The following is a 62,114-nucleotide window of genomic DNA, read 5'->3' on the forward strand; positions in this document are numbered from 1 at the left end:
GCTGGGCAACAGCGCTCCTGCCCAGGTAGCCTCTCGTCTGGGTGATAGCGAGGCGCACACGGCGGGCCGGGATGCGGGGGGGATGGGTGCAAACAGCTGAGGCAGCGGACTCGGGTTGCGGGGGCGCTTTGGCTACTTTCTTGCGCTCTTGCGAGGAAGCCTGGCCACGCCCGGGCGGGGTCCTAAGGACGGACCCTGCCTCCCACAGCGCTTCCTTCCAACAGCCCCCCTACGTCGAAGCCCCGGGTGGGAGAGGGTGGACCCCGCGCCTCTTTTCGCTAGGAGCCCTCTTGGCGTCCCTCCTGGGGCCCCGCTGTGGATGGCTCCCGCGGGTGACCAGGCGCGGCATCCCGGCGTAGAGCCGGGTCCAGCCAGCGCCCCAGCTCCATGGTGTCTCCCGAGCGAGGACACTGAAGGCGCCAGCTCTGTTGCCCCAGAGCAAGAGCAGGGTCCTCTCTTCCCCGACTTCTAAGACCAGCTCCCTGCCCCAGATAGGCGGGGAGAGGATTGGGCCGGGAGTAGGGAGAAAGAACCACCCGGAGCCGCTTCTGCACGGTGCTCAGGCCTTGGTGCCCTTGGGCTGCCCGGGCTGCGGGCCGGAGCGCCGTTTCTATTTGCAGCTGGGCTGGTGCTCCCTCCCTGGCCCACGGCGGCTTTCCCATCTCCCCGGGCTCCCTGGGAGATTTTTCCGATGGAAGCTTGCCCTTCCCCTCCCTACTTTAATAAAAGCATAGAGGAAGGGCAGGGAATTCCTCCTGGGCTCGAGTTACACGTCCCAGCCAGTTCCCCACCTGCTCTGTCCTCCCTCCCTGGCCAGGCCAGGGAGAGCTGCAAGGAGCCAGGCCCTGGCAGGAGGCAGGATAGGAGCCCCGCCCCAACCCAGTCTGGCCACCCTCCCCCACCCCATTCACACAGGCAGGCAGGAGTTTTAGGGGGTTCCTGTTGGTGAGGATTACCCCTCAGCCAGTGACCCAAGTACTGGGCGGAGAGTGCCGTTTGGGCCCACCTGCCACTCTGGGCTGGAGTGCCAAAGAATTTCAAGTCATAATCCCACCCTTGAGTTTCTAATTTACTTAGGGATGGTGTCTGTACATAGGAAGCAGTGATGGAATTTGATGGCTGTGCATTGCTAATGGCACCCTAGCTGGCCAGGAGCTGCTCTGGGGTGCAGGGACCTGTAGTCGGAGGGGGCTTCACTCTCTCTCTCTTCTGCTTTTCCGGTTCCATCTCACCCCTACCCCAGCCCCCCAGTTCAGGGAGTGCCCACAGCTCAGTGCTGCCAGGGAAGAAGCTGTGGTTGCATTATCACAGACCGTGCTCCTGATCTGGAGATTGTGACTGTCCTGGAGCCCTACTCCTGGGGAGACACTTTGGTTGGACCTGGGCAGTGGCTGGAAGAGACCCTGGAAGGTTTAGGAAGCCCTGAATGTTGGCAGCCATGCAGATAGAGGGCTAGAGACAGGTGGAGTATCCCAGCTCCTACAGTTGGCTTTGGGTACAGGCTGCTTCTGGAGTCCCATCAGGTCTGGCCACATGTGGGCCCAAAGAGTCAAATGGCCTCAGCAGCCAGCCCATCTGCCAGGAGGCTGTGGCCTCAGACTCCTGGGCCTGGCCTACACCCTGTGTCGAGCCTCCCTTCCTCAGAGAAGGCCTGGCTCTCTCATTCTCACCCCAGCATCCGCACAGCTTCAGGCCTCCAGCTGGGTCACGGCTGGGACCTTCTCGGAGCAGCTTGGCAATTGAGCCAAGGCCAGCCCCTCTCCACTTCCTTTCTCCCCTCCCAGGGTGGAAGCCACGGGAGTTTCGCAAGGCTGAGACATCAAGGAACCTGGCATGTGCTAGGAACTGAGAAACACCTGCAACCTGCCAGGCCCTAGCCCACCGCTGAGCTGCCCTGCCCTATCCCACATTCTCCCTTAGATGTCCGGTCCCAGTCTGTAGTCATTCCGGGCCAGATCCCTACCTGGCTGAGGTGCCCACTGTTGTTCCTGCCCTGCAGGGCTGAGAGTCTCCAGGTTCACCAGGGGAGCTCTTATCTCACCCGTCTCCCCCTACCCCCTCCTCCCAGGCACAATTCAGGCCCTCAGCCTGCTCTGTGGAGGTGACTCAGGCTGCCAGAGTTCACAGGTGTGGTGCCACCACCACCAAAACAGATCCACCCACGCTTCCTGAACAGGCCCACGAGTATCTTCCTAGCCCCTACCCAGCCACAGAGCAGATGAGGCGGCGGGGAGTTGGGGGATTGGGGGGGTCGGCGTGAATTCTCATTTCGACCTTCAGGTGAGCCACAGTCTCGGGCTTCCTGCGTTTCAGTCTCTACTAGTACTTCCATGCTGGCTCCGGCGGGCCCCACTGGTCTCCTCTTTCTTTTAACAGAGCAAAACTACAGATGCTGTCTTTGTCCACCAGCTAAGAAAAGGGGGTTAATAGCGGGGCCTTGTCATTGGGAATCTACAGAAGCTGAATCTTCTCCCCCTCCCCTCTTGTCTCTGCTTTTTACTCTGTTTTCTTGTTAGTAGCAAATCACTCCTCTCCATGCTCTGTGTCAAGACCCAGCGAGAACTGGTCTGATTGGCACAGCCAAGGACCTAGATCTCATTGGGCCATGCCCTTCACACCCAGCCCTTGCCATGTTTCCGAGTTGGGATTGCCCTTAGGTCCAGCCAGTCATCTGTCTCCTTGCAGAGAACAGCCCAGTGTAAGCTCCTTGTCTGAGCAGTGTATTGGCCTGACCTTCCCATCGTAACCTCTGAACACAAATAACCTCCTTTGCCCAACCCCACGGGATATCGATACTTAAAAGATATCCATGAATGTGGAGAGGAGTAACATGGAAATAACACGCTATCCCCACCCCCAAAAGAAGACTTTCCCCAAAAGCCCAGTGCCCACTGCTGTCTCTTATGCCCACTCAGGATGGCCATACTGCAGGCATGGAAAAGCCCCTCCCTGCCAAGCGGTTTGTTCTGGCTGTCCCTCTGTGGCCCTTTTGTTGTTTGGTCCAGATGTTCCCTGCCATCATCACCTCTGCCCGCTGGGAGTTTGACCTCTGCCTCAGGCTAGCTGTGGGGGTCGCTGTGAGCACCACTACTTTCCAGATCAGATCAGAATGGATATCCTCCATATCATCCCAAGGCTTAGGTGATTCCCTCGCTTGGACACTCCAGCAGGAGCAGTGCTTTGGTCCTGGAGATGTGTTTTCTGAGTCAGTAAAGACACGGAGGGGTTGCGGACCCTGCTCGTATCTTTCTCCTTTACAAAGAGGGTCCTGGGAGAAGCCCACCATTGAGTGTGAGGACTGGGACCCTGAAGGCGGCTGAACACTCCAGACCTGAGACACAGTAGGCACCATCTGGCTGGACAGCCCTGAGTGACGGCTCAGATAGGGCTGCTTCACAGTGGGACACAGGTTCCAGGGATTCCTGAGACCAGAGGCCATGGAGCTGGACCTGGATCCCAGAGGCAAAGAGGGATGCCTCTTCCCTAATCCCATGGCCCTCATGGCAATAGAAGAAAAAGTGTAAGAGACCCAACTCAGCCTCCAGTGACAGGACAGGTGGATGAGCCCCTGGTTCCAGCCATTAGCCAGCCCTTGGAGATGCCCCCCATCCTGCTGCCATTGGCTGGTGGTGATGCAGGCCGAGGTCTAGATCGCCTCTCCAGGGCACTGGCACTGGCACTGCCTTGTCCTTCCCCTAGGAGTGACTGTCACCCTGTAGGGGTGAGAGTCTTAACTCCACGTTCAGCATTTATGAGCATGGCACCTGATACATAGTGCAAAACAGTGCACAACACGGTGGCCTACACCCTGTGTCCAGAGCCTCCCTGGCAAAATAGTGCAAAACACAGTGACAGAAGTGAATGGCATTTACTGTTGGGCAAGTCACTGAACCTGTATGAACTTTAGGATTCCTATAAAAAGGGAATAGCAATAGTATATCTGTTTGATGGAGTTACTGGGGAGATTCATTGCATTTATGTGCAAAACACTAAATGCTATGCACAGCGCCCGGCACAGCAGGTGTTATTTTTGAGCACGTTCAACATATTTGTGTCTGTCCTGGACACAAACTGGGGATGTTTTGTAAGCATTTTCACGTTTAATCCTTGTATTAACTCTTCAAGTGTATATGCTGTCATTACTCTATTGTACAAAAGAGAAAACTAATACTGTGAGTCGAGAAAAATGACCCCCACATTCCATAGCCAGGGAGTGGCAGAACTTGGATTTGAACCCAGCTCAGTCTGGCCTGGAACCCAAGCTCCGAACCCCCATGCAGGGTTAAAGGCTACAGGTCAGAGCCTAGGGTGCCATCCTGTGGAAGTTCCACCATGCAGAATTCTGCTGGGCCCGATCCAGGTGGGAAGGAGGTGTCTGAGGTAGAGCCAGAGCTGCCTGAGCTGTTTGAGCCAAACACAGCATTGCCCCCAGGCCCACCCAGCCTTGCCCCCATCTGTCCAGCCAACCAAGCTCTACCCTGTGGACAGCCCCATCTAGGAGTCAGCACCTGCAGGGAGGTTTCCAGGTGAGGACCCAAGGCCGGGCCCCCAGCCAGGCCTGAAACTCCTGGCTAACAGAGGCCTGTTCACCCCGCCCACTGGCCAGGGAACCCGGTTGTTTTTTCCTCCAAGTTAAGGAGTGTGGGGCAGGCTGGAAGGCTGCTGGGTAAAGAAGTGGTCAGACCTCAAGACGTCTTCCTCCTTCCTGCTTCTCCTGCTGGACTTCCCCACCATCCAGAGTCCCAGCCCCCACCTGCAACTCGCTTTAAGACCCATGGGAGGGAGAAGATTTAAGCTCAAACTAAGCATGTGTGTCCTAGAAGCGCTGAAATGTGGACCATACTGCCTCTAAAGGTAGTGGGCAATCCACCAAGGAGGACCTGGCTCAACGCCGCCTTTTTTTTTTTTTTTTTTTTGAGACAGAGTCTTGCTCTTGTGGCCCAAGCTGGAGTGCAATGGAGCAATCTCGGCTCACTGCAGCCTCCACCTCCCGGGTTCAGGCGATTCTCCTGCCTCAGCCACCTGAGTAGCTGGGATTACAGGCGCGTGCTACTACGCCTGGCTAATTTTTTGTATTTTTAGTAGAGACGGGTTTCACTGTGTTAACCAGGATTGTCTCAATCTCCTGACCTCGTTATCTGCCCGCCTCAGCCTCCCGAAGTGCTGTGATTACAGGCGTGAGCTACCACGCCCTGCCCATGCCACCTTCCTTTACTGGCCTTGGGGGTGCTCTCAACCCTGCTTGGTGGATCGGAGTGATGATCTTGGCCCTATTTTGCAGAGGACGGAACTAAGGCTCAGAAAAGTTATCCTAGCCATCTTCCGTTGCCCGGGGGCCTGTTACGTGGACTAGCAGTCGGGACCAAGGGGCGGCCCTCAGGGGCTGACTTCCGCTCAGCCTGAGGAAGGGCTAACAGTTGTTGCTGTCTGGAAAGAGAATGGGCTGCCTTGGGTGGCAGTGAGCGCCCCCTGTCTGCAGGATGCAGGCTGGATGAGTTTTTGGCCAGCTGTAGTCCGTGGAGGCCTTGGGGGTGGCTGGGCTTTATGGTACTGGGGCCACCCAGCTGGTGAGTGGACTCTTGGCTCAGGTCTGCTGATCTAGGTGGACCTTGTGGGCCTGGAGTGTGCACCCCGCCTTCTGCAAGCTCCCTGGCTGTCTTAGGACTTGTCCCATTCAGCACAGGCTCTGTGCCTAGAGGCTGGGAGTACAGAGCTGGGCACAGCCTTGGCCTGCTCCCTAGAGCCCGCAATACCAAGACTGCAGGGTAGGGGAGATGGGCATGGTGAGGACCTCACAAGGCAACAAAAGGTCTGGGGGCCGGATCCATCGCTGGCAGCCTTGACAAGGCTTCTTTTGTGCCTGGCTGGGCAACTCTGCCTGGGTCTGCTCAGATTGCAGACAGAACCTGGGTGACAGAGGCAAAGCAGAGCCCAGTAGAAAGTGTCCTTATCTCCTGGGGTCTGATAAGGGCCCTGGGGGAGGGTCTGCCGGCCAGCTCTACAGATCTGAGTGCTGGAGGAGCTGGAAGGGCCGGCTGGGGCAGCGGCAGCAGACGCTCACCCCCTCCCCCACCCCACCCCCACTCCCCCACCGTGGCGGCTGCTCACTGCACAGTATTGATCTAGCGGCTTCTTACACCAACCCTCTCGGCAGCCTGTGGGGGAGGGTGGACTGAGATGGCCCAGCGCCCAGACCCGGCCAGAGATGTTGGGTGTGGGGAGGATTAGGCACCCTTCCCCGTACTGTGCTGGGCACTGCTCCTGAGAAAGGCCCAGTGTCCCCAGCCTGAGGCCAAGAGGAGCTGGTGATACCTCAGAAGCAGCCTGGTCCAATAGCCCCAGTTCCAGCCCAGGTCAGCTCTGTGACCCTGGGTGAGGCACTCACTATCTCTGAACCTTGCTGTCTGTATCATGGGAATGGTCATAAATCTACCTTTCAGGAGTGACAGTGAGCATTCACTGGACGCTGGAATGGGTGGCTGGCCCATGCCAGACTCAGGTGCTGCGGTTATGGCCTCTCCTGTGTGCCGGGGTCCAGGAACCACCCTTCTGACTCCTGGTGACCCCATATCTCCTTGCCACTCACCTGAAGTGTCAATAAATACTAATGGGATGGGGTCTGGAAGTCAAGAAAGAAATTGGCTAGGTGTGGTGGCTCAGCCTGTAATCCCAGCAATTTGGGAGGCCAAGGTGGGCGGATCACCTGAGGTCAGGTACTCGAGACCAGCCTGGCCACATAGTGAAACCCTGTCTCTACCAAAAATAGAAAAATTAGCTGGGTGTGGTGACGCACACCTGCAGTCCCGGCTACTCAGGAGGCTGAGGCAGAAGAATCGCTTGAACTCAGGAGACAGAAGTTGCAATAAACTGAAATCACGCCATCCTGGGTGACAGAGCGAGACTCCGTCTCAAAAAAAGAAATGGCTGAGAGGACCACAGTGGCCGGTGGCCCCCCATAGCAGCCCACACCCCAAGCTGCAGAGGGGAGGGGCCCTCATGGCCCCAGAGCCCTCCTTCCCTCCCATTGGACAGTGGGCTTGGTGGCAGAAGAAACAAGTCCTGCTTCATATCCCACCCTACTCTGCCACTTACAGACTTTCTGAGCCTCAGTTTCCTCACCTGAGAAGCAAAGCTTCACCCACATGGCTCACCCCACCTGTGAGTCTAGGTGGCAGGAAGAGGTTCCTTGTTATTAGGGACAGTTTTTACAGTTACCAGGAGAGCAGCAAGGGCTTGAACACTGGGACTGGGAGTCGTGACCTGGGGACTCATCTGTGCCTTTTGCCCAGTGGCAGCAAAGCAGTTCAGTAAGCTCCCCACACCGCCTACCTGGAAGCAGCAGCACCTCCGGCCCTGCCCTCAGGTCCCCGCCCCTGCTGTCTCTTCCCTCCTGTGTTCTCCCGAACTTGTCCCACTTAGTGTGGCAGGAAGGTGCCGGGAAACTTCTTCCTGGACCCTGGGGAAAGGAGGAAGCTCCCAGTCCTATGGGTGGTATTGCTGCCACCCGGGCAGATTTATGGACACTTGGCATTCAGCCACCCTGAGCACGCTGTCACTGGTCAGGCGTGCTCTGTCAGCTTCACCTTGTTATCCAGAGGTTTGGCTGGTCTGCACCAAGGCTGTGTTTCTGCCTACCACCCCCCAACTCCCCCAATCACTGCCCAAGGGGTGCCCCCATCCTCAGCCTCTGGCTCTTCACCCCAGGTGACTGAGGGCTGAAGCCTGGCTGATAGTGAGATGGAAGCTCTTCACTTTCCTGGAACTCAATACTGCTTCTCTGTGTGGAAGATCCATAGTGCCCTTGGGACCCTCCTGGCAGCCCCTGAACTGGCCCCGGGGTTGAAGGGGCCCCTCTGCTGGTCTCTGGAGCTCTTCACTGCAGACAGGCCAGCACCCTCGCTTTCCTCCCCGGGGCCCCAGACTGATCGCCCCGCCGCCCTCCCCTCCTATCACTCTGCAGATACCGCTAATCAGCCCCTCAGTGGCCCATGATTGCGCTCCCAGAGATATTTTTACCGTATGCAAATAGGTGATGTAGAGGTGCCCTAATCTGCCGGCAGCCAGCTGCATTCCCTTTGCCGTTAGAGCTGGCTGAGCATCATGGCCTCGCCTTCTGGATCTCCCCAAGCACCTTCAGGGAAACTGTCCTTTAAGGATGGTGGATCTGCCACTCCACACCCCCCAGCACAGGAGCCTTGGGAGAGGTTTCCCATGCTTGGGAACAACAGGGAGGGTACCCACGACATTGCCAGTATCTTACTGAGCTGTGGGAATGCGCCCTGGGGCAGAAGTGAGGAGTGCTGGTGGAGGGGCCCTGGGGGCCTCCTGCCTCCCTCCGCTCTGGGGTTCTGGTGGAGCCTGGCCCATCACCAGTCTTGGAAAGTCCAGACCCATCAGCCCTCTTGGTTGACGATGGGTCAAGGAGGCCGAAGGCTGCCTGCCCCAGGGACAACCACACAGGCCTTGGGTCTCTCATTTGCACGTGTGTCGAGCACCATCTGCTGCCCAGGGTCGTGACAGGCACTAGCGTGCACTGCCCATTTCCTCCTCACAGAAACCCGGGAGATGCGGCAGGTCCTGGTGCAACCCCCCTTTTACCGATGACCGACTGAGAGATAAGGAGGTGAAGTCACCTCGGAAATAACCAAGCCAGGCTCTGCCTAGCTCCACCTGTCCCCAGAGCTGGTGGTGGTTTCTCAGCTCCATGTTTCCACCCCATTGCTCTGGGGCTGTTTCCCGGGTCCTGAGAGGCCTCAAAGCTGTGGCCGCACATCCAGTCTGCAACCCTGGCAGCTTCTCCATGCTGCCTTCCTTGGCTCAGCAGCTGCTCCGTCTATCAGCAGCCTGGGTACCGCTGAGCTGGCCTGCCCTGCCACACCAGGGACCTGGCCGGGTGCCAGGGCTGGGCTGGTGGATGGCACTGAGAGAGCAAGTGCCTGAAGTATTAGATGTGAGGTTGGTGGCAGGCAGATATGTGAGCTGTCAGCCTAAAGCAACCTCTGTGTCCAGCTACTCCCCTGCTCTCTGGGCCCTCAGGGTGTAGCCCTCACCTCCCAGAGCACTCAGAGGGCCGGCCTTAAGGGCTTCTCATTCTGGATACCCCTAGAGACCCAGACAAGTCAGACACAGACACTTGCAGTGGCCAAGGTCCAGGGCAGCCCCTGGTCTCTGCTCACTGCCTCCCATGGCGGTCACCGTGCTTTTGAAAGCTTGAGGACATGAAGCAGACAGGGCAGAACCCCCTCTCTACCACAGCTCGGCCTGGCTCTGCCCTCTGGCTTGGCCATGCGACTCGTGGGGTGTGGGTTCCTTGCTTTTTGGGTGGGCTGGGTCTCCCAGGAAGACTGTAAGTTCCTGAAGGCCGGGATGCCTCAGCCTAGTCCTCCCGTGGTTCCCAGCTGGCACAGAAGGTGTTCAGAAACATCTGGCAGGGTGGGTGGTAGATGGATGAGAAGACTTGCCAAGCAAGCCCTAGAAAGGGAAGGGCACACCTGTTGTGTACCAGCTTTTTCAAAGGCTGCCTTCCTCAAACCTCACCCCTCAACAGCCCATGGTTCCCCATTCTATAGGTGAGGAAGCTAGGGCCCAGGGAGAATGAAGACTGTAGTAGACCAGGGCCTGGGCTTCAGGCTTCTATCCCGCCCTCCATCCTGGGTGGGTACCTGCATCTGTCCACTCTTTCCAGGAGATTTAAGGTCTTTGGGGAGCAGTGCCAAAGGGTGAGGCCTCAAGAGGTCCTCAATCCTTTTGGGTCCCCAGCAGTCTCCTTGGCCTGGTAGGGGCCGACCCTGGAGGGGCCAGTGCAGTTGTCAGCTACTGTGGACACGGCTTCTGTCCTAATGGGGGAAGACAAATAGCAAACACCTAATCGAAATATACAGTACATTAGATGGGTGATAAGCATGGGGGGAAGGAGGGGCTGCAGGGTATAGCTGATGGGGCCTTTTTAACATGTCAGAGAACACCTCTTAGATAAGGTGGTATGGAAACAACAACCTGAAGAAAATGAGGATGAAAGCCACACAGTTGTCTGGCGGGAGAGTGCCTCAAGCAGCAGGGGCAGCAAGTGCAAAGGCCCTGAGGCAGGAGCGTGCCCAGCTGGGTGGATTGTGGTGAGGGCTGGCTAAGGTGGGGTGACAGAGTGAGGACCTTGTGGCTCCTGTACAAATGGCTTTTCCTTTGCAATGGGAAATCTTCAGAGGGTTCTAAGCAGAGGATTGACCAGATCTGACCTGGCCTTTGTTCTGGCTCTTGTGAGGAGAGATGACAGGGAGGAGGGTGCTGAGGCTCACACGGTCACCTGGACAGGAGGTGATGATGGCTCAGATAGGGCAGCGGTGGTGGAGGTGGTGGGAAGCAGTTGGCACAGGCTGTACATGTTTGGAGGTAGCAGTGCCAGGACCTGCTGACGGGGTTGTGGCTTCTTTGCAGAACTGGCTGCGGCTCTATGGCTACCTACCCCAGCCCAGCCGCCATATGTCCACCATGCGTTCCGCCCAGATCTTGGCCTCAGCCCTTGCTGAGATGCAGCGCTTCTACGGGATCCCAGTCACGGGTGTGCTCGACGAAGAGACCAAGGAGTGAGTTCCCCCCTCATCCAGACCCCACAGACACCTGCCCTCCATCTGGCCTGTTCTAGAGGGCTCAGCATGTGGAGTTTCCAGAAAAGAGTGGCCTAGATAAGAGATGCCAAATGGTTTGGTCCTCCATGCCAGTTCTCATTGGTTGGAGTGGCTGCCCAAAGCCTTGTGTTGAGAAAGCTCCAAGGGCAGAATCCAGGCCTTGGCAGTAAGGAGCACAGTGATCGATTAGTGATGTCTGACATGGCCAGGGGAGTGTGGAGGTGCAGTCCAGGAGCTGTGGATGGGAAATCCTAGCTAGGCATGGCTACGAATCTAACAAGTGACATGACCTAAAGCCATGTCCCTGAAAAGAATGCACAGGGCATAACGTATCCAGGACAGAAGGCCTTGAGCGACCCTCCATTACTGGGTGATAAGGAGAGAAGGGCTCACCTTGACTGAGCCACTTCTGGGCACTCAGTCTTCCAATACAGGCATTTTGCCCATTTTACTGGAAGTTGAAGCTGAGAGTCCCCCATCCCCACCATGTCATAGGAGGGGCAGCTGGGAAGCCTGGAAGTGGCAGTACCAGAACAGGCAGGTGTGTGGAGGAGAGGCTCCATGCCCACCCCTCTGTGCCCATGTCACAGGTGGATGAAGCGGCCCCGCTGTGGGGTGCCGGACCAGTTCGGGGTACGAGTGAAAGCCAATCTGCGGCGGCGGCGGAAGCGCTATGCCCTCACCGGGAGGAAGTGGAACAACCACCATCTGACCTTCAGGTAGGGGGCTCAGCTGCCCAGGGAGGCGTCTGCCCCTTGGCAGGCCGAGCCTCAGGCCTCCTTTCCCAGAGCCCACCCCGGGGCACCCAGCCTCAACAGACCAGCCCACTCCCACACTGATGAGACCAGCCACACATGCCAGGCAGTCTCCCTTGAGAGAAGGTCAGGACCCTTCAAGCTACTTCCGCCCTGTCCTTCCCCACCTCCCACTGCCCTGCAGACAGGGGCTGGCCTCACTGGGCACAGCTGGGCTACTGCCCCAGCACAGACTGCGGCGAGGGGTGGAGGATGGCTGGGGTGCAGGAATCCAGGCATCCATCAAGTGAACAGGCAAGTCGCCTGCAGAATCCTTGGATCAGGGACCCTCATCCTTTTTGCTGAGTCCTTGAGCAAGAAAAGCCCCCAGCCAAGTGTGCCTTGAGCCATGTGATTTTGCCCCAAGGGTTCCCCTTTTTGTTCCAGTCTGGCTCTGTTCCCACTCTGAATTCCATCTCCCAAGGAAGAGTGGCTCCTATGGTCACTTAGACCTCAAGCCCCGAGTGAATTCAAGGTACAACCAACTAAAATATTCCCTTCAGGTTTAATGGAAGTCTCTCTAGCACACAGAGCTGAAAGTGATTTATATGTGTAAGAGCAGGCTTCGCCATACTTCATCAAATGCAGGCTCTGGCTACAACTTACTTCCTCTAATCCTCACTGGAACCCAGTGAAGAAAGTAACACACACACACACACACTTTTCTAACTTAACAGATAAAGAAACTGACCAGGCACAGTGGCTCACGCCTGTAATCCCAGCACTTTGGGAGGCTAAGGCTGGTGGATCACCTGAGGTCAGGAGTTCAAGACCAGCCTAACCAACATGGTGAAACCCCATCTCTACTAAAAATACAAAATTAGCCGGGTGTGGTGGCGTGTGCCTGTAGTCCCAGCTACTCAGGAGGCTGAGGCAGGAGAATCCCTTGAACCTGGGAGGCGGAGGTTGCAGTGAGCCAAGATCGTGCCACTGTACTCCAACCTGGGTGACAGAGCAAGACTCTATCTCAAAAAAAAAAAAAAGAAAGAAGTTGGAAATAGAGAGACTAAGTTACTTACCCAAGGTCACACAGATACTGTTAGAGCCAGGCCTTGAACTCAGGTCTGTCTGACCCTGGAGCTCAACATTCAGAACTGCTCAGCCTGTGTTTCCCAAACCTCACCCATTTGCATCCCATTTTCTAGATCTTTCCCCCAGCCACATAGTACCTGTATTTTAGTTTACTTAATGTCTCTCTTACTTAAAATCAGTTTATTTGCCACAGTGCAATCTTAATTTAATGATATCTTCATGATCTCCTGGATTTGACAAATTCAAATTATGATTTACATCAAAGCAAACTGCCAATTGATACTAACGGGCTTGTTGGTGACCTTGCGTGCCCCTCTTGGGAACAGGCCAGCAGAGGACAGTAGGCCCTTGGCCCTGTATCCGCTCACTCATCTCCCACCCACCCCCAGCATCCAGAACTACACGGAGAAGCTGGGCTGGTACCACTCGATGGAGGCGGTGCGCAGGGCCTTCCGCGTGTGGGAGCAGGCCACACCCCTGGTCTTCCAGGAGGTGCCCTATGAGGACATCCGGCTGCGGCGGCAGAAGGAGGCCGACATCATGGTACTCTTTGCCTCTGGCTTCCATGGCGACAGCTCGCCGTTTGACGGCACCGGTGGCTTTCTGGCCCACGCCTATTTCCCTGGCCCCGGCCTGGGCGGGGACACCCATTTTGACGCAGATGAGCCCTGGACCTTCTCCAGCACTGACCTGCATGGTGAGGACAGCTAGCCAGGGTTGGGGGCAGGGCAGGTGGCGCCAGAGCTGGGCAACAGTGCCCTGCTGAGTGGGTTCAGCAGCCGCGGAGCTGGGAGGAGAGAGTTCCCCTGTGTTTGTCTCCGGATCACTACACTCATTTCAGTCTGTTGTCCCACCATCTCCAAGGGGAGGCAAGAAAGGATGATTGTACCCATTTCTCAGAGAGGGTTGTTGTAGACCAAAAGAGCTCAGCCTCTTCCAAGAGGGAAGCAAGGGCAGGCTCTCTGGCAGCCTCAGCCTGGAGGGTCCGGGGTGGTTAGGTCCTGGGACTGGCCAGAGCTGACTGTGCTGCCTCCTCCTGTCCCCGAAAGGAAACAACCTCTTCCTGGTGGCAGTGCATGAGCTGGGCCACGCGCTGGGGCTGGAGCACTCCAGCAACCCCAATGCCATCATGGCGCCGTTCTACCAGTGGAAGGACGTGGACAACTTCAAGCTGCCCGAGGATGATCTCCGTGGCATCCAGCAGCTCTACGGTGCGTGGGCTGTTACCAGCAGGCTCTGCATGCCGCTCTCAAGTCCCTGCCCAATGAGGAGTAGGCATTACTGCCATCCCCATTTTGTAGATGAGAAACCCAAAGCCCAGTGAGGATTCGTGACTTGCCCACATCATTTGGGGAATAAATGGTGGTGCTGGAAGTGAAACCCAGAGCTGACTGCCTCCAGCGCCTGGCCCTCACTCGAGGCTGTGGCTACAGGCTAGAGGCCTTGAAGGGACACAGGTGGCACCATTGTTCCTCATGACCCTCCTCTCCTTACCCTTGGCAGTATTCTTACTAGACCACAAGTGCCTTGGGGATCCCAGGACCCGCCCCCTCCCACCGTCACTTCCAGCCTGAGCCTGTCACAGCTCTGTTCACAGTGTTGCCAGTTTATCACTTCCCAGTGGCTTTGAGGAAGTGCCACCCCCCACCTAGGGCCCACCCGAGAAAGTCTCCAGCAGTGAGGTCCCCTGGGCCAGTTCAGTGGGCCTGCACCCTGTGCTCACACCGAGCCCTGCTCGGGGCCGGCAGCTCCTGCCATGCTGGGCACTTGATGGGCACCCCTTGCTGCATCCCCAGCAACTTGGAAATGCAGAGTCCAAAACGCCTGAAGCCTCTGCTGGAGCAGGCTGGCATCCCAAGGGGAATGTCCCCAAGGGGACATGCAGGCAGACACCCTCAGGAGCACAGTGACGCAAGGTCAGTGTGGGGAGGTCGAGGAGGGGCTAGAAGGAGGAGGACCCAGGTCCCACCAAGGATGGAGGCAGGTGTTGGGGAGGGGTCTGCTGTAGCTGGACAGGATTTTACTTTCCACCTGGGTGGGCCTGTGCAGGGGGCCCGGGGCCCAGGATTCTGAGTAGGAACACAGACCTCACTTCTGAACAGACTGCCTCTCTGCAGGTACCCCAGACGGTCAACCACAGCCCACCCAGCCTCTCCCCACTGTGACGCCACGGCGGCCAGGCCGGCCCGACCACCGGCCGCCCCGGCCTCCCCAGCCACCACCCCCAGGTGGAAAGCCAGAGCGGCCCCCAAAGCCGGGCCCCCCAGCCCAGCCCCGAGCCACAGAGCGGCCCGACCAGTATGGCCCCAACATCTGCGATGGGGACTTTGACACAGTGGCCATGCTTCGCGGGGAGATGTTCGTGTTCAAGGTCTGGCCCTGCCTCCCATGCCTGTCCCTGGGCCTTTTCGCTGGCTGCTCTGGGCCCCCTGTCCCACCCTCACTCAGCAGGACCCGGGGAGCCGTTAAGCCCTCAGCTCTAGATGAGGCGGAATCCAGCCCGAGAGGTTGAGGGACTTGTCCAGGGTCACATAGCAAGCCCTAGTGCCAGCTCCCCAGCTCAGGGCTGTTTCTGTGCAGCCCTGAGTTTCCAAGCCACTGCCTGCCTCAGTATCTCAGTGTCCTCTCCCTGAGCCCACCCTCACCCGGGAAGGGGTGGTTTGAGGATGGCACCTCTTGGCCAAGGCAGCTTGCCTGTGCTGCCTGCTCACACCGCGCCCTCCCCAGGGCCGCTGGTTCTGGCGAGTCCGGCACAACCGCGTCCTGGACAACTATCCCATGCCCATTGGGCACTTCTGGCGTGGTCTGCCTAGTGACATCAGCGCTGCTTACGAGCGCCAAGACGGTCGTTTTGTCTTCTTCAAAGGTGAGCAGGGGTAGGGTTAGGGGGCTGGGCACCCTTCCTGCCATGACCTCTGACCCTGCTGGACCCGAGGGAAGACGGGGTGAAGGGCTGCGTTGCATATCTGGTCCTGTGCCCCAACTGTGGGCTCACTCTGGGAGGATGGGGACACAGCAGCAAGGTGGGGACGGGAGGAAGATAGAGGCCGGGGGCAGAGTTGGACCTGTGACCCGGAAGTACCTGGCCACCTCGTGCAGCACAGGGCTCAGCCCTGCTTCCCTCTGTCCTTGCCTCTTTGCCTCCAGCAGCCCCATCCTCATAAGAACAGGTGCCCCCAGCCCACTCCGGGGCCGGATTTCTGTGGTCTGTCTGCAGAGACAAGGTCTTGCAGGGCAGCGCCCCGTGGTGGGTCCGCCGGGGCTCTAACCCCACTGTCCTGAGCTTCAGCGAGGCATGAGCGAGGCATGAGGACAGGGCTGCCCCACACCAAAAGCAGGGAGCGCTGGGCCACACACTGAGGGCTGCGAGTGTGCTCCAGGGACACAGCCCCCAGACCCAGAGACCAGGCAGCCCCCTCCCCATACAAGAACTATATGTGTGGGGGTGGGTGGCGTGTGGCATGTACGGGTGTGAGCGGGTGACTTGCTCATGGGAACAAGTGTGCCTCAGGTGTCCGTGAGTGCGGCACGTGATGTGCGGGTGACTGCATTGTATGTTGTCATGGATATGTAGAGGGGTGTGAGTGTGATTTTGTGTGCCTTAGGGGGACAGCAGTGGATGTGAATGGATTTGTGGGCCCAGAAGAGCATTCTTTTCCCACACACACCCCTCAGCCCCAGGCCTGTCCTCACTTTGCCTCCCACCTCTCCTGCAGGTGACCGCTACTGGCTCTTTCGAGAAGCCAACCTGGAGCCCGGCTACCCACAGCCGCTGACCAGCTATGGCCTGGGCATCCCCTATGACCGCATCGACACAGCCATCTGGTGGGAGCCCACAGGCCACACTTTCTTCTTCCAAGAGGACAGGTGAGCAGTGCACCCCTCCCCTAAGGGGAGAAGGCCCCGGCTAGGCCCCCCTCAACCTCAGGCCTACCCAAAAAGAATCCACTGCCTGTGGGGAATGGGTCCTGGCCCAAGCAAGGTCTCTAGGTCCACAGCCTGGTGCTTTTGGTCGCAGGTACTGGCGCTTCAACGAGGAGACACAGCGTGGAGACCCTGGCTACCCCAAGTCCATCAGTATCTGGCAGGGGATCCCTGCCTCCCCTAAAGGGGCCTTCCTGAGCAATGATGCAGGTACCTGGCCAGCCCCTCCCAGTTTGCCCAGCACCTAATAACCCCTGCTACACACACCATGGGGCAGGGCTTGCCCACGGTCACCCGGCACTATGATGGTGTGTATAGGGGACACGCTGTGTCACGCTCTGGGCTGGGAGCTTACCTAGCTTGACACCCCGGTCCTTCCCGCGTGGTTAAAATTCCCTTTTTACACACAGGCAAACTAATAAACCAGAGAGCTTGAGCAGAGTGCCCAAATCCCACAGCCAGGACGGTACGGAGTCAGGATTCCAGGCCAGTTCTGCCTGCATCCGGAGCTGCAGCTCGGAACTGCCCTGATGCCCACAGAGTCCAGCTGCCCCCAGGCAATCCCAGGGGAGCCTTGAGCCTGAGTGGGGCAGGCTTGGCTCAGAGTGTTAGGGGTGAAAATCTTCCCAGGGCATCGCTCATCTACCTAGAAGGAAAGCCCTGTCTCTGTCATTATAACCGAGAGACAGAGAGCTGTGCCTCTTCTATTTCTCTAGCAAGGTCTCTAGTGCATTTAAGAAAAACCAGCCAGGTGTAGTGGCTCACACCTGTAATCCCAGCTCTTGGAGAGGCCGATGCGAGAGGATCGCTTGAGTCCAGGAATTCGAGACCAGCCTGGATAACATAGTGAGACTCGATCTCTACAAAAAAAATGTTTTAAATCAGCCAGGTGTGGTGGCTTGCACCTATAGTCTCAGTTATTTAGGAGACTACGGTGGGAGGATCGCTTGAGTCTGGGAGATCAAGGCTGCAGTGGGCCGTGATTGCGCCACTACACTTCAGCTTGGGTGACTCAGAGGGGACCCTGTCTGCTTTGCCAGTGCTCAGGCCCGTTACACAGCTTCTGTATGTGAGCTTGGCACTATGCAGCTGCTCTGATCTCTTCTGCTCACCCCTTGATTGAAACCTGGCCCTGCCTGGTGTTGATGGGATGCTGGCAAGGTGTCCAAGGCCAGAGAGCCAGCCCAAGGCAGCACCAGGTTCCTTCCGCTCTAGAACAACTGTGGGGTGCTGTGTGGCCTTGAGCAAGACCCTGAACCTCTGGTATGAGGTGAAACCAGTTCTGGCAAGGGGCAGCAGGATCCCTTACTGCAGCACCCAACCCAGCAGGCTATAGGACCCTTCCAGGCCCTACCCCAGCTAATGTCAGTCTGGTCAGGAAACCCAGGATTCTAGTCGTGCCCTCAGCCCAAAACCCTCCCTCAGCCCAAAACCCTCTGAGCCTCAGTCTGGCTCCTCCAAGTTGAGAAGGGGAAGATTTGAAAATGCCCAGGGAAGCAAATGACAAGAAGGGCGTTTTGAAGCCCTCGGCATGTCCTGGCCTTTGATGGTCTCACTGGTGGTTGGGCTCGACCTGAAGCCACTCTGGCCTCCTTGCCCCCACAGCCTACACCTACTTCTACAAGGGCACCAAATACTGGAAATTCGACAATGAGCGCCTGCGGATGGAGCCCGGCTACCCCAAGTCCATCCTGCGGGATTTCATGGGCTGCCAGGAGCACGTGGAGCCAGGCCCCCGGTGGCCCGACGTGGCCCGGCCGCCCTTCAACCCCCACGGAGGCACAGAGCCCGGGGTGGACAGCGCAGAGAGCAACATGGAGGATGGGGATGGGGACTCTGGGGCTGGGGCCAACAAGGACGGGGGCAGCCGCGTGGTGGTGCAGATGGAGGAGGTGGCACGGACGGTGAACGTGGTGATGGTGCTGGTGCCACTGCTGCTGCTGCTCTGCGTCCTGGGCCTCACATATGCGCTTGTGCAGATGCAGCGCAAGGGTGCGCCGCGCGTGCTGCTGTACTGCAAGCGCTCGCTGCAGGAGTGGGTCTGACCCCCCGGCACTCCTGCTCACGGTGCTCAGGGGGCACCTGTGGTTTTGAGATGGCTCCCAGGGGCTCCCTCCGCCCCCAGGTAGGGGCCCCTCTCAGCCCTCACACACCCTGTCTGCCCCGCCCTCATTATTTATGCCCAGGTGTTTGTTTTGTTTTGTTTTTGGCACCTTACTTGACCATTTGTTTCTGTTTCCCCGACCGGGGAAGGGTGTTTAGAATTTTCTAACTGTAGTTCTGCTCCAGACAGGGAATTAGGCCCCCATCGTCCTCTGGCTTGGCCACAGCTAGGGGAGCAGAGGGGCAGAGGCCCACGTTGGAAGAGTAGCCCCTCCTCAGCCTGAGCCCCGGGCCGTAACTGCAGACTCTTTACCCAGTTGGAGACTGGCTGGCCCCCCTGGTCCGCTCCCTCCCAAGTGAGTCTCTCTGGGCCTGAGGAAGAGCTTTCCACCCAGGGGCAGCCCCAGGCCGAAGGGGACATGGAAGGGAGGTGGGCCGTGGCCCCTGAGCCTGTGTTGAGGCTTGGTTCCTTCCCAATCCACTTCTGACAGCCTCAGCGACCCTGGCTCCTTGTGCCTGAGAACGCAGCCCACCCCCAGCAGCAACTCCCAGCTCCCACCTCCCCTTGGGCCCACACCTCGTTCCCTCTCTGGAGAAAGGGCCCTGGGCCTGCCTCACCACGGACCAAAGGGAGTATGCCAAGGCCCCTCTCCCCGGGGTAGCAGCAGCCTCGCCCCTAGCAGAGATGCCTCCCTGAGCTAGAACCCTCTGTCCCCCATGCTGCACCTCCTCCCTCCCTCTCCCACTCACACCACCAGCCTCAGGGGCCTAAGCTCCAGCTCCCTCAGGCTTCAGCTGCCAGTGTCCTGAGCCCCAGGGAGAGGGGGCTGACGGGTGCCTAGGCCTGGGCAGTGGATGGCTGTGAATGGGTGCCCACCTTTTGGGTGCCCACAGTGCCAGGCACTGGGCATGCGGAGTTCCTCCCTTCCAGCTCCCTGTGCCCGCAGGGTCCTGGGAGGAGAGACACTGGTGGGGATAGGCCAGCCACGCATCAGACTGTGAACCCCACTAAGGAGCCCATTGTGGCCTGAGGCTGCCCTCCTCCGGGGTTCAGCCCTGAGGACAGAGATGCCTCCTTCCTCTTTTCCTTCCCAAAGCAAGCAGGAGGCTGTGGCTGCTGTGGGAAATGGTACTGTACAGCTGGCTCTGCTTCCCCATGGCCCTGAGCGAGTGGGGTCTGCCACCCAGGATCCCCGAGGCGCTTTGGGGGCGAAGGGTTCTGCTGGCCTCTGCGAGTGGTGTCTCGTGCACTGGCTCCAAGTGCGGGTCCGGCAGCTTCTGCCCCCTGCAGAACCGGAGAGCCAGCCAAGGGGTGGGGCTGCGGGGGTTCCGTGTCCACCCCCATACATTGATTTCTGTAAATAATGTGCACTGAATAAATTGTACAGCTGGCAAGTGTGTTCTTGTTTGTAAGGCCTTGGGCTGGAGCCTCCAGCTGGAAGGGTGTGCAGGTGGTGGGGGTCCAGCCCTTGCTAGGGTTAGGGGGCTTGACCTCAATGCCAAGGAGACCTTGTTCCAATTCCGTGGGGGCTCCTTCCCGATGGCCCTTGGGAGGGGCAGAGCTTAGGGCTGCCCTCAAGAGTCCAGAAAAGGGAGAGGCAGGGCACCTGGGGTCACCCTGCCGGGGTGGGGCAGGAGGGAGCATGGAGTTAGTTTGCTGTTTGTTCGTGCTGAGAAGACAACCCAGTTTGCCACAAGCCCTTCCCATCTAGGAGTGGAGGAAGAGCCAGGCCAGGCCTCCCAGGCTGGGTTCTGAACACTAACGGGAGCCCAGAGCCGGGCACAGAGAGAGATGGGAAATGGTGCCACTTTGATTCCAAAAGTTCCCTTCCCCACACATGCTGCTCAGAGTGGCAGACACCCAAGACCTGCCCTTTCATCTTTGAGAAGCAGAAAATCCCACCCAGGCCTGTGCAGGGTGCAAGTGATACCCCAGGAGGGCAGGAGACTGAGGCGTCACGGTCCCTTGAGTCTGAGCATGGCTGTGGACCCGGGAGGTCTTCCTTAGCCCCCACATCCATGCTCTTGGCCAGGCCTCTTAGGTACTAGCCTGGGCCCCCAGGAATGTGATGATTTGCCGCAGTAGGGGTTGCACCCCCACCATGGAGCAGGCCAGGCCTCTGCAAGTCCTCAGGCAGGGTCCTTCCTCCTGTTCCAGGCCCAGCCCCCACACCCACAACCGGTCCCATCCCATCCCCTTCCTCTCTTTGTGTTGAAACTGGCTGAGGAGAGTAGGAAGTGCTGGCCCTTGGAAACCTCGAAGGCCTCTCTCTCAGGCTCATCTAGGAAACAGCCGGCGAGCTCCCCCACCACAGGGGCCTTGGCAGCAGCAGGGGGGATTCCAAGCAGCTGCCATCTTGTCAGCTTTCCTGTGGCAGAAGCCACGGGGTCCCTCCGGGTCTGCCTCCTACCTGAGTCCCTAGGGTCCCCCAAAAGCCCAGAGGTCACCAGGCAGGTGGAGGGCAGTGTGGGGGCCCAGGGATGAGAGGAGAGTTTGAAAAGCCTTGAGTCAAGCCCTTCCTCACAGCCAAGGACAGTGGAGTGAGTTGGCAGAGGCCTCAGCTCCTCAGGAAACTGCCTAATAAACTGCCTAATGAGCCTTCCTCCCTCAAGCTCGCTGCTAAAATCTCAGAGGCCTCGTGGCTGAAGGCACGGCCCATCCAAGAGCCCTATCTATCCTTATAGGGGGCTTTGCATGAGGAGGGGTGGGCAGGGCAGCTAGGCCCTGTCTCCCCTCCACGTCCAGAGAGCCCGGAGCCCAGGCCTGCCTGAGGCCTAACCCCCGTCCCTTCTCCCCAGGATTAAACAGGAGCCTGCATCTTTAAATAGTTTTTTTGTTTTTTAAGGTGACTGTAACCTAAACTCACCTTGGGCCCCTCGCAGCCCCCATTCCCTCAGCACCCATTTTTCCTTTACATTTTTACTAATTACAGCCGCAAAAACTAAGACATTAATGATAAGCAAAAAGAAGAAAAGCCTCAGTCGCCATAATCTCCCAGCCTGTGTTGACAATTTGACATGATTTGACACATTTCCTTATAACATTTTTTTTCCTGCATTTGCACAGCTTGGAGTTTTAGAGTCTTTTTTTTTTTTTTTTGAGACGGAGTCTCGCTCTGTTGCCCAGGCTGGAGTGCAGTGGCCAGATCTCAGCTCACTGCAAGCTCCGCCTCCCAGGTTTACACCATTCTCCTGCCTCAGCCTCCCAAGTAGCTGGGACTACATTAGCTGGGACTACAGGCGCCCACCACCTCGCCCGGCTAGTTTTTTTTGTATTTTTTAGTAGAGACGGGGTTTCACCGTGTTAGCCAGGATGGTCTTGATCTCCTGACCTCGTGATCCGCCCATCTCGGCCTCCCAAAGTGCTGGGATTACAGGCTTGAGCCACCGCGCCTGGCCGGAGTTTTAGAGTCTTAAACATCCGGTGCCTGAGCCCTGATGCTGCAGCCTGTGGGAGGTGGACAGAGGATGCTGAGTGGCTGCAAGGTGTTGGCAACAGGGGCTGGCACCAGGCACATGCTAAATATGTGATTGTGACCCCAAGGCTCACAAGTTTCCCATCTACATTTTACTCAGGAGAACAGAGGCTCAGAGAGGTGAAGTGACTTGGCCAACGTCACACAGCTAGGAAATGGCCATGCCCTTAGGACCCAGCTGGACTAATGTGCACCGCAGCCCAGCTCTACCCAACCCTGGTGCTGCCGCAGCATCGGGACAGGGGCAAGGTGGCCCCTGCCCATCAGCCTTCCTCCTCACACATTCTATGCATCAAAGACCCCAGGGCCACCAACAGAGCCTTCTTTCAGGCTGGGGCAGGGGCTGAATTGGCTGCTTCCTCCCCCTTCTACTTGGCAGAAAAGCCTTTTTGTTGTGGCCCACACAGAGGCCATTCTCCTCGGGCTAACGGGAAGGAATGCCGGCTTCCTGCGCATCCACAGTGCCCAGGCCACACGGGGTCCTGCGTGTAGGTCCCAGAGGAGCCCCTCCACACCCTCCAGCCCTGCCTCAGGGAACTTCGGCTCCCAGACTTTCCTCCTTACCCTTGACAATTTGAGAAACCACACAGGGAGGTAGGGGACAGCCCCCCTCGGCTACCTTGGTAAATGCTGGGGATTTTCAGCCTCATAGCACTTTCTTTTTTTTTTTTTTTTTTTTTTTTTTTGAGACGGAGTCTCGCTCTGTCACCCAGGCTGGAGTGCAGTGGCCGGATCTCAGCTCACTGCAAGCTCCGCCTCCCGGGTTTACGCCATTCTCCTGCCTCAGCCTCCCGAGTAGCTGGGACTACAGGCGCCCACCACCTCTCCCGGCTATTTTTTTGTATTTTTTAGTAGAGACGGGGTTTCACCGTGTTAGCCGGGATCGTCTCTCGATCTCCTGACCTCGTGATCCGCCCATCTCGGCCTCCCAAAGTGCTGGGATTACAGGCTTGAGCCACCGCGCCCGGCCTATAGCACTTTCAAGACGCAGCAGTTCCACCCTCAGCTGACTTCTCAAGTGGCCTCATGACCCACAAAGTGTTGGCAGAGGCCCCTGCCAGGCTTCTCGCCCTGTCTCAAATGTCCCCTGCACTTGCCTGCCTCTATGCCTTTCCTTACGCTGTTCTCTCCCCTGGAAAACTTTTCCCTGTACATCTCATCCAGTGCAAATGGCATAGACCCTTCAAGGCCCAGGGTGTGGCTTCCCCATCCCAGATTCCGCCTGCTTTCCTCAAGGTGGTTGTTTCCTTCTGCCTCTGGCTCCACAGCACATGGATCTCCTCAGCTCTGAGCCCAGCCTGCCCCTTGTTCCAGGCACCCAGACGCTGACCATGGCTCCATCACTCACAGCGCGGGGGTGCGTCCTTGGGAAAGTACCTCCACCTCTCTGAGCCAATTCCCCACCGGTACAATGGGCACGTGGTCATGCCTCTTCCATCACGCGGCTTGGTGGAGCTGATGCTTAGAAACACGTAGAACAGCTCCTGGCTTGTGAACGGCTCTCGATGGTTTGTTACCAATATCCCTACTCTAAGTGCAGGTACCTGGTGGGCACTGGGGTGGTGTCCGTTTCCTGCCTGTGGGATGGGGTCACAGGTCGGCCAGCCTGAGGACAGGTGCCTGGGAAGAGGGACATTCCTGTCCCACCCGCTTCCCTCCCAGCTGCCGAGGCCTCACCCCACTGGGCCCTGGGGACAGGGCTGCCGTGCCCCAGCTCCTCCCTCACCGAAGCACTTGCCCTTCTTCCCAGACTCTGGGCTCCAAGCCCCAGGCTCAGGTTTCCTCTCCAAGCACCTCTGACACCTCCCACCCCCACATCTTTCACTCACTCCAGGCTTCGCCAGAAATAGCCTTGCAACTCCCCTCCACTAACAGCCAAGCTCAGAGGCCTCTCTTGGACAAATAATATTACTTCTCTCTCAACATGGGTCACAGCATGATTTCTTAATGGGATCAACTGGATTCCATTTAAAACTGTTCAGAAACAGGGCAAGGTGGTGCATGCCTGTAGTCTCAGCTACTTAGGAGACTGAGGCGGGAAATCGAGGCTGCAGTGAGCTAGGACCATGCCATTGCCCTCCAGCTTGAGTGACAGAGCAAGACCTTGACTCTTCAAAAAAAAAAAAAAAAAAAAAAGAGAGAGAGAGAAAGGCTGGGCACAGTGGCTCACTCCTGTAATCCCAGCACTTTGGGAGGCCGAGGCAGGTGGATCACCTGAGGTCAGGAGTTCAAGACCAGCCTGGCTAACATGGTGAAAGCCAATCTCTACTAAAAATACAAAAATTAGCCGGGCATGGTGGTGGGTGCCTGTAATCCCAGCTGCTCCGGAGGCTGAGGCAAAGAGAACTGCTTGAACCCGGGAGGCAGAGATTGCAGTGAGCCCAGATCTCACCACTGCACTCCAGCCTAGGCAACAAAGCAAGACTCTGTCAAAAAAAAAAAAAAAAAAAAGTCAAACTAAAAATATTTGAAGAGATTTATTCTGAGCCAAATATGAGTGACCAACAGCCTGTGACATGGCCCTCAGGAGACCCTGAGAACATGTGCCCAAGGTGGTCAGGGCACAGTTTAGTTGTATGCATTTTGGGGAGAAATGAGACATCAATCAAATACAGTTAAGATAAATGTTAGTTTGGTCCAGAAAGGCAGGACAAAGTGGGGGCTTCCAAGTTATACATAGATTTTAAATTTTACTTTGTTGAAAAGAGTTATTATATAGCCGGGCGCGGTGGCTCACGCCTGTAATCCCAGCACTTTGGGAGGCTGAGGCGGGCGGATCACAAGGTCAGGAGATCGAGACCACGGTGAAACCCCGTCTCTACTAAAAATACAAAAAATTAGACGGGCGCGGTGGCGGGCGCCTGTAGTCCCAGCTACTCGGGAGCCTGAGGCAGGAGAATGGCGTGAACCCGGGAGGCGGAGCTTGCAGTGAGCTGAGATCGCGCCACTGCACTCCAGCCTGGGCGACAGAGCGAGACTCCGTCTCAAAAAAAAAAAAAAAAAAAAAAAAAAAAAAAAAAAAAGAAAAGAGTTATTATCAATAGAAAGGAATGTCTGGGTTGCGATAAAGGATTGTGGAGACCAAGGTTTCATCATGCAGATGAAGCCTCCAGGTAGCAGGCTTTCGAGAGAATGGATTATAAACATTTTTGTTGTTGTTGTTGTTTGTTTGTTTTTTTTATCAGACTTGAGATCTGTGTTGATGCTAAATGCTGGTTGGCTTTTCCTGAATTCCAAAAGGGAAAAGGATACAAGGAGGCATGTCTGACTCCCCACCCTTTCCGTCATGGCCTCTAGCACTTTTTCAGTTTAACTTTGGAGTGCCCTTGGCCAAAAGGAGGGAGTCCATTCAGATGACTGGAGGGAGGGGGCTTAGAATTTTATTTTTGGTGGAAGAAAGGAAGGAAGGAGGAAGAAAGGAAGGGAGGGAGGGAGAGAGAGAGGGAAGGAAAGAAGGACGAAGGGAAGGAGGAAGAAAGAGAGGGAAGAGGGAAAGAAGGAAGGGAGGAAGAGAAGGCGGGAGGGAATAAAGAAGGAAGGAAGGAAGGAAGGAAGTGAGGAAGGAAGGAAGTGAGGAAGGGAGGAAGTGAGGAAGGAAGGAAGTGAGGAAAGAAGGAAGGAATTCCTGTGAGCCAGTGACGCAGCACTATCCTACAACCTGTGGACTCCAGCCCAATCAATCTCTCTTTACAGATGGGGATACTGAAGCCTGGAGAGGGAGTTGATTAGGTCATGGCCACGTACTGTTTGAACTGTGTCTTCTGATCCCCAGGCAGCACTCTTCTGTCACCCTCCCCTATCTTACCCCCCCACCGCCCCACCCCTATGGAGGATCCCCCTCATCTGTTCTTCTGCAGAGGGCAGGGGGTTGTGATTAATTCAGCTTTCCTGATAAAGGGCAGTTCTGTGCTTCCTAGAGCACGAGTTTCCAGTAGCTAATGAGGAGGAGCTCTGCTTGGCCTCCCCTCCCTCTGCCAGTGGCCCCTACATTGTCCTGCAAGAACAACCCCTCCTCCCTCTCAGTGCATGGACTCTGGCAGAGCTGACTGCTCACCCAGTGGTGGCTGGATGGGCTTGTGCCCCAGGACCAGACAGCAGCCCCCGAGTGCGTGGTGCAGCAGGAAACCCAAGCCTAACCCATCAGGGCCTCCCCGGGACTTTTCCTGGAGTCCCTGGGAGGAAGAAACCTGTGTCCACTGGGATTGCTGAGCTCTTGGGATGTGAGCCTGGAGCCCTTGACAGGTCATCTTGCCCCCACAGGGAGAGAGCCTGCCCCGGAGCGAAGCCAGTACAGAGGAAAACAGCCTTGAAGTGGCACATAGCTGAGGAAAGGGATCATCTGAGAACCTGGATCCAGCCATGCCTAAGGGCTCGGGGCCCGACTTTGCAATTTCACATACCGATCAACTCACTTTATTTCTGCAGCCAGTGTGAGCTGTCAGGTTCTGGTTTGGTTTAGTTTTTTTTGTGTGTTTGTTTGAGATGGAGTCTCACTCTATTGCCCAGGCTGGAGTGCAGTAGCACAATCTCGGCTCACTGCAGCCTCCATCTCCCAGGTTCGAGTGAGCATCCTGCCTCAGCCTCTCGCGTAGCTGGGACTACAGGCACATGCCAACACGCCCACCTGCCTAATTTTCTTTTTTCTTTTTCTTTTCTTTTTTTTTTGTATTTTTAGTAGAGACAGGGCTTTACCATGTTGGCCAGGATGGTCTCAAACTCCTGACCTCAAGTGATCTGCCCACCTCAGCCTCCCAAATTGCTGGGATTACAGGTGTAAACCACCATGCCTGGCCCCAGTTTGGTTTGGTTTTTAAATTTTTGCCTTGACAATGTCCTAGGGTAGCTTGAGTTCCAAATTCATGCCTCCCTTCATGCCTTTTTGTTGGCCACCCAGGACTCCTCAGGAGCTTGCCAAACTCCAGGACCACAAGGTGCCCATCTCTTCATCTGTCAAAAGTATACTGAGAACCAGGGCTCCCTCTGGGGTATCTGGCACAGCCCCCCAGTTGCTTATGATAGCAGAGGACACCTGGGTCTTTGCAAGGGCCCCTGGGGATCAAGTAGACAAAGGGTGGAAGGTAGGGGTTGGGGCGAGGCAGGGGACATCAAGGTAACTGTTACCTGGGCTTTTTTTTTTTTTTTTTTTTTTTTTTTTGAGACAGGGTCTCACTCTGTCACCCAGGCTGGAGTGCAGTGGCGCAATCTCTGCTCACTGCAAGCTCCGCCTCCCGGGTTCACGCCATTCTCCTGCCTCAGCCTCCCAAGTAGCTGGGACTACAGGCGCCCGCCACCACGCCTGGCTAATTTTTTTTTGTATTTTCAGTAGAGATGGGGTTTCACCATGTTAGCCAGGACATTTTCGATCTCCTGACCTTGTGATCCACCCACCTTGGCCTCCCAAAGTGCTGGGATTACAGGCATGAGCCACCACGCCTGGCCACATGGGCGTTTTCAGATTACATAAAGTAATACGTGGTCAGCCATCACAGACAGTGAGGAAGCCACGAAAAAGCCAAAAATGGCCAGGCCTGACTCATGCCTGTAATCCCAGCACTATGGGAGGCTGCGGCGGGAGGAATCCTTGAGCCTAGGTGTTCGAGACCAGCCTGAGCAATATAGCGAAACCCCATCTCTACCAAAAAAAAAAAAAATTTTTTTTTTAATTAGCTGGGCATGATGGCATGTGTCTGTAGTCCCAGCTACTCAGGAGGCTAAAGTGGGAGAATCACTTGAGTCCAGGAGTTTGAGTTTGTGGTGAACTGTGATTGTGCCACTGCACTCCAGCCTGGGCAACACAGCAAGACCCCCTGTCTCAAAAAAGAAAAGTCAAAAAAGACCATGAAAAATGCGAACAATCTGGCCAGGCACGGTGGCTCACGCCTGTAATCCCCTCACTTTGGGAGGCCGAGGTGGGTGGATCACGAGGTCAGGAGAGCGAGACCATCCTGGCTAACACGATGAAACCCCGTCTCCACTAAAAATACAAAAAATTAGCCAGGCGTGGTGGCGGGCGCCTGTAGTCCCAGCTACTCAGGAAGCTGAGGCAGGAGAATGGCGTGAACCCAGGAGGTGGAGCTTGCAGTGAGCCGAGACCGCGCCACTGCACTCCAGCCTGGGTGACAGAGCAAGATTCCGTCTCAAAAAAAAAAAAAAGAAAAATGCAAGTAATCTCTGCTCTCCCACCAAACATCCTTGACACTTTAATGTAAATCCTCCAGGCTTTTCCTTATGAGGAGATAGATATATATATATATATATATATCAGAGAGAGAGAGAGAGAGAGAGAGAGAGAGAGAGAGAGAGAGAGAGTCTCGCTCTGTCGCCCAGGCTGGTATGCAGTGGCACGATCTTGGCTCACTGCAACCTCCGCCTCCTAGGTTCAAGGGATTATTCTGCCTCAGCCTTCTGAGTAGCTGGGACTACAGGCGCATGTCACCACACTCAGCTAATTTTTGTATTTTTAGTAGAGACGGTATCACCATATTGGCCAGGCTGGTCTTGAACTCCTGACCTCGGCCTCCCAAAGTGCTGGGATTACAGGCGTGAGCCACTGCACCCAGCCATATTTTAATTTTTATGTGAGTTTATACTGTGCATATTGGGATTTTTTAACCTGCCTTTTTCATTTAATATAGCATGAAATTTGGATGAGAAATTGTGGGATGTAGGAGACTTTCACTTTGTACTTGATTCATTGCTTGAATTTTTATAAGCATGCATCTTATGCCCACGGCGATAAAATACATGAGCAAATGGTGCAGTGAGTCTTCACTTAACGTCATCGGTAGGTTCTTGGAAACTTCAACTGTTAAGCAGAAACAACAGACTGTATAACAAAACCAATTTTACCGTAGGTTAATTGGTATAAACAAGAGTTAAGTTCCTATAGCATGTAGTTCCTCCTTTCACTTAGAGTCTGAGTTTCCAGGAACCTATTGGCAACATTAAGTACTCACTGTATACTTTTTTTTTTTTTTTGAGACAGAGTCTTGCTCTGTCGCCCAGGCTGGGGTACAGTGGCCGGATCTCAGCTCACTGCAAGCTCCGCCTCCTGGGTTTAGACCATTCTCCTGCCTCAGCCTCCCGAGTAGCTGGGACTACAGGCGCCCACCACCTCGCCCGGCTAGTTTTTTGTATTTTTTTAGTAGAGACGGGGTTTCACCATGTTAGCCAGGATGGTCTCGATCTCCTGACCTCGTGATCCGCCCGTCTCGGCCTCCCAAAGTGCTGGGATTACAGGCTTGAGCCACCGCGCCCGGCCAAACTCACTGTATACTTTAACTCTGTCTCCCAGGCTGGAGTGCAGTCGTGCGATCTCGGCTCACTGCAACCTCCACTTCCCAGGCTCAAGCGATCCTCCCCGCTCAGCCTCCTGAATAGCTGGGATTACAGACACACGCCACCATGCCTGGCTAATTTTTGTAAATTTTTTAGAGACAGGGTTTCTTCACGTTGGCCAGGCTGATCTCAAACTCCTAGGCTCAAGGGATCCACCCACCTCGGCCTCCTACAGTGCTGAGCCACCGCACCCGGCCCGTAGATCATTTCCTACTACATCCTTTTGGTGGATGCACTCTATGGATGCCTGGAGTTCCTCAACCCATGGCAGGACAATTACAGATAAAATTCAGAGATGCCTGTAATTATCACAGATGATCCTCCAGGGCTCACACTGCACCAGACTTGATATGCTTCTGCACCCCCGTTGAGGGAGTTCCTCTGCTTGTACTTCACAGCAGAGGAACCCAAAGCTCAGAGAGGTGAAGGAACTTACACAAGGCCACACAGCTAACGAGTGATGGAGCTGGGACTCAAGCCCACACCTGCTTCTGACCCCAAAGCTCATGCTCTTAATCTTTCATGTATTCAGGGAACATCTACTGATGTCGGGGTTCAGGCCAGGGGTCTAGCAGTGAATAATATAGAGACCCTCGGCCAGGAAAGGTGGCTCAGGCCTCTAATCTCAGCACTTTGGGAGGCTGAGGTGGGTGGATAACCTGAGGTGAGGAGCTCGAGACCAGCCTGGTCAACATGGCGAAACCCTGTCTCTACCAAAAATACAAAAATCAGCTAGGCATGATCACACGCGCCTGTCATCCCAGCTACTTAGGAGGCTGAGGCAGGAGAATCACTTGAACCTGGGAGGCGGAGGTTGCAGTGAGCCAAGATCACGTCATTGCACTCCAGCCTGGGCAACAAGAGTGAAACTCCATCTCAGGAAAAAACAAAACAAAAAACATAGAGACCCTCCTACTGAGGTCACATTCTAGGGAGGTGAGCATTCCAGGCAGATGGAGGAGCAAGCACAAAGATCCTGAGACTGGACCAGACCTGGCCTTTCTGGTTTGAGGACCAGAAAGGAGACAGGCAGTGGGTGAAGGGGATGGAGGTGGGAGGAAGAGAGCAGGACCAGGCTACGTGGTAGAGTCGGAGTTGTTCTAAGCCTGATGAAGAGAAACCACGGGAGTATTCTAAGGGGCAGGTGGAAGCTGACATGATCTGATTCATAATTTTTTTTTTTTTTTTTTTTGAGACGGAGTCTTGCTCTGTTGCCCAGGCTGGACTGCAGTGGCCGGATCTCAGCTCACTGCAAGCTCCGCCTCCCGGGTTTACGCCATTCTCCTGCCTCAGCCTCCCAGAGCAGCTGGGACTACAGGCGCCCGCCACCTCGCCCGGCTAGTTTTTTGTATTTTTTAGCAGAGACGGGGTTTCACCGTGTTAGCCAGGATGGTCTCGATCTCCTGACCTCGTGATCCGCCCGTCTCGGCCTCCCAAAGTGCTGGGATTACAGGCTTGAGCCACCGCGCCCGGCCTGATTCGTAATTTTAATAACACATCCTGGCCGGGCATGGTGGCTCACACCTGTAATCCCAACACTTTGGGAGGCCAAGGCGGGCAGATCACCTGAGGTCTGGAGTTCGAGACCATCCTGGCCAACATGGTGAAACCCTGTCTCTACTAGAAATACAAAAATTAGCCGGATGTGGTGGCATACACCTGTAATCCCAGCTACTCGGAAGGCTGAGGCATGAGAATCATTTGAACTCCAGAGGCAGAGGTCGCAGTGAGCAGAGATCACACCACTGCACTCCAGCGTGGGCGACAGAGCAAGAATTGGTCTGAAAAATAAATAAAATAAATAATTAAATAAATAAATGATACATTCTTTTTGTTTTGCTAAATGACTTTTGCAAACATCCACAATCCTTGCCTTCAGAGAGAGTCCAAGAAGCGGAATTGCCAGCCCACAGTGTTCCAAGGTTTAATACTGACAAAGTACTCCCAGAAAGAAAATAACACCTGTTTCTATTCCTCCCTGAAGTGGCTGAGTGCCCATCCTCTCCACTAGGTGTGAGATCACCTTTATCAACATAATTGGTGAGACTGCTAAAAATAATGCTTTGTTGGCATTATTTGCAGTTCTTTGATTACCACTGAATCTGAACATTTTTGCCTATGTTCATTGTTAACCCTTTTGGGTTTGGGAGTTTTGGGGGGTTTTTTGGTAGAGGGAGGGGATAATGGCCTACTCATCACCATTGCCCAATTGCCTTTTGCGATGTTTCTTCTTGTTGATTTGTAAGCACTCTCTCTAGTGTGAGGAAATTGACCCTTTGTTAGTCAACGAATTTTCAGGGCTAGAAAGTTCTTAGCCCAAGCTCCTGGGCTCCTTGTGCAACATGTACAGAGAGGGAAACTGAGGCACAGACAAGAATGGGTATTGGCTCTGGTCAGTTCAGTCAGTTCTCTGGAACCATGCTGGCTCCAGTAAGAACCTTCTGCCAACCTCATTCATTACGTGAGAGAGCCTGTCCCTTCCTCTACACCCTCCTGGTGTCTATAGGGCTCTTTCTCTGCTCCCACCCCCAATTTCCTACCACAGCATCTTATTCAGTTTCTAGTGGAGGGGAAGACATTCTGCAGACAACTGGCTCTGTGTGCAGATGCCTCCCACGGAGGAATGGGCTCCTGAAAGCAGAGCTTTGTTTCCTGGGGTGGGGATGAGCTGTCCTCCCCTTGTCCCCAGATAACAGGAGGGGGACACAGAATGTGATTAGGAGGCTTGCTGAATGCACACATGCTTGTGCCAGCAATCGGTTCAAGGTGGTGCAGCGCTGCAGGAGCAGGCTTTGGACATTAAAGGAGTGTTGGAGAAGAGACAGTGGGTGAATCTGACTAAGTCCTGGATCAGGGCTCAGAAATCCTGGATCAGAGTCCAGCTCTGTTTGTGCAACTTACTTGAGCTTTCAGCCTCTGCTTCCTGTGTTAAGATGAGGATCCCAATGGTGCTAAGAATCAGTGAAAAGATGGGCTTAAGTATGTGCAGACATGAGGTTCCACTGACTTCCCAGCACCCATCTTCCCATCTCTTGGCTACAAACCTTAATTTTCCTCTGGGAGCTGCCCCTCCCTCAACTCTGAGTTCATGAGTTGCAGAAAGGTTGCCTCTCTCCTCAGCTTCAGGGGCAGGTGGGGCCCAGGTGGAGTCAGTTCCCCATCCACAAATCTATTCCTACCAGGGGTGGGCAGTGGTGCAAGTCATGTCTGGCCTTTGTCTATCTTAAAATGAGCACCACACAAAACAACAGAGGCACAAGACAGAAAGATGACATTGTTTCAGCCCCTGGATACAGCCAGACCTGAAGTCAACATCTCTTACATGTTTGCAAGAGCCAATAAATACCATCTCTTTGGTCAATCCAAAGGGTTGAGTTGGAATTTCTGTAATTTGTAACGAAAAAAATACAAAATGCAATTGTCAGATCCTTGCATTTCATCACCCAAGTCTGAGGCTCAAGGAGGGCAACGGACCTGTCCCAGCTCACATAGCAAGTTAGCATCAGAGCTAGGGCTCTGAAAGTGCAGAAACTCCCATCCCAGTCACATTGTCTTGCCCACTGGGGTCTGCTGAGTTACACAACATGCAGCTGCATCCACTCTCCCTAGCACCCATGTGAACTTGCAAGTTAACAGCTTTGCAAACACATGTCTTGTTCAGTTTCATAAACCAATCCTGCAGAGTTTAGAAATCAATATTCAGAAAGCATATTTCCAAAACATGGGGAAACCTTTGTGTACCAAACTGTTCATTCAGCTTTATTTGCAACAGCAGTAACTGGAAGCCACCAGCCCAATAATAGGACACTGGTTAAACAAGTTGCAGCATATTCTTTGATGAAATATACCCCACAGGTCGGGTGCGGTGGCTCACCCCTGTAATCCCAGCACTTTGGGAGGCCGGGGCAGGTGGATCACTTGAGCCCAGGAGTTAGAGACCATCTTCAGCAACATGGTGAAACCCCATCTCTACAAAAATTAGCTGGGCGTGGTGGCTCACGCCTGTAGTGCCAGCTACTCAATAGGCTGAGGTGGGAGGATTACTTGAGCCTGGGAGGTCAAGGCTGTAGTGAGCCGTGACTGTGCCACCTGCACTCCAGCCTGAGCAACAGAGTGAGACCCTGTCTCAAAAAAAAAAAAAAAAAAAAAGGAAAAGAAATACCATACAATATTTATTTATTTATTTATTTACTTTTGAGATGGAGTCTCACTCTGTTACCCAGGCTTGAGTGCAATGGTACGATCTTGGCTTACTGCAACCTCCACCTCTCAGGTTCAAGCAATTCTCCCCGCTCAGCCTCCCAAGTAGCTGGGATTACAGGCACCTGCCATCATGCCCAGCTAATTTTTGTATTTTTGTGGAGACTGGGTTTCACCATATTGGCCAGGTTGGTCTTGAACTCCTGATCTCAGGTGATCCTCCCGCCTCAGCCTCCCAAAGTGCTGGGATTACAGACATGAGCCACCTTGCCCGACCCCATGCAACAAATTTTAGATGATGATCCTGGAATTAGTTCATGCAACAACATGGAAATAGATTTGACACAACTTTAAGTGAAAAAAACAGGCTAGAAATTGAACAATGGTGGTCTTTAAAGTGCAAATGAGCAGGATAAAGATTGGGAAGAAAAATTGCTGGCAGTGTTAGATTTTGTATTAGATGCGCTGGGATAATGGCTGGCTTTTCTTCCCTCTTTGATCTTTTCCAAACTATTAATAATGTGCTTTTGCTGCTTTTACTATGGAAAAAGTCCACTTGTTTCATTTTTTAGTTATAATTAGGCCTTTCATACAGACATATCAGCAAAATGATGCTTCAATTCTTTCATGGAACGAGACAGCATAAATACTTTGATATATAAATCTAAATAAAACAAAACGACCAATAAGTATAGACGTAACTGAAGACCAAAGTTCTCGGGGCGGTCAGTCTGTGCTTCGGGCTGTCAAGTGGGGAGCTTTTTGGTGTGAGAAAGCCCTAGAGAAAGGCTTCATGGCCTGAGTCTTACAGGGTGGAAGGATCTGGAAGGTTAAGGAGAAAGGCAAGACAGGCAGAAGAATGGTGCACATTAGTGCGTGGCAGCAGGAATGAATGGGGGATCTGCAGCCTGGCTGCAAGTGACCCAGTGCTCATGCTGTGGGCGTATCAGAGGCACTTTGGGACATGTAAAGTTAGGCCAAAGTACTCAGGGTCTTCAAGGCTGTGCCAGCCCCTCCCACCTGCATTTTTTTTTTTTTTTTTTTTTTTTTTTAGACGAAGTCTCACTGTCGCCCAGGCTGGAGTGCAGTGGCCCAAACTCGGCTCACTGCAAACTCCGCCTCCCGGTTCACACCATTCTTCTGCCTCAGCCTCTTGACTAGCGGGAACTACAGGTGCCCACCACCACGTCCGGCTCATTTTTTGTATTTTTTTAGTAGAGACGGTGTTTTGCCGTGTTAGCCAGGATGGTCTCGATCTCCTGACCTCGTGATCTGCCTGCCTCAGCCTCCCAAAGTGCTAAGATTACAGGCGTGAGCCACTGAGCCCGGCCCCACCTGCATTTTCAGAAGTGTGCAGCACAGCCCTGATTGGGGTTCACTCCCTAAACATCTTGCCAGAGCAGCCAAGGAGAGAGACTGGGAGGGAGGGAGACCCCAGGGCCCTGCAGGAGTGGGCCAGGTGAAGGCCCATCCCAGACAGTCCTACAGTGGTGCTTGATGCTTGGGCTGTGTGTGATGCCAAGTGGCCACCAGGGCAGGAGGGTTCTGCTGGCGACTAATAGAGGACAGAGGGGAGAGGAGACGGGAAATGAGCACCATGGGGGCTCTAAGTGGAAAGGGGCCTTCGAGAGCACCTGATCCACTTTCCTAATTGGGCTAACTGAGGTCCAAAAGGAGTCCATGACTTTCCCAGGGTCACTCAGAAAGTGAGTGGCAGAGTTAGATTCAGACTTGGTCCCTGGCCCTGAGGAGGGTGCACCTGCTACTCTTCCTTACTCAAGTGCAGTATATGCATACATTCTGTGTGTCTAAAGTGAAGACATTACAGAGGCTGCATGCAGTGGCTCACGCCTGTAATCCCAGCACTGTGGGAGGCTGAGGCGGGCAGATCACTTGAGGTCAGGAGTTCGAGACCAGCCTGGCCAATATGGTGAAACTCTGTCTCTACTGACAAATATTAGGCTGAGCGCCGTGGCTCATGCCTGTAATCCCAGCACTTTGGAAGGCCAAGGTGGGCGGATCATGAGGTCAAGAGATGGAGACCATCCTGGCCAACATGGTGAAACCACTTCTCTACTAAAAATACAAAAATTAGCTAGGCGTGGTGGCATGTGCCTGTAATCCCAGCTACTTGGGAGGCTGAGGCAGGAGAATTGCTTGAACCCGGGAGGTGGACGTTGCAGTGAGCCGAAATCACACCACTGCACTCCAGTCTGAGACTCTGTCTCAAAAAAAAAGAAGAAAGAAAATACAAATATTAGCCAGGCATGGTGGCGGGCGCCTGCAATCCCAGCTGTGCAGGGGGCTGACGCAGAAGAATCACTTGAACCCAGGAGGCAGAGGTTGCAGTGAGCCAAAATTGTGCCACTGCACTCCAGTCTAGGCAACACAGCGAGACTCCATCTCAAAAAAATAAAAGTAAATAAAAATAAATAAAGTTAATACATTACAGAGAAGGCTGAAACCCGGATCCCCTTTCACTCCCCAGAAGTAACCCCTTTTTCAGTTTGCAATATATCATTCCAGACCCTGTTTATTAAATATTATGTATCTATATATTCATAACATACATAGCATTTGTTTTGTGACTGAATTTTTTGTTATCATTGTGTGCAGTGTTCTGCAACTTATCTTTTCACTCAATATTTTACTCTGGATATCTTTCCGTGTCAGCACCTAAAGATCTACCTCATTGTATTTGTTGTTTGTTTATTTTGAGATAGAGCCTCGCTCTCTCACGAAGCTGGAGTGCAGTGGCATGATCTTGGCTTACTGCAACCTCCGCCTCCCGGGTTCAAGCGATTCTCCTGCCTCAGCCTCCTGAGTGGCTGGGATTACAGGTGTGCACCACCACACCCAGCTGGTTTTTATATTTTTAGTAGAGACGGAGTTTCACCATCTTGGCCAGGCTGCTCTTGAACTCCTGATGTCAGGAGATCTACCTGCCTCGGCCTCCCAAAGTGTTGTGATTACAGGCGTGAGCCTCCATGTCCAGCCCCTACCTCATTGTTTTTAGCTGCTCCCTGTTCTGTGCAATAGATTATTAGGGATAAAGGTAGCAAGTTCTCCCTCCCTGAATACGCAGGAAGGCATCCCACCTCCTTTGTAGGGGCCTAAATGACTACATCTGGCCAATGGGCCACCAGCAGAAGTGACAAGGGTCACTTCTAGTGAAAGGCAATTAAAAGAAAGGCGAATTTATGGCCGGACACGGTGGCTCACACCTGTAATCCCAGCAGTTTGGGAGGCCAACGCAGGCGGATCACGAGGTCAGGAGATCGAGACCATCCTGGCTAACATAGTGAAACCTCGTCTCTACTAAAAATACAAAAAAAATTAGCCAGGCGTGGTGGCAGGCACCTGTAGTCCCAGCTACTGGGAGGCTGAGGCAGGAGAATGGCGTGAACCCGGGAGGTGGAGCTTGTAGTGAGCCAAGATCGCCAAGATCGTGCCACTGTACTCCAGCCTGGGTGACAGAGCGAGACTCCGTCACACACACACACACACACACACACACACACACACACACACACACACGAAAGGCAAGTTTCAAGCCCCTCCTCTTCCCCTGAGGCTTTTCCCGTCTCCTGATCTCTGAAGCCTCTTGTTGAGATGGTGGGTCATTATGAGACAGAAGAGACTGCCTCAGCCTGAGCTGGATACATAGCCTGAGCTAAATAAAACTTTGTGTGTTACACTATGGAGATTTCAGAGTTAAGTTGTTTTTGCAGTTTAACCTTGTCTATCCTGACTGACACAGTTTTGGGGGAAATCGTTTTTTCGAACAATTTCCTTCACCGATTGGTTGCTCCTGTTAACATTACAGACAGTGGTACAAGTAATCTTCATGTCTGCACCTCCTCATGCATTCTTGAGCGCCGTTCTCTAGTTTTTTTTCTGTTTACCTACCCGCGTACATCTCCGCTCTGCTCCACCGTCCTGGGAGCCTGGCCCCCATGGGCTGCATTTTCCTGCCAGCTCCCTTGCCCTCTGGCTTCTGGTTGGGTTCTACCAGTGGGAAGTGCAGGCAGGAGACTGGAAGGCTGGAGAGGGAGGTCAGGGTATGTTCCCACTTCGTCACTGCTTCCCTGTGGAGTCTGGCAGTGGCTGTGCCTTTCATGAGTACAGCTCCAAGCAGGCAGATGCTCGCCCACAGCCAGCTGCAGCTCCCACTGGGGTCTCCCCTCCACTTGCCCTCTAAGCCTGGGGTGATAATGGCACCCCGCTGTGCTGGTTCGGGGGGTGAGTGCCTTGACAACCTTTGCAGGGTCTGGTGACCCTGCCTACACCACATGAGTCATGAAAACTCTACTGTTTATTTGGTCCACCTGGAGTGAATTGTGTAACTTGCCAGGAATCTAAGTAACACACCTGACATTGGTGTGTTGTCAGTTTCAATACATGCTTCCAGACTGCCAGTCCATGTCACAATACAGCTTGTCTGACCAGGTCATCGGGTGGCCCTGCGGCGAGATGGGGACATGGGGCTTCCTCCATGGGGCTGGGACTCTGGCCACTAAGAAGCGAACTCCAGCTTTAAGCGGGTGTCCAGGCCAATCAATAGTCCTCACACTGGGACACCGGGCACCTTCCCCCTGTCCTGCTGAGAGGCAGGATAGAAACCTGACAAGGGTGTTTTCACCAACCTGAGAGTTTCGGCCCCTCTCTGGGGACTGTTTGCGTTTCGGGTCACACTGCTGGCTGCCCCCACCCCCTTCTTTCCTCTGCCAAATTGACATTCCCCAGGCTGCCAGGCCTCCAGGAAGTGGGCAGTTCCTGCCCTGTGCTGCCAACAGGGAATCTCCTCTTCCTATTCCAAGCACTTCCACATCCTCCGTGACATTTCATCCCCTTCACACAGTCCGGCAAATGAGAGGTACTGCCCTCATCCCACAGACAGAGGCTGAGGCCCACCAAGGGGCGACAGCTTGCCCGAGGTCACAGAGCAAATTAGGGGCTGAGGAAACACAAAGAAAACTGACCTCCAGCCCAGTAGCCACTCCCTGTTACTCTCCTCCCTCCCCTAACTCAGCCACCGGACAGGGATCAACCTCTCTCTCCAGTTCCTTCATGCATTCGGTAAATACTGTGAGGGCATTTACTGAGCACCAACTGCACAGGCTGCAAACTATGGCCCTCTGATCAAACTGGGCCCACTGTCTGCTTTTATTTTTTAATTTTTATTATTTACTTATTTCATTTTATTAACTTTTTTTTTTTTTTTTTTTTGAGACGGAGTCTTGCTCTGTCACCCATGCTGGAGAGCAGTGGTGCAATCTCGGCTCACTGCAACCTCTGCCTCCCGGGTCAAGCAATTCTCCTGTCTCAGCCTCCTGAGTAGCTGGGACTACAGGCACGCGCCACCATGCCCTGCTAATTTTTGTATTTGTAGTAGAGATGGGGTTTCACTATGTTGGCCAGGAGGGTCTCGATCTCTTGACTTCATGATCCGCCCACCTCGGCCTCCCAAAGTGTTGGGATTACAGGCGTGAGTCACCACACCTGGCCGTCTGATTTTATAAAGTTTTATTGAAGCACAGTCACTCCCACCCATTTGTGTATTGTCTGTAGCAGTTTTCTGCTACAAAGGCAGAGTTGAGTTGCAGCAGAGACCATCTGGCTCCCAAGCCTGAAAAATGTATTATCTGTCTCTTTGCAGAAAAAATTTGCCCATGAACCACATTATGATTTTCAAGGCCATTTTGTCTTCATGAGCCCTTCCTTGTGAAAAAAAATTTACAAATATATGTAATATATGTTATATATATAATTGTACAATTTTTAAATTGTAAATATATACAATTTATATAACTTTTGTATGCATATACAAACAAAACTATATCTTATGACTGTGTTGATATCAAAACAAATACAACCCAGGCTGGGCACGGTGGCTCACATCTGTAATCCCAGCACTTTGGGAGGCCAAGGCAGTTGGATCATCTGAGATCAGGAGTTCGAGACCAGCTTGGCCAACATGGTGACACTTTGTCTCTACTAAAAATACAAAAATTCTCTGGACATGGTGGCGCGTGCCTGTAATCCCAGCTACTCAGGGGGCTGAACAGGATAATTGCTTGAAACTAGAAGGCGAAGGTTGCAGTGAGCCGAGATCGTGCCACTGCACTCCAGCCTGGGTGACAGAATAAGACACTCCCTCTCAAAGGAAAAAAAAAAAAAAATTTACAGGCTGGATTGGATTCTTTCTTGTTTTGTTTTGTTTTGTTTTTTTGAGACAGAATCTCACTGTCACCAAGCTGGAGTGCAGTGGCACCATCTTGGCTTACTGTAACCTCCACCTTCCAGGTTCAAGCAATTATCCTGCCTCAGACTCCTGAGTAGCTGGGACTACAGGCATGCGCCACCATGTCCAGCTAATTTTTGTATTTTTAGTAGAGACAGGGTTTCACCATGTTGGCCAGGATAGTCTTGATTGCTTGACCTCGTGATCTGCCCACCTCGGCCTCCCAAAGTGCTGGGATTACAGGCATGAACCACTGTGCCCAGCCGGAATCTTTTTTTTTTTTTAGCTGATTAAAAATACATTACAGGCTAGGCACGGTGGTGGCTCACATCTACAATCCCAGCACTTTGGGAGGCCGAGGCAGGCAGATCACTTGGGGTCAGGAGTTCGAGACCAGCTTGGCCAACATGGTGAAACCCTGTCTCTACTAAAAATACAAAAATTAGACAGGCATGGTAGTGTGTACCTGTAATCCCAGCTACTTGGGAGGCTAAGGCAGGAGAATCACTTGAACCAGGGAGGCAGAGTTTCCAGTGAACCGAGATCATGCCATTGCACTCCAGCCTGGGCGATAAAGCGAGAATCGGTCTCCAGAAAAAAAAAAAAAAAGTTACAACATGTTTGTGGGTCCTCAGAAGTATTGTAGGCCCTAAGCACTGGGCCTGCTGGGCCTCATGGAGAAGTGAGCCCTGAGTTAGTCACACGGGGGTCCTTCCATTGCTGAGAATAGAGCCCCCAAAGGAGACACCCACTGTGGTTAGCCCCTCTCCTTAGTTCTTATCCCAATCAATAGTAGGGGGCAGGGGAAAATTTTGACAGCTTTGAAGGGAACCATTAAGGGCTTAGATAAAATGATTGCATACAATTCTTGGGATGAAAATTTTAATTCTTTTTCAAACGTCTATATTTCATAATTTTTTAAAAATGTTTTGAGACAGGGTCTCCCCGTGTCACGCAGGCTGGAGTGCAGCAGCAGGATCACAGCTCACTGCAGTCTTGAAGTCCTGGGCTCAATCGATCCTCCCACCCCAGCCTCCCAGGAAGCTGGGACTACAGGCACGTGCCACCATGCCTGGCTAACTTTTTAAAAATGTTTTGTAGAGATGAGGGCTCACTTTGTTGCCCAGGCTGGTCTCAAACTCCTGGGCTCAAGCGATCCTCCTGCCTTGACCTCCCAAAGTGCTGGGATTAAGGCATGAGCCACCATGCCCAGTCTTTTACATTTTAAATTAGTTTTTTTAGAATAAATAATAAATGTATGTGGGTAAAAACATGTTTTGAAAGCTCCAAATTATCTGCAAAGCTACGTAACTCTCCCTCCCACCTCTGCAACCCTTCCCCTTCCCATCACTGACTACAATTCCTTCCAAATAGATTGTGTATATACAAAAAGAGATGCATACTTCTTAAGTCTATAGTCCTATGCAGAAATTCACCTTGATTTTGTTAAATGGTTCTTTAGTATTCCACTGAATCAAATAATTCAATTAGGATATTTGGGCATTCCCAATCGTTTTCTGTTACAACAATGGAACAACAAATACTTCTGTACAGACCAGCTGTTCCTGAATATTCGGCACGCTTTTTTTTCCCCTTCCAAAATAATTACTCAGAAAAGAGAGAGTCCCTGTATGTACAAGTTCTCATAAAAGGTCTTGCATTACCTGATGTTTTCTGATTATTTCAAACAAGGAAGTACTATTTGGGGAAGACACAATAGCCTGAAATGACCTCAGAGAATTCTAATTTGGGATGTTTATGGCAGTCATCCAAAAGAATTCGTTGGGGCAAAAAAGAGGCAAATTTAATGCAGATTTGGTAATTTTTCCTGGGGATATGACTTCACAATTGCAAGTGTTAAATAACACTGTAAACAAGTCCTTTAAAGATTACTTTGAAAGGGGTACTTTAGGCCAGGCATAGTGTCTCACACCTGTCAATCCCAGCACTTTGGGAGGCCAAGCCGGGTGGATCACTTCAGGCCAGGAGTTCGAGACCAGCTTGACCAACATGGTGAAACCCCATCTCTACTAAAAATACAAAAATGAGCCAGGCATGGTGGCAGGTGCCTGTATTCCCAGCTACTCAGGAGGCTGAGGCAGGAGAATCGCTTGAACCTGAGAGGCGGAGGTTGCAGTGAGCCGAGATCATGCAACTGCATTCCAGCCTCGGTGACAGAGCGAGACTCTGACTCAAAACAAACAAACAAACCAAAAACAGACTAAATAAGGTAAAAGGTAAAAACAATCCAAGTGTCCATGAACAGATAAAATGTGATCCAGCTATAGAAAGCAATAAAAGTGATGAAGTTCTGATACATGCTACAACATGGACGAACCTTGAAAACATTATGCTAAGGGAAACACACCAGACACAAAAGAACAAATATTGTGAGAACTACCTAGAATAGGCAAATGCAGCCTGTGGGGTGGCTCATGCCTATAATCTCAGCACTTTGGGAGGCCGAGGCAGGTGGATCAATTGAGTCCAGTAGTTCAAGACCAGCCTGGGCAACATGGTGAAATCATCTCTCTACAAAAAAAAAAAAAAAAAAAAAAAATTAATTAGAATAGGAAAATTCATGGAGATAGAAAGGAGATTGGAAGTTCCCAGGGGTTGGGATTATGGAGAAATAAGGAGTTATTGCTTTATGGTTAAAGAGTCTCTAGGGTGATTTAAAGTTTTGGAAATAGTGGCGATGGTTGTACAACACTATGAATGAAATTAACACCATTAAATTCATTCTAAAAATGGATAAAATTGCAACTTTAAAAATATATAAAAACCACAATGTAAAACATATTTTAAGAGAAACCTATATAAAAACAAAAAATAAAGAAAAACAAGTCCGGGCGCGATGGCTCACGCCTGCAATCCCAGCACTTTGGGATGCTGAGGCGGGCGGATCACGAGGTCAGGAGATCGAGACCATCCTGGCTAACATGGGCAAACCCCGTCTCTACTGAAAATACAAAAAAAATTAGCCGGGCGCGGTGGCAGGCGCCTGTAATCCCAGCTATTTGGGAGGCTGAGGCAGAATTGCTTGAACCCGGGAGGCGGAGCTTGCAGTGAGCTGAGATCGCGCCACTGCACTCCAGCCTGGGCGACAGAGCGAGACTCTGTCTCAAAAAAAAAAAAAAAAAAAAGGAAAGGAAACAAAACAAAACTCTATATCATAAATAAAGAAATGAAGTCAAGGCCTGGCGTGGTGGCTCACGTCTGTAATCCCAGCATTTCGTGGGACCCAGGCGGATGGATCACCTGAGATCACGAGTGGAGACGAGATCACGAGTTGGAGACGAGATCACGAGTTGGAGACGAGATCACGCCGCTGCACTCCAGTCTGGGCGACAGAGTGAGGCCTTGTCTCAAAAAAAAAAAAAAAAAAAAAAAAAAAAGAGAGAGAGAGAAAGAAAAGTAGAAAGAGATAAAGAAGAAAGGAAGGAAGGGAGGGACAGAGGGAAGGAACGAAGGGGGAAGACAGAAAGGAGAATGAAAGAGAAAGAAATGAAGTCAAAAGAGAAAAACAACAACAGGCCAAACCAACCAGTGATGTTACAAGTAAAGACAGTGTTTCCCTTTGTGGTGGGGGATAGTGACCAGGAGGAGCATGAGGGGCATTCTGGCGAACTGGGCATGTTCTGTTTCTTTTATTTATTTATTTTTTTTTTTTTTGAGACGAGTCTGGCTCTGTCTCCCAGGCTGGAGTGCAGTGGCACCATTTCGGCTCACTGCAAGCTCCACCTCCTGGATTCACGCCGTTCTCCTGCCTCAGCCTCCCCAGTAGCTGGGACTACAGGCACCGCCACCACACTAGGCTAATTTTTTTTGTATTTTTAGTAGAGACAGGGTTTCACTGTGTTAGCCAGGATGGTCTCGATCTCCTGACCTCGTGATCTGCCTGCCTCAGCCTCCCAAAGTGCTGGGATTACAGGCGTGAGCCACCTCGCCCAGAGAATGGGTTCTATTTGTGAAAATTCATCAAATGGTTTATGTATATGAAAAAATGAAATATACCTGCAGGACGTAATATTTTGCAAGTAGATAATTGTGACTTGTGTTAAATTTCCAGGGACAGCATCTTAGGTGTTACAAACACTTAGATGGCAGTGACAGTGGAAAGCTGAGAGACACTCAGAGAGTAAGCACAGTGACAATGACGAAGAGAGGGCGGATGCATGTGCAGAGAGTAATGTAAAATATAGACATACTCATTTAATGGAATATGACAGAGGGAACAAAGCTACATTTCTAAAGTTGTACCTAATATGTGATTTTAAAGTATATATGTGGCTGGGCATGGTGACTCATGCCCATAATCCCAGCACTCTGAGGGTGTGAGGCGGGCAGATCACTTGAGGTCAGGAGTTCAAGACCAGCCTGGCCAACACAGCGAAACTCCATCTCTACAAAAAATACAAAAAGTAACTGGCCTTGGAGTCACAGGCCTGTAGTCCCAGCTACCAGGGAGGCTGAGGCAGAAGAATCGCTTGAATCCGGGAGGTGGAGGTTGTAGTGAGCCGAGATCATACCACTGCACTCCAGCCTGGGTGACAGAGTGAAACTCTGTCTCTAAATAAATAATAAATATAAATAAAAACAAATGCAGGAGCTGGCAGTTGGGAGTTGGGCCAGCACACTTGGGCCAGTAAAGGCAGGGGCCTGACTGTATCAGCCACACCCTAAAATCATGTCTCCCCAGTGTGTCTTCTTGAGTGAATGAGAGAGCCAGCTGATGCAGCAAAGTGTGTTCCAGCAGCTCATTTCATATTAGCCACAGGCCCAGTGACAAGAGCTGTTTCTGGCTCATGGCTTTCCAGAACCCATCCTGCCTTCTTCTCATACCAGTACCTGGATTTTCCTTGGAGGAATCAAAGCCATGCTGAGTTTTCAGTCCCCTTGGTTGGGGGAAGGGTTAGCTTGACCTCTCAGATGCAAGGCTGGTCACGTGATCCAGGCCTGGCCAGTCAGCAGATTACACCCTGCTGGCTATAGTGATTGGTTCAAAGATGACCACATGACCCAACGGTGCCGTGCCCCATCAAAGCTAACCTTGCAATGGCACAATCTTGGCTCACTGCAGCCTCCGCTTCCTGGGTTCAAGCGATTCTCCTGCCTCAGCCTCCTGAGTAGCTGGGATTACAGGTGCCCAGCACCACGCCCAACTAATTTTTGTATTTTTAGTAGAGATGGGGTTTCACCATATTGACCAGGCTGGTCTCGAACTCCTGACCTCAGATGATCCACCCGCCTAGTCCTCCCAAAGTGCTGGGATTACAGGAGTGAGTCACCGGGCCCACCAGAAAGGTGGTTTTCTGATGGGCTTGTAGATTCAGAACTACTGCATGCCATCCCGCCTGGCTGAGTGGTGTGCGTGTTGGAGATGTGGCCTGCCTGAGAGTCCCTGCAGGGGAAGTGAGACGGATTACTGGTGACACTGAACCCTGGATGCACTTAGGCCTAAAGTGAGATCTACCTCGCCACTGTTCAGATACCGGGACCAATAAGTGCCCTTTTAAGCTGAAGTCAGTCTGAGTTGGGCTTCAGTTGCTTGCAAACAATAGAGGGCTGACCAGTGTACCAAGGCACCTTGACATATGTGGTCACTGAGAGTAACTGTGGGGCTTCCCTGTTTCAGATATTTTTGGGGAGGAATCACCAAATTGCATCTCCTACCGGGAGGTGCCCAGACATGGATGTTCTCTCCCATCATGGAGGTTCACAGCAGCAAAGCCTGGGGAGACTGGCAGCCCATAGGCCAAAGAGGCCCCTGCCTCACCTGCACCATTCCTTCCCTTTTCTCTCCTTCTTTCTCTACAGGCCATTGACCAGTGGCAGCAGCCTCCTCATCCTCTCCCAGACACACTCTGGATCTTGGTTTCGCTCTTCTTGCCTCTGGAGAGCCCCAACACTCCCCATTCCCACTTGGTTTAGCTCAGGTATGTCCTCTTTGTGATGCTTACAAGACACACAAACAGAACCAGAACCACCGATCCCTCCTTTGTGTTCCTACCGCACTGTTTGTATCCTTCTATTTAATGCAGAACTTGGCACTCACTATGATCAGTCATTTATTTCTTCTTTCCTGTTATTTACTGAATGTCTTCTGTGTTCCCAGGATTGTTTTGTGCATTGGGAATACAGCAAAGAACAACACAGAGACAATCTATTTTCATGGAGTTTATATTCTAGTAGGGAAACAGACATGAAAATCAATACATCAGTGAACTACGCATGGTGTGCCTGAGAGTAAGTGTTACTGAGAAAAATCAAACCAGGAGAGAGGACAGTGATATGGCTTGGCTGCGTCCCCACCCAAATCTCATCTTGAATTGTAGCTCTTATAATTCCCACCTGTTATGGGAAGGATCCAGTGGGAGATAATTGGATCATGGGGGGCAGTTTCCCCCATACTGTTCTCATGGTAGTGAATAAGTCTCACAAGATCTCATGGTTTTATAAGGGAAAACCCCTTTCACTTGATTCTCATTCTTTTTGCCTGTCACCATGTAAGACGTGCCTTTGTTCTTCCTTCACCTTCCACCATGATTGTGAGGCCTCCCCAGCCAGGTGGAACTGTGAGTCTATTAAACCTCTTTCCTTTATAAATTGCCCGGCCTCCGGTGTGTCTTTATTAGCAGCATGATAACAAACTAATATAGACAGGGAGGGCTGGAATGTGGAGGGAGGGTATGCTTTTAAATAATGCAGTTGGCCACACAGATCATGCCTGTGATCCCAGCACTTTGGAAGGCCGAGGTGGGCAGATCACTTGAGCTCAGGAGTTCAAGTAGCCTGGCCAACATGGTGAAACTCAATCTCTACTAAAAATACAAAAATTAGGCTGGGCATGGTGGCTCACACCTATAATCCCAACACTTTGGGAGGCCAAGGCAGGTGGATTGCCTCAGGTCAAGAGTTCGAGACCAGCCTGGCTAACATGGTGAAACCTTGTCTCTACTAAAAATACAAAAATTAGCAGGGCATGGTGGCATACGCCTGTAGTCCCAGCTACTCAGAGGCCCAACACTTTGGGAGGCCAACGTGGGTGGATTGCCTGAGGTCAGGATTTCGAGACCACCCTGGCTAATATTGTGAAACCCCATCTCTACTAAAAATACAAAAATTAGCTGGGCATGGTGGCACATGCCTGTAGTCCCAGCTACTCGAGAGGCTGAGGCAGGAGAATAGCATGAATCCAGGAGGTGGAGATTGCCTCCTGGGTGCAGTGAGCTGAGATCGTGCCACTGCACTCCAGCCTGGGCAACAGAGCAAGACTCCATCTCAAAAAAAAAAAAAAATTAGCCGACCATGGTGGTGGGTGCCTGTAATCCCAGCTACTTGGAAGGCTGAGGCAGAATCATTTGAACCTGGGAGACAGAGGCAGCAGTGAGCCAAGATCATGTCACTGTGCTCCAGCCTGGGCAACAGAGTGAGTGAGACTCCATCTCAAAATAAATAAATAAACAAATAAATAAATAATGTGATCAGGCAAAGTCTTCCTTAGAAGATCATCTTTTAGTAAAGGCCTGCAGGAGATTAGGAAGTGTAGAGGGTTGAATGGTGGCCCTGAAAAGATGCATCCACATCCTATTACCCAAAGCCTATGAATGTAACCTTATTTAATAAAAGGTCTTTGAAGATGCCATTAAGGATCTCAAGATGAGATCATCCAGGATTATTCACGTGGGCCTTAAGTTCAGTGACAAGTATCTCATAAGAAAAACACACAGAGGGGTGGGTGCGGTGGCTCACGCCTGTAAGGAGGCTGAGGCAAGGGATCACCTGAGGTCAGGACTTCAACACAAGCCTGACCAACATGGTGAAACCCCAGCTCTACTAAAAATACAAAAATTAGCCGGGCATGGTGGTGTGAGCCTGTAGTCCCAGCTACTCCGGAGGCTGAGGCATGAGAATCGTTTGAACCCAGGAGGCGGAGGTTGCAGTGAGCTGAGATCGCAACACTGCACTCCAGCCTGGGCGACAGAGCAAGACTTCATCTTTAAAAACAAAAACAAAACCAAAACAAAAAAACCACGACACGCACGGAGATACACAGAAAGGTGAAGACCAGGTGAAGATGGAGGCAGAGATTGAAGTGGTGCAGCCACAAGCCAAGGAACACTTGGAGCCACCTGAAGCTGGAAGGGACAAGGAACGATTCTCCCCTAGAGACTTCAGAGGAAGTGTGGCCCTTGATCTAGGAATTTGGGGCTCCAAAACTGAGAATAAATTTCTGTTCTTAAGTCACCAAGTTTGTGGTAGTTTGACATGGCAGCCTGCCTTAGTCCCTTTGTGTAGTCATGGGGGATTACCTGAGGCTGGGTAATTTATTGAGAAAAGAGGTTTATTAAGCTGACACTTCTGCAGGCTGTACCAGAAGCATGGCACTGGCCTCTGCTCAGCATCTGGGGAGGGCTTTGTGCTGCTTCCACTTATGGCAGAAGTCTAAGAGGAGCCAGCATACAAAGATCACGTGGTGAGAGTGAAATGGAGAAAAAGAGGTGGAGGCGCCCAACTCTTCTCAACAAGCGCTTCTCACGGGAACTGAATGAGAACTCACCCACTTCCATGAGAATAGCACCAAGCCAGGCCAGCCACAGTGGCTCATGCCTGTAATCCCAGCACTTTGGGAGGCTGAGACAGGTGGATCACAAGGTCAGGAGATCAAGACCATCCTGGTTAACACAGTGAAACCCTGTCTCTACTAAAAATACAAAAAAATTAGCCAGGCATGGTGGCAGGAGCCTGTAGTCCCAGCTACTCGGGAGGCTGAGGCAGGAGAATGGCGGGAACCCAGGAGGTGGAGCTTGCAGTGAGCCGAGATTGCACCACTGCACTCCAGCCTGGGCAACAGAGCAAGACTCCATCTCAAAAAAAAAAAAAAAAAAGAATGGCACCAAGCCATTCACGAGGGATCAAACCCTGTGATCCAAACACCTCCCACCAGGCCTTAACCTCCAGCATTAGGGATCAGATTTCAACATGAGACTAGGCAGGGCCAAATAATCCATACCCAAACCGCAGCACAGTCCTGGAAACGAATGTGGATTTTGGTACTAGGAGTGGGTTGCTACTGTAACAAATACCTAAAATGAGTAAATAGCTTTGGAATTGGATAATGGGTAGAGGCTGGAAAAATTTGGAGGTACATATAGAAAAAAGCCTACATTGCCTTAAGTAGACTGCTGGTAAAAATATCTATATATATATAGAGATATTAAAGATACTGATGTTGGCTGGGTGCAGTGGCTCATGCCTGTAATCTCAGCACTGTGGGAGCCTGAGACAGGCGGATCACTTGAGGTCAGGAGTTTGAGACCAGCCTGGCCAACATGGTGAAACCCCATCTCTACTAAAAATATAAAAATTAGCTGGGCGTGGTGGGGGCACATGTAATCCCAGCTACTGGGGAGGCTGAGGCAGAGGCTGAGATCACACCACTGCACTCCAGCCTGGGCAACAGAGCGAGACTTTGTCTCCAAAATAAAATAAAATAAAATAAAATAAAATAAAATAAAGATTCTGGGTGGGTGCAGTGGCTCACGCTTGTAATCCCAGCACTTTGGGGGGCCGAGGTAGGTGGATCACAAGTTCAGGAGTTCAAGACCAGCCTGATCAACACAGTGAAACCCTGTCTCTACTAAAAATACAAAAAAGTATCCGGGAGTAGTGGTGGGCTCCTGTAATCCCAGCTGCTCGGGCGGCTGAGGCAGGAGAATCACTTGAACCTAGGAGGCGGAGGTTGCAGTGAGCTGAGATGGAACCACTACACTCCATCCTGGGTGCCAGAGCTAGACTCCATCTCAAAAAAAAAAAAAAAAAAAGAAAAAGAAAAAGAAAAAAAAAAAGAAAAGATGCTGATGTTGAGGGCTCAGAAGGAAATTAGGAGCATGGAAGTGAAAACTTCCATAAGCGCAAATAATATATAGTTATGAACAGAATGTTGGTAGAAATATGAACATTAAAGGCATTTCTGGTGAGAGTTCAGAAGGAAAAGAGGAACATCGTTTTGTTCTGTTTTGGTTTGTTTTGTTTTTGAGACAGTCTTGCTCTGTTGTCCAGGCTGGTGTGAACAGTGGTGTGATCGCAGCTCACTGCAGCCTCAACCTCCTGGGCTCAAGCAATCCTCCCACCTCAGCTTTCTGAGTAGCTGGGACTACAGGCACAAACCACCATGCCTGGTTAATTTTTTATTTTTTGTAGAGAGAGTCTCCCTATTTTGCCCAGGCTGGTCTTGAACTCCTGGCCTCAAGCAGTCCTCCCACCTTAGCCTCCCAAAGTGCTGGGATTATAGGCAAGAGCCACTGTGACCAGCTAAGAAATGAGAAACATGTTATTGAAAACTGGAGGAGGCCGGGCACGGTGGCTCAAGCCTGTAGTCCCAGCACTTTGGGAAGCCGAGACAGGCAGATCACGAGGTCAGGAGATTGAGACCATCCTGGCTAACATGGTGGAACCCCGTCTCTACTAAAAGATACAAAAAACTAGCCAGGCGAGGTGGTGGTCGCCTGTAGTCCCAGCTACTCGGGAGGCTGAGGCAGGAGAATGGCATAAACCCGGGATGCAGAGCTTGCAGTGAGCTGAGATCCAGCCACTGCGCTCCAGCCTGGGTGACCAAGCGAGACTGTCGCCAAAAAAAAAAAAAAAAAAAGAAAGAAAGAAAACTGGAGGAAAGGAGATCGTGTTTATATGGTGACAGAAAACTTGGCTGAAGTGTGTTTTACTGTTGTGTGGAAAGTAGAACTTGTTAAGCAATGAACTTAGTGAGGAGAATTCCAAGCAAAGTGTTAAAGGTATGGCCTGATTTATCCTTGTGGCTTCAAATATGAGATGAAAGAAATAAACTGAGGAAGGAACTGTTAAACAAAAAGGAAACAGTGCTTGTGGATTTAAAAGTTTCTTGGCCTATCCAGATTGCAAAGGATGTTAAAATGAGGAAATTTACTGTTGGAAAAGCGTGCTGCAGAGAGAGAAACAAAAATGTATCTAGAGAACTTTGTGCTGAAGAGATTAGGTATGTGACTTATGCATTTACTCAACCATTTTCACAGAAGCCAGGGATAAAATAGAGATGAACTCAACCAGGAAATATATATGGAGGTGCCTCTTGTCTAATGGCATGAATCCCTATTAAATACATGGGAGACCCACAAGGTTTTTGGAAGTATTATACCAGCAGAAACAATGCCAGCTTAGACTGAAAGAGATGGAGACAAGACAAAATGAAAGAAGGCTATCGGACCCGCAAAATTCTACAGACAGCAACTGGGCTAGACAGGGCTGCTGAGAGTGGATCATTGAGCCGAAGAGAATCATCCTCAGGCCTTGGAACTTATCAGAATTGGCCCTGATGGATTTTGGACTTGCTTGGGACTCATAACCTTTATACTCCTTCTGCTTTCTCCATTTCGGAATGGAAATATCTGTCCTATGCCTGTCCCCCATGATATTTTGGAAGCATGTAATTTTTTTTTTTTTTTTTTGAGGCGGAGTCTCGCTCTGTCGCCCAGGCTGGAGTGCAGTGGCGCGATCTTGGCTCACTGCAAGCTCCGCCTCCCGGGTTTCCGCCATTCTCCTGCCTCAGCCTCCCGAGTAGCTGGGACTACAGGCGCCGCCACCACACCCGGCTAATTTTTTTGTATTTTTAGTGGAGACGGGGTTTCATTGTGTTAGCCAGGATGGTCTCGATCTCCTGACCTCGTGATCCGCCCGTCTCGGCCTCCCAAAGTGCTGGGATTACAGGCTTGAGCCACCGCGCCCGGCCGCATGTAATTTTTTTCCTAGTTTCATACGTCCATAGGTGGAGAGGAATTTTGCCTTAGGATAGAACATATCCCAGTTCTCACCCATTCCTAATTAACTAATGAGATAAGGGACTTTTTTGAGATAATTATCTTTAGATGAAATTTTGGATTTGAGTTAATACTGTAATGGGCCCACATGTGGTGGTTCACACCTGTAATCCCAGCAGTTTGGGAGGTCAAGGTGGGTGGATCACCTGAGATCAGAAGTTCGAGACCAGCCTGGCCAACACGGTGAAACCCCGTCACTACTACGAATACAAAAATTAGCGAGGTGTGGTGGCACATGACTGTAATCTCAGCTACTTAGAAGGCTGAGGCAGGAGAATCACTTGAACCCGGGAGGTGGAGTTTGTAGTGAGCCGAGATCATGCCACCACACTCCAGCCTGGGAAACAAGAGTGAAACTTCATCTGAAAACAACAACAGCAACAACAACAAACTAATGGATGGAGACTTAGGGGATGTTGTGATGGGGTCAGTGTATTTCACTCATGAATTTGGGGGCACTTGAGAATGGACTGTGGTGGGTTGGATGGTGGCCCCCAAAAAGATACGTCAGTATCCTAGTCCCCAAAACCTTTGAATGCAATCTTATTTGGGAAAAGAGTTCTTGTAGTTAAGGATCTCTAGATGATAGATTATCCAGGTGAACTCTAATCCAACAACAAGTGTCATTATAAGAAACACACAAAGGAAAGACAGATGGAGAGGAGAGGGCCATGTGAAGACAGAGGCAGCCATAAGCCAAGGAACATGGAGCTACCAGAAGCTGGAAGATGCTGGAATTCTCCCTTGGAGCCTTTGGAAGGGGAGTGATTTTGGAACTCTGGACTCCAGAACTGTAAAAGAATGAAATTATTTTGTTTGGGCCACCACGTTTGTGTCATTTGTTATGGCAGCCGTGGGAGACTAATACAGGAAGAAAATAATGTGGCCCTCTGGGGAGGAATGTTCCAGGAAGAGGGACTGGCATGGCCAGAGGCCCTGAGGCAGGGATTGTGCTTGGTGAGTTATGGAAAAATGAGGAGCCACAGCAGCTGGAGCTGATTGAACGGTGACAGTGGTGGGGAGTGAGGTCAGAGCAGCTGCAGCGAACCAGATGATGTGAGATCCTGTAGAGCCTTGTTGGCTTTTACCTGGAGTGAGGTACGGCAGATGAGTGACACGGTTGGACTTTCAGTTTAAATAAACAAAGGAATAAATGAGTGCACGGCAGCCACCCCATCACATCCCAGTTATGTCCCCATCTGTCTACCCTGCTAAACTATGGGTGCTCTGAGGGCAGGGACTATGCCTTAAGATTTTTTTCTTTTGCATCCTTAGGGTCCAACACTATACAATCAAAGTGCTCCTACAAACCAATAAGAAAAAGAAATAGGCAAAAGAAAAAGAAATTCAAGTGTCTAACAAACATGAAAAGAGGCTGGCTCAGCCGGGTGCGGTGGCTCATGCCTGTAATCCCAGCACTTTGGGAGGCTGAGACGGGTGGATCACGAGGTCAGGAGATCAAGACCATCCTGGCTAACATGGTGAAACTCCGTCTCTACCAAAAATACAAAAAATTAGCCGGGTGTGGTGGCGGGCGCCTGTAGTCCCAGCTACTCGGGAGGCTGAGACAGGAGAATGGTGTGAACTGGGAGGCGGAGCTTGCAGTGAGCCGAGATCGAGCCACTGCACCCCAACCTGGGCGATAGAGCAAGACTCCGTCTCGGCTGGGCGTGGTGGCTCAAGCCTGTAATCCCAGCACTTTGGGAGGCCGAGACGGGCGGATCACAAGGTCAGGAGATCGAGACCATCCTGGCTAACATGGTGAAACCCCGTCTCTACTAAAAATACAAAAAACTAGCCGGGCGAGGTGGCGGGCGCCTGTAGTCCCAGCTACTTGGGAGGCTGAGGCAGGAGAATGGCGTAAACCCAGGAGGCGGAGCTTGCAGTGAGCTGAGATCCGGCCACTGCACTCCAGCCTGGGCGACAGAGCGAGACTCTGTCTCAAAAAAAAAAAAAAAAAAAAAAAGAGCAAGACTCCGTCTCAAAAAAGAAAAAAATTGGGCAGGCGTGGTGGCAGGTGCCTGTAGTCCCAGCTACTCAGGAGGCTGAGGCAGGAGAATGGCGTGAACCCAGGAGGCGGAGCTTGCAGTGAGCTGAGATCAGGCCACTGCACTCCCACCTGGGCAACAGAGCCAGACTCTGTCTCAAAAAAAAAAAAAAAAAAAAAATGAAAAGAGGCTGGCTCAATTATATTCCTAGAGAAATTGCATCCCAAGAGACACAAAAACGTGCTCACAAAAAGACTTGTATATGAATGTGCTTATAGCAGCTTTATTAATAATAAGTAAAAATGTAAGCAGACTAGGTGTCCATTGACAAGAGAATGAATAAACAATGTGTCTATCTATACAGTGAAACACTGTTTAACAATAGTAGTTAACTATTGCAATGACTATCACAAATGGATAAACCTCACAGACATAATGTCGAATGAAAGAAGCCAGACAAACAGGCACAAGTGGCATGATTCCATTTATGGGAAGTTTCAGAATAGGCAAAACTAATCTATGATGAAAACGTAAGAGCAGTCAGGCATTCCTGATTGCCTCAGGAGAGTGGTGGGTTAGATATTGACTAGATAGCAGGTGGTGGGGATGCAGTTTTCTGGGGATCGTGTTCTGTATCATGACAGGGAACTGGGTTACACAGGTGTATGCATTTGTCATCACTAATCAAATGACACACTTAAGATTGTTACATTACCAGACCAGGCGTGGTGACTCATGCCTGTAATCCCAGCACTTTGGGAGGCCAAGGTGGGAGGATTGCTTAAAGCCAAGAGTTCGAGACCAACCTGGGCAACATAGTGAGATCCCGTCTCAAAAAAAAAAATTGTTACATTACCATATGTAAAATTTACCTGGGGTGGGGGAAGAACTATGAACAAATATTCAATTCTAGTGAATAATATGCATGCCCAAGTGTTTAGGGACGAAGTGTCTGATGTCTGTAATTTACAATGAAATATACATTTAAAAAATAGGGATGGACAGATAGATATGTGCTAAAGCAAATCTAGTAAAATATTAGTTGCAGAACCCATATGGTGGGTAGATGGGTGTTCACTATAAATTTTTTTTTTTCTTTGAGACAGAGTCTCACTGCCGTCGCCCAGGCTGGAGTGCAGTGGTGTGATCATGGCTCACTACATCACTGCAGGCTCAACTCCCCGGACTCAGATGATTCTCCTACCACAGCCTCCCTGGTAGCTGGGACTACAGGCACATGCCACCACTCCTGGCTAATTTTTTGTGTTTTTAGTAGAGACAGGGATTTGCCACATTGCCCATGCTGGTCTCGAACTTGTGGGCTCACATGATCCATCTGCCTCAGCCTCCCAAAGTACTGAGATCACAGGCATGAGCCACTGTGCCCGGCCCATTGTACAATTCTTTCCACTTTTCTGCATGCGGAAAATTTTTGTAATGAAGCATTGGGAAGAAACACGAGGCTCAGTGATCAAGGATGTGCAAATTACAAGACACTACGTTCCATGCACTGGATTGCCAAAACTGTAAAAAACTAGTGGTATGCAGTGTATGCAAGGGTGTGGGCATTGTCCTATGCTATAGATGACGGGGCCTGTGGCGATGGCCCCCCTGAAGTCAGTGACTCTAATCTTGTGTGCTTCCTTCCTGTCCCCTCCTGTCCTGAGCATCCCCTGCTTTACATACCATGTATACAATGTCGCATCCTGTTTTCCCCTCAGTGTTACAGTCTCTATCAGCATTTATTTCCCTACTGCTTTAAAAATTATTTGTAAACATGGTACTTAAAAGAAAACAGGTATTGTAGGATTCGGGTGTTTTTTTCTTTAAAAACATTATTATTATTATTATTATTATTATTATTATTAGACACTCTTGCTCTGTTGCTCAGGCTGGAATGCAGTAGCATGATCATAGCTCACTGCAGCCTCTATCTCCTGGGCTCAAGTGATCCTCCCATCTCAGCCTCCCAAGTAGCCAGGACTCCAGGCGCACCTCACCACACCCAGCCTTTTTTTCTTTTTTTTTTTTTTTTTTCCTTTTTTAAAATGATTACAAAGTTCACTGTAGAAAATTTAGGAAGTCCAGAAAAGCACAAAGAAGAAAATAATAATCCCCACTACCTTGACATGTGACGCTTCTCCTTCCTGCCTTTTCCGTGCACATGCATGTATACACACACGAACACAGATTGCTGTTTGTACTTTTTTTTTTTTTTTTAAAGGAGTCTCACTCTGTCATCCAGGCTGGAATGCAGTGGTGTGATCTCGGCTCATTGCAACCTCTGCCTCCCGGGTTCAAGCAATTCTTCTGCCTCAGCCTCCTGAGTAGCTGAGATTACAGGCATTTGCCACCAAGCCCGGCTAATTTTTTTGGTATTTTTTAGTACAGACAGGATTTCACCATATTGGCCAGGCTGGTCTTGAACTCCTGATCTTGTGATCCGCCCACTTCAGCCTCCCAAACTGCTGGGATTATAAGCATGAGCCACCGCGCCCAGCCTGTTGTTTGCATTTTAACAGCATTGGGATCCTATAGGACTTTGTGTTTTGTTACTTGCCTATTTAATAGAATTTTTCTAGAGCATAGTTTTATAGGCTACCTGGTTCTCTATTGAGGGACTACATTATGCCTCTGTTGTTGGGGTCCAGGGAGGGTCAGTTTGGGGCTTACTGTGCCCTTGGGGAGCCCTGGTTAGAGACAGGTCCACAGACACAGACTTTAGAGGTGTGCAGGCCCCTGGGCTTGGAAGGCCTGGCAGAAGCACTCACTGACCCTGGAGGGGGTTCATCCATTCCCTGGCCCCCACCTGGCTACCGCAGCAGCTCCCACCAGTGCCTGGTGCCAGGGCTCAGCTGGGAACCGAGCGGATAATCGCTGTCCCCTCAGTGGGACCCTGCCTGTCCTGGCTCGTCCTGGGCTGTCCTGAGCTGCCCTCACTGGGCTGGGTGGGGTGAGGCTGGGCCTTGAGTCCCCCTGAGAGCTGTGGGAAGAGCTGGTGCCTGGGGCCAGCAAACAGGAGTCCTGCTTCAGCAAGGCATTTGGCCCAAGAAGAATCCTCAGTCCGGCCCTCAGCCCGGAGGAAACCCCTGCACAGCAGGGCTCATTGTGTTTCAGGATTTCCCGTTTCCTGACCGCCTAACCTATTTATGGGCCACAATGGATGCTTCCCCAGAGAGACCCCTACTGTACTCAGGCCCATTTTCAGGAGGCCTCTGGACTCAGCCCACATCTCATAGGTCCAGCCTGGGCTTGGCCCGGGACAGGGACAGTCAATGGGTGTCACCTCGTGATAATTCCATCAGTAGATAGAACCTGCCAGGGCACAACATTGAGGATTCTGAGGCTCTGTCTGGGCTCAACAAGAAAGAGTGTGACGGTCCATCAGCCGCGACTGTGTGTGTGCAAGACAGAGGGGTGGTGGGTGGTGTGAACTCACAGCTCCTGGCTTACATGGTGACAGGCATTCTCTCTCTGTGCTGGCACTAAATTCCTTATTTCTGAGACAGAGTCTTGCTCTGTCACCCAGGCTGGACTGCAGTGGCGCAATCTCGGCTCACTGCAACTTCCACCTCCCTGGTTCAAGTGATTCTCCTGCCTCAGCCTCCTGAGTAGCTGGGAGTACAGGCTGACACACACCTGGCTAATTTTTGTATTTTTAGTAGAGATGGGGTTTCGCCATGTTGGCCAGCCGGGTCTCAAACTCCTGACCTCAAGTGATCCACCCACCTCAGCCTCCCAAAGTGCTGGGATTACAGGTGTGAGCCACCATGCCTGGCCTAATTTTTGTAGTTTTTAGTAGAGGCAGGGTTTCACTATGTTGACCAAGCTCATGTCAACTCTTGGCCTTAAATGATCCACCCACCTCAGCCTCCCAAAGTGCTGGGATTACTGGCTTGAGCCACAGTGCTCAGCCTAAATTCCTTTTTAATCTCATCTCCTACCTCCCTTCCATATCCCTGCCCTCCAGCCACAGGTCCAATCTCTTCCTGTCTGTGCCCTGCCTCTCCCTGTCTCAGGCCCTTTGCTCAGGCTGCTCCTTTTCCTAACCTGTCTTCCCCTCATCTTCAGCAATTACAGCAGGCAGCTTTATCTAACATAGCAGGCAACTTTCAACTGAGCAATTCCTTTTTTTTTTTTTTTTTTTGAGATGGAGTTTCACTCTTGTTGCCCAGACTGGAGTGCAATGGCATGATCTTGGCTCACCGCAACCTCTGACTTCCAGGTTCAAGCAATTCTCCTGCTTCAGCCTCTGGAGTAGCTGGGATTACATGCATGAGCCACCAAGCCCAGCTAATTTTGTATTTTTAGTAGAGACGGGGTTTCTTCATGTTGGTCAGGCTGGTCTCGAACTCCCAACCTCAGGTGATCTGCCTGCCTCAGCCTCCCAAAGTGCTGGGATTACAGGCGTGAGCCGCTGCACCTGGCCATTTTTTCTCTTTCTTTCTTTTCTTTTTTTTTTTTTTTTTAAGCTGGTCAGGTGAAGCAGTGAGAGAAGAGAAGGAACAAAGAAATCTGCTACTGGTTGTGACTGATTAGTTGTAAACACCATTGGACTTGGACCAGCCCACTGGGCAATTCTTACTGAACCTTCAAGACCCAAATTCAAACGTCACCTTTTCTGGGAGGCTTTCCTGTGCCCTCAAGATTGGGCCACACTCTCCATTATCTCTTTTTTTTTTTTTTTTTTTTTTTTGAGACAGAGTCTTGCTCAGTCACCCAGGCTGGAGTATAGTGGCGGGATCTTGGCTCACCGCAAGCTCCGCCTCCCAGGTTCACGCTATCCTCCTGCCTCAGCCTCCTGAGTAGCTGGGACTACAGGTGCCCGCCACTACACTCGGCTAATTTTTTTTGTATTTTTAGTAGAGACGGGGTTTCACCATGTTAACCAGGATGGTCTCGATCTCCTGACCTTGTGATCTGCTCTCCTTGGCCTCCCAAAGTGCTGGGATTACAGGTGTGAGCCATTGTGCCCTGTCACTCCCCACCACCTCTGATGTACATTCAGTGGGAGAGATCGCCAAGTTTGTGGGCATCAAGTCCCCCAGAAACAGAGCCAGAGATGGGAATTCTTGTGCAGGAGTTTTACTGTGATCTCAAGAAAACTGTAAGAGTGAGAAGCAGGGCAGGGCTGGGCCAAGATATGGTTTTGGGAGAAATCTTGCCCCAGCCTGATCTGAAGGGGAGTTTCAGGGCACGAATGGCACCAAAGAGGCTGTGAAATCAAGAGGCAAGGGGACTAGGCTGCTCTACAGCCCCACCCCGCACCCCCACCCAACCCACACTGCTGGCCTTCAACCATCGCTCATAACCTCCTGGGCAGGTCCAGCAGCACGGCTCTCATCAACCAAAGGCGTCCTCTGGAGAGCTTCGAGCTCCTGGCAGCTCACAGCTGCAGCGGCTGAGGGAAGGGGGCACCAACCCGGGGAGCTGGGGGCAGTGTCCGTGTCCCCGCCAAGTGTCAACTCCCCAGGGCAGGTACGGTGTCCGCAGAGCTCAGACTGGGCACCAGAAAGCACAGAGTTTAGCGTCTGATGAGCTGAGTCCAGGGAAGGCAACAGCTTTGGGGCTGCTATTGAAACTGCCTTTGCAAAATTAATGACTGAGACAGTGAAACAGATCTAACTTAACTGACTCCATCTTGCTTCTAACCTCTAAGCTGTCCTTGTTCATTCCTGGGCGTAGGCTGAACTAACTTTGGGAGAAACTTAGTTCATAGTTTATAGTTTAAACAAAGACGGTAACAGCACTTTCCCAAAACAGACCTCCTTCTTGCCTGGGGACTAGCTTGCCTTTGTAGGACTAACATTAGCCACAAGATTAGAAATTATGGTTTAGGAGTCATGCAGCTGGAGATTCTGACAAGATTCTGACCTTCCCTAATCTGCTCTGTGCTTGAGATATTTTGCAGACTCTGCACTTGATGGATCAATTGGCACCACCCAGATCAGTAAACTGGCTCATCTGATCTGATCCCTATGATTTCATCCCTGACCAATCAGCACTCCTGGCTCACTGGCTTCCCCCACCCACCAAGTTATCCTTAAAAACTCTGCTTCCCAAATGCTCGGGGAGACTGATTTGAGTAATAATAAAACTCTGATCTCCCGCACAGCTGGCTCTGTGTGAATTACTCTTTCTCTATTGCAATTCCCCTGTCTTGATTAATTAGCTCTGTCTAGGCAGCAGGCAAGGTAGACCCCTTGGGAAGTTACAGTACTGGCTGACTCTATGGCTGGTGGAGGCCCCCTTCCACCCTAGTACCTTCCCAGCAAGCCTGGGGCCTCATCTTGTGGCTGCATCCCATCCTCCCTGCCCTTGGTTGTGCTGGCCAGCCTGGCTCTGGGAAGGCCGTGGGCCTCTGGGCAGATGTTCTGGTTCTGGATCTTTCCCGGGCCCCAGCCACCTTCCACTCCCCTCCGTGCCTTAAGCATCATCCCTAAACAAGTCACCTCTAGACTGGCACACAGCTCCCCAAAACCCCTCCTCCTGGAAGCCTCCCCACATTGGCTCAGCCAAGGGACGGCTCAGCTCTGTTCCCTGCCCCAGTGACAGCTATAGGGTTTACACCATAGAAGACTATGCGTATGCAGGAGCCTCAATATTAGAAGTTTCAAAATAGTTTAAAAGGCATTTTTCTGGGTCACCCATTTTTACAACCATACACTGCAAAGGTAGATAGCCCTGCTGTGGCCACGCAAGGTGGTTAGGCCGGCCCACCTGGGGTGTGCTGGCCCGTGAGGCCGGTGTCGGGCAGGGGCAGCAACCGCGCAGCATCCTCTGACACAATCCATGTGGCGCTGGCTGGTTGTTACATGGGCTTGCAGGGGTAATGGCTGTTGAGAGGCCGCATGGCCCCGGGCAGATATGCTGGCCTAAGCATTGCCTTTTGATATTTACAGTGCTCATTTGAAGTCTAGGTCTGTAAAATTCAGAAATATGTTTCTTTTTCTTTTCTTTTCTTTTCTTTTTGAGATGGAGTCTGGCTCTGTCGCCCAGGCTGGAGTGCAGTGGCGCAATCTCGGCTTACTGCAACCTCCACCTCCTGGGTTCAAGCGATTCTTTTGTCTCAGCTTCCCAAGTAGCTGGGATTACAGGTGCCCACCACCACACCCAGCTACTTTTTTTTTTTTTAAGTAGAGACGGGGTTTCCCCATGTTGGCCAGGCTGGTCTCGAACTCCTCACCTCAAGTGATCTGCCTGCCTCAGCCTCCCAAAGTGCTGAGATTATAGGTGTAAGCCACCACGCCCGGCCTAGAAATATGTTTCATCATGGAAATAAGGACTACATGATAACAGATCTAGTCTTCATGAGCCTGTTTCACCTTCTAGGACCTGGGCCAGACACTGGCCCTTAGTACATATCAAGAAGTGAATGGACAGGTGAGTGAGTGAGTGGGTGAGTGGATTCACAGGTGAGTGGATGGATGAATGCGTGGATGTGAATGAATGGATAACAGCCTGCTTTACAAATGAAGAAACAGGTTCTAAGAGGTAGTGTTGCTTGCTCGAAATCACAAGTAAGTGGCAGAATCAGGATTCCAATTTAGTTCTATGGAGTCCAGAGCTGAAATCAATCAACATAATGAATCAATGCAATCCTTTCTTATCTTTATGGCACCTGCAATCCCAGATAAACCCTAACCTGTGGGGTGTACCAGTATAGCGAGAAGAGGAGAAAAAACCTCTAGGGCAGGGGAGTGGTGGATTGGACTCAGGGAAAAGGCAATAATGGGTAAGGCGACACTGTTTTTTTTGGGGGGGGGGGGTTGTGTTTTGTTTTTTTTTTTTTTTGAGACCGAGTCTCATACTGTTGCCAGGCTGGAGTGCAATGGTGCAATCTCGGCTCACTGCAATGTCCGCCTTCCAGGTTCAAGCAATTCTCCTGCCTCAGCCTCCCGAGTAGCTGGGATTACAGGCGCCTGCCACCACGTCTGGCTAATTTATTTTATTTTATTTTATTTTTTGTATTTTTAGTAGAGATGGGGTTTCACTCTGTTGGCCAGGTTGGTCTCGAACTCCTGACCTCATGATCCGCCCATCTCGGCCTCCCAAAGTGCTGAGATTACAGGCATGAGCCACCGCACCTGGCCCTTGGGCACCACTGTTCTTGCCACTTCCTGCTGGCCCAGCATCCCCCCGACCCCCAGTGGTGCTGGATTGGCTTCCAGCCAGACCAACCAAGGGGCTGGTTTCAAGTACCTAGGTTTACACGATAGAAGACGGCGTATGCAGGAGCCTCAACATCAGAAGTTTCAAAATAGTTTAAAAGGAGTTTTTCTGGGTCACCCATTTTTACAACCATACACCATAAAGGGAGGTGGACCTGCTGTGGCTGTGCAATGCAATGAGGCTGGCCCACCTGGGGCGTGCTGGCCCGTGAGGCCTGTGTCAGGCACAGGGCACTAATGTCCCAGCGGTCCTCTGACACCCTCCATGTGGTGCTGGTTGGAAGTTATGGGCTTGCTGTTGAGAGGCTGCGTGCCCCTGGGCAAATATACGTTATTAACCGTGGTGTTTATACTGGGAGGAGCGGGC

At 51.9% G+C, this 62,114-nt stretch overlaps 1 protein-coding gene and 1 long non-coding RNA gene across 2 annotated transcripts in view; both read left to right on the forward strand.

The window, feature by feature from the left end:
* Nucleotides 1–19,886, forward strand: part of LOC105491522 (matrix metallopeptidase 15) — a 21,100-nt gene extending 1,214 nt beyond the window's left edge. The window contains exons 2-10 of the mRNA XM_011758031.3: nucleotides 10,432–10,580; nucleotides 11,213–11,341; nucleotides 12,838–13,145; nucleotides 13,498–13,659; nucleotides 14,566–14,819; nucleotides 15,176–15,314; nucleotides 16,165–16,315; nucleotides 16,467–16,582; nucleotides 17,978–19,886. Coding sequence (XP_011756333.2) covers nucleotides 10,432–10,580; nucleotides 11,213–11,341; nucleotides 12,838–13,145; nucleotides 13,498–13,659; nucleotides 14,566–14,819; nucleotides 15,176–15,314; nucleotides 16,165–16,315; nucleotides 16,467–16,582; nucleotides 17,978–18,417 — 1,848 coding nt within the window. The 3' untranslated portion in view covers nucleotides 18,418–19,886. The remainder of the gene's footprint in view (nucleotides 1–10,431; nucleotides 10,581–11,212; nucleotides 11,342–12,837; nucleotides 13,146–13,497; nucleotides 13,660–14,565; nucleotides 14,820–15,175; nucleotides 15,315–16,164; nucleotides 16,316–16,466; nucleotides 16,583–17,977) is intronic.
* Nucleotides 19,887–43,140: 23,254 nt separating this feature from the next.
* LOC105491517 (uncharacterized) lies at nucleotides 43,141–59,678 on the forward strand. The gene is made up of 3 exons (XR_011616161.1): nucleotides 43,141–43,294; nucleotides 45,554–45,672; nucleotides 59,488–59,678. It is a non-coding gene; the product is annotated as an uncharacterized lncRNA (long non-coding RNA).
* Nucleotides 59,679–62,114: the final 2,436 nt, after the last annotated feature.

This window comes from Macaca nemestrina, chromosome 18 (assembly GCF_043159975.1).
Source record: "Macaca nemestrina isolate mMacNem1 chromosome 18, mMacNem.hap1, whole genome shotgun sequence".
Classification (NCBI taxonomy): Eukaryota; Metazoa; Chordata; class Mammalia; order Primates; family Cercopithecidae; genus Macaca; species Macaca nemestrina.